The sequence below is a fragment of the Nicotiana tabacum genome, chromosome 20, assembly GCF_000715075.1.
Source record: "Nicotiana tabacum cultivar K326 chromosome 20, ASM71507v2, whole genome shotgun sequence".
NCBI classification, from domain to species: domain Eukaryota; kingdom Viridiplantae; phylum Streptophyta; class Magnoliopsida; order Solanales; family Solanaceae; genus Nicotiana; species Nicotiana tabacum.
Window position 1 is genome coordinate 130,410,737 of NC_134099.1, and position 72,089 is coordinate 130,482,825.

General features: G+C 38.4%; 2 protein-coding genes, 1 long non-coding RNA gene and 1 other non-coding gene across 6 annotated transcripts; all 4 read right to left on the minus strand.

Moving 5' to 3' along the window:
• Positions 1 to 18,535: 18,535 nt before the first annotated feature.
• On the minus strand, positions 18,536 to 26,006 carry LOC107806900 (uncharacterized). Of its 2 annotated transcripts, none has more exons than XR_012703596.1 (12): positions 25,566 to 26,006; positions 24,262 to 24,431; positions 23,020 to 23,097; positions 22,469 to 22,548; positions 22,038 to 22,119; positions 21,434 to 21,853; positions 21,155 to 21,262; positions 19,815 to 19,882; positions 19,608 to 19,714; positions 19,446 to 19,517; positions 19,123 to 19,176; positions 18,536 to 19,000 (listed from the first exon to the last, which is right to left on the minus strand). XR_012703596.1 is itself a non-coding variant. In XM_016631173.2 (12 exons), the coding sequence occupies exons 1-12, from the start codon at positions 25,975 to 25,977 to the stop codon at positions 18,911 to 18,913; spliced, it is 1,722 nt and encodes a 573-aa protein (XP_016486659.1). In that variant the 5' UTR covers positions 25,978 to 26,006; the 3' UTR covers positions 18,536 to 18,910. The 2 variants fall into 2 exon arrangements, 1 of the variants encoding a protein (XP_016486659.1); XM_016631173.2 differs by having other exon boundaries at positions 19,608 to 19,695.
• A 58-nt stretch (positions 26,007 to 26,064) lies between these two features.
• On the minus strand, positions 26,065 to 26,137 carry TRNAA-CGC (transfer RNA alanine (anticodon CGC)). Its single transcript has one exon. It is a non-coding gene; the product is annotated as a tRNA-Ala (tRNA).
• A 1,062-nt stretch (positions 26,138 to 27,199) lies between these two features.
• LOC142174792 (uncharacterized) lies at positions 27,200 to 28,527 on the minus strand. Its single transcript, XR_012703857.1, has 2 exons — positions 28,080 to 28,527; positions 27,200 to 27,527 (listed from the first exon to the last, which is right to left on the minus strand). It is a non-coding gene; the product is annotated as an uncharacterized LOC142174792 (long non-coding RNA).
• Positions 28,528 to 28,814: 287 nt separating this feature from the next.
• Positions 28,815 to 38,814, minus strand: LOC107806901 (uncharacterized). Of its 2 annotated transcripts, XM_016631176.2 has the most exons (9): positions 38,656 to 38,770; positions 38,436 to 38,516; positions 35,490 to 35,640; positions 35,275 to 35,386; positions 35,067 to 35,149; positions 33,541 to 33,604; positions 33,312 to 33,429; positions 29,537 to 29,691; positions 28,815 to 29,342 (listed from the first exon to the last, which is right to left on the minus strand). In XM_016631176.2, the coding sequence occupies exons 3-9, from the start codon at positions 35,609 to 35,611 to the stop codon at positions 29,292 to 29,294; spliced, it is 705 nt and encodes a 234-aa protein (XP_016486662.1). In that variant the 5' UTR covers positions 35,612 to 35,640; positions 38,436 to 38,516; positions 38,656 to 38,770; the 3' UTR covers positions 28,815 to 29,291. The 2 variants fall into 2 exon arrangements, with proteins under 2 accessions (XP_016486662.1, XP_016486661.1); XM_016631175.2 differs by lacking the exon at positions 38,436 to 38,516 and having other exon boundaries at positions 38,656 to 38,814.
• Between the last annotated feature and the right edge of the window lie 33,275 nt (positions 38,815 to 72,089).

Consider the following 72,089-nt stretch of genomic DNA (forward strand, 5'->3'; position numbering starts at 1 on the left):
TGTATGATCAAATGGTAGATGACGCACCTCGGGATATATGAGCTAATTTAATCAATAACCTACGAAAAATCCATTTTTATTATTAAGAAGGTTTGCTCGGAGTTGCGTGAACGCATACTCCGAATTTAGTTTTTAGAATTGTAATCATACCACACGAATGTGTGCATAATCACAATTGTATTTTAAACGGCCCTAAAGGTTTCTCTACGAATATACAATAATTATTCCTAAAATCGAGTTAGGATTGCTAAGGCCACAAGTTACGGGCCAGCTACACTGTGAAAAGCAAACGGGCTAACTCAAGACACATGGATTTGCAGCTCAGAAGTGTTAATGTGGAGAAGGGCCTGGCAGCTCATTTGCTAGGCCCATATTCTTTTGCTTGAAATTACATCTTTTAAATTTGGTCACATGACCAGTTCGAAGATCCAGGCGAGCTGGACATAATCCCCAAGAATTAGCACAAACCATTGTTCAAAACCTAATTTCTTAAAGCCCAAAGCTATTTCTCTAATAATTCATTTGAAACGCCCTCGCAAAGAATCATACCATCGAGCATGTATTAAAACTAACGATTGAATCATGAAGACTAACAATTAAGCTACGATCCGAATCTAGCAAACTTTAGCGGAATAAAACAAATTTCGATATAAGAACGGACAAAGACAACAAAACTACAACTTCTGAAAATAAACCTTACGATGAACACATTAAAACAAATGCATATTCCCTGAAAAATGCAGGTACGTTCTGGGCAAATTCTCCTCAGTAACCAAACCTATATCATGAGGAGCATGGCACATTTTTGTTAGGTTAAACAAGCGATAGAAATCAGATCCAATGGAACTAACCAGCAAATCAAACCAATGAGAACCACAATCAGAATTTGCACCTAGAATAATGAATCGATGCACTGCTTGCACAGTGCGAAACAGGGCAGATTTTCAGCTAAACAATTAAAGATGAACATGATACAGGGAAGGTCGAACTACTCTACACATTCTAACAGTTTCCCAAAGACATGAGTGACATTTATGAACAAGACATAGGTGTGGCTGAGCTTAGCACTGACTTACAGCACTGTAATAGTCCAATAGTCTAACATTTTTTATAACACATTGGTGCAAATCCCAAGTCTGAAAAGAAAATAGACTACAAACTATATGACTAAGTACTCATAATGATTAACGAGAGAAATGTGCAGAAATCACAAGAAAACTAATAGCCTTTGCTTGAAAGAACAAAACAGCCATTTCAGCTCGATTTCATAGGCTTCTGGTCTAGATTTACATCAAGGTTCAAATGTCCTTACATACCTAGAAATTAAAGTCAAAAGGAGGTAAGATCAACAGTAATAACAACAGCAATCACCAGCATGCAACTACAGCCCCAATCAAACAATATCTCATACAACTTTAAACCAAATTTGAAGACCAATTCTAAACCTTTCTCACTCAGGTGAGTTGAAATTGTTTCAGAAGTTTAAAATAGTTCTCAATCAATGAAAACTTCAATGGAACAGTAGAATTGTCTTCATGTGTTTGTATGTCCGTGTATATCTTAGCCCTCAATTTTTAGAGTTCTCAGAATTTAAATCTCTCTCTCCCATTACCCTGAATTTTTGTCTGTGTCCTAATGGATCTCTTAAGCTCTCTTTCTGTATCTTTTTTCTTTCTCTCTTTTGACTTCCTCCTGTATATCTATGTGTTCTCTCTATTCCTCTCTGTATTCTTCCTCTCTCTCAGAATGTTCTCCTATGTGTTTCAGAGTACCAGGCTCTCTCTTCTATCTCTTAAGCTCTATCTCTCTTCGATACTCCTCTTTTCAGTCTGTTCAGCCCTTTTAAATAAGCATCCAGCTTAGTGCTTTCTCTATTACCAATTTACCTTTTCATTTCTTAATTATCCACTTAACCTAATTAGTGTAATTCTAACCCTACCACTATTGAGAAGCTTCTTAATTAAGTGAACACTTAAATAATTCCCACTATTATCTTAAAGTTTCTGTTTTTAAACTTGAAATTCATGGACCAGGCTGAACCCAATTCATATCATTTTAGGCTATTCGATCTTTATACAAACAAACACTCCCAGCAGACTGCCTAATAGCTCTTAAAATGAAACAATTTCAATTTTTCAATAAAATTAGCAGGAATCAATTCAAGAACTACTGTGAGTTTAAACTACTGAGAAACAAAACAAAAACCAAACAAAATCAACAAACAATCTATTAACTAAAAAAACATAGAACAAAACTGACCAAATAAATATTCTAATAACAGAAAGGAGTAGAAGAAGATAATAATATAAGAAAATAGAAAAAAATTAAAATTAGGAAATCTACCTCCAAATATTTGAATACTGTCTCTAATTAGGCCTTTGATTTTCTTCGAATTTGTGGCCGGAATAGACCTTAATCGAGTGTTCTCGACTGAGAACACACAACTAAGGTCGATTTCGACCTCAAACCTTCAAACATCTAACGATTTGGATTTTGGGGATTTGGGGTTCGTTTTTCTCAAATCCAGATTCGAGGGGTTTCAAGGGTATTTGAAGGAAACTAGTGATGGATTAGGTATGAGGGGGTCAAGGCGGTTGTGTGGTGTTAATTTGGGGTCGATTGGGTAGGTTAGGGTTCACGGGTCTGAATTTTTATCAGATATTCGACAAGTTTTGAGATGATTCGAAGGTAACAGGTTAAGGATTCAGAACGGGGAGATGAAGGAGAGTCGATGGTGTTAATTTGGGGTTATTTGGGCACCGTCCACCGCCGTGGGCGATTTCCGGCGGGCGGAAGATGGTGGTGTGTCGGTTGGTCTCTGAAGAGAGACAAAGGAGGGGGGTTCTGAGAGGGGTAAGGGTTTGGGGGTGATATATTAAATGTTTGATTTAATTAGGGCCGTTGGATGATTGGAATCCAACGGCTCTGATTAAATCGTAAATGGGAACGGGGTCGTTTTGGTTTCAACTGGGGCGGTTCGGGTGAGGGAACGGGTCGGGTTGTGAGGGAGGCTTTGGACCGTTCGATCAGGCTGATTCAACGGTCCAGATTGAAATGCCTGAAACGGCGTCGTTTGGTTGAGGCTGGAGACAGACCGGGTATGTGCCTGGTTTTGGGTTGGACTAGGGTAAAAAAATTGGTTTGGGCTTGGGGATTAAATTGGATTGGCCCAATTCCGATTTCCTTCTCTTTTATTTAATTCTTTTCCTTTTCTTTTCTTCCTTTTTCTTTCAAAATTTGAAATTAAAATCCTAATTAAATTATAAAAGACCTAAATTAGCTTAAAAATATTAATTAACTTTAAATAATACCTATCACAGATAATTAAACACTAAATTAAAAGAAAATCACACAATTTGACCAAAATACAAAAATATGTTTTTTTTTGTGAATTTTTATTTTTGTAAAAACACCTAATTATTAATTAATTCCAAAAGTGTAAAAATCAAAATCTTAAATGCAAATGCTATATTTTTTGTATTTTTAATGCATTAATAAAATTAAACATGCACACAAACAAATGCAAAAAATCAGGAAAATCGCACAATAATTCCTAAAAATAACACATAATTAAAGAAAAGACCTAATTTTGGGAATTCTTTTGGAGTAATTCGTATGAGGCAAAAATCACGTGCTCACAACACGTGTTTAGCTTATGTGAGAGACGTCAGTATTGATACCCCTTCAGTTCATTCAATCCCAGTAGTACGGGATTTTCCCGATGTGTTTCTAGCTGATCTTCCAGGCATGCCGCCTGATGGAGATATTGATTTTGGCATTGAACTATTGCCGGGCACTCAGCCCATTTCTATTCCTCCGTATCGTATGGCTCCTCCTGAGTTGAAGGAGTTGAAGGATCAGTTACATGAATTGCTTGATAAGGGTTTTATTCGGCACAATGTATCACTTTGGGGTGCTCATGTCTCGTTTGTGAAGAAAAATGATGGTTCTGTGCGTATGTGTATTGATTATCGCCAGTTGAACAAGGTTACAATGAAGAACCGTTATCCTTTGCCTTGTATTGATGATCTGTTGACCAGTTTCAGAGCGCACGAGTGTTTTCTAAGATTGATTTGCGCTCAAGCTACCATCAATTGAAAATTCGGGAGCCAGATATCTCGAAGACTGCTTTTAGGACTTGGTATGGTCATTACGAGTTCCTTGTTATGTCATTTGGGCTGACCAATGCCCCAACAGCCTTTATGCATTTGATGCACAGTGTGCTCCGGCCGTATCTTGACTCGTTCATCATTGTCTTTATTGATGATATTCTGGTGTATTCTCGGAGTTGGGAAGATCATGAGCAGCACCTAAGGACTGTGTTTCAGACTTTGAGAGAGAAGAAGTTATATGCTAAGTTCTCGAAGTCTGAGTTTTGGTTGGATTCAGTGGCATTCTTAGGCCACGTGGTATCGAGTGAGGGTATTCAGGTGGATCCGAAAAAGATAAAGGCCGTTCAGAGTTGGCCCAAACCATCATTAGCTACCGAGATCCGCAGTTTCCTTGGTTTGGCGGGCTACTACCGTCGTTTTGTAGAGGGGTTTTCATCTATTCCGGCCCCTATGACCAAGGTGACCCAGAAGGGTGCTCCGTTCCAGTGGACAAAGGATTGTGAGGCGATCTTTCAGAAGCTCAAGACAGCTTTGACCACAGCCCCAATTTTGATACTGCCTACAGGTTCGGGGTCGTATACAGTCTATTGTGATGCCTCGAGGGTTGGCCTCGGAGCGGTGTTGATGTAGGATGGTAGGATGATTGCTTACACGTCTAGATAGTTGAAGATACATGAGCAGAACTACCATGTTCACGACCTTGAGTTAGCTGCCATCATTCACGCCTTGAAGATTTGGCGCCATTATTTATACGGGGTTCCCTGTGATATTTATACTGACCATCGGAGCTTGCAGCACCTGGTCTAGCAAAAGGATCTAAATTTGCGCCAGAGGAGGTGGTTAGAGTTGCTGAAGGACTATGACATCACTATTTTGTATCACCCGGGCAAGGCCAATATGGTGGCCAATGCTTTGAGTCATCGGGCAGAGAGTTTAAGGAATTTGGCTTATTTACCAGCATCAGAGAGGCCTATGGCGATGGATATTCAGGCCTTGGCCAGCCAGTTTATAAGATTGGATCTTTCAGAGCCCAGTCGGGTTCTAGCTTGCGTGGTTTCTCGGTCTTCCTTATTTGATCGTATCAGGGAGCAGCAGTATGATAACCCTCATTTGCTTGCCTTCAAGGACAAGGTTCAGCACGGTAGTGCCAGAGATGTGACTATTGGTAATGACAGGGTATTGAGGATGCAGGGTCGGATTTGTGTACCCAATGTTGATGGGCTTCGAGAGTTGATTCTAGAGGAGACCTATAGTTCGTGGTATTCCATCCATCCGGATGCCGCGAAGATGTACCGGGATTTGAAACAGCACTATTGGTGGAGGCGAATGAAGAAAGATATAGTTGGATTCGTAGCTCGGTGTCTCAACTGTTAGCAGGTGAAGTATGAGCACCAGAGACCAGGTGGGTTGCTTCAGCAGATAGAGATTCCATAGTGGAAGTGGGAGCGGATCACCATAGACTTTGTAGTTGGGCTCCCACGGACTTTGAGGACGTTTGATGCTATTTGGGTGATTGTGGATCGGCTGACCAAGTCCGCTCATTTCATTCATGTATGTACTACTTATTCCTCAGAGTGGCTAGCGGAGATTTATATCCGGGAGATTGTTTGTCTGCATGGTATTCCAGTGTCCATCATTTCAGATAGAGGTACTCAGTTCACATCACAGTTTTGGAGGGCCGTTCAGCATGAGTTGGGCACTTGGGTGGAGTTGAGTACAACATTTCACCCTCAGACGGACGGACAGTCCGAGTGCACTATTCAGATTCTTGAGGATATGCTACGTGCGTGTGTGATTGATTATGGAGGATCTTGGGATCAGTTCTTTCCATTGGCGGAGTTTGCTTACAACAATAGCTATCAGTCCAGCATTTAGATGGCACCGTATGAGGCTTTATATGGGAGACGGTGTAGATCCCCGGTGGGTTGGTTTGAGTCGGGTGAGGCCAGATTATTGGGCACAGACTTAGTTCAGGATGCTTTGGAGAAGGTTAAGGTGATTCAGGATAGACTCCATACAGCCTAGTCAAGACAGAAGAGTTACACGGACCGGAAGGTTCGTGATGTTTCCTATATAGTTGGAGAGCGGGTTCTGCTTCGGGTTTCGCCTATGAAGGGCGTTATGAGATTCGGGAAGAAATGGAAGTTGAGTCCGAGGTTTATTGGCCCTTTTAAGATATTGGGGCGTGTTGGGGAGGTTGCTTATAAGCTTGCCTTACCTCCCAGCTTGGCAAGAGTTCATCCGGTATTTCATGTTTCGATGCTCCGGAGGTATTATGGTGATCTGTCGCACATGTTGGATTTCAGTTCAGTCCAGTTGGACAAGGATCTATCTTATGTTGAGGAGCCAGTGGCAATATTGGACATGCAGGTTAGAAAGCTGAGGTCAAAGAACATTGCTGCAGTAAAGGTTTAGTGGTGGGGTCAGCCAATCGAGGAGGCGACCTGGGAGACCGAGCAGGATATGCGCAGTCGTTAGCCTCATCTTTTCACTACTTCAGGTATGTCTTTATGCTCATTCGAGGACGAATGAATGTTTAAGCGTAGGAGGATGTGATGACCCGGCCGATCATCTTAAGAATTTACGCCCCAATCCCCTATTAACTGCTTTTCCCGAGTTTATTTCTGCTATTTTGATTTGACGGGATGTTCGGTTTTGAATTTCGGAGAGTTTTGGGGCTCTTAGTCCCTAAATGAGAACTTAAGTGTTGGAAAGACCGTAGTCAAAACAGTATGAAGATGGACTCATAATGGAAATCTGATGGTTCTGTTAGCTCTGTTAGGTGATTTCGGGCTTAGGGGCGTGTTCGAATTGTGTTTTGGAGGTCCGTAACTAATTTAGGCTTGAAATGTTGAAAGTTGAATTTTTGAAGTTTCCGGTCTGTTAGTGAGATTTTCATCTGAGGGTCGGAATGGAATTCCGGAAGTTGGAGTAGCTCCGTACTATTGAATGTGACGTGTGTGCAAAATTTCAGGTCATTCAGACGAGGTTTGATAGACTTTTTGATCGAAAGCATATTTTGAGAAATTTGGAGTTCTTAGGCTTAAATTCATGGTTAATTCGAGGTTTCGATTTTATTTTAGGTGTTTTAAGGATTGGTACAAGTTTGGATAGTGGTTTGTGACTTGTTGGTGCCTTTGGTTGAGGTCCCAGAGGCCTCGGGATAAATTCGGATGGTTGACGGAAAGATTTTGGAGTTAGAGTTGCAGCTTCAGCTGCTGGTTCTGTCATAACCGCACCTGTGGTTTGGGTTCCGCAGGTGTGTCGCCGCAGAAGTGGCTCAGTGGCCGCAGAAGCGGAATTTGGTCATTTCTTCAGGAACCGCAGAAGCGGTTGTAATACCGCAGAAGCGGTACCGCATCTGCGGATTGGGAGTCGCAGATGCGGAAGTTGGTCCTTTAATGAAAAGTCGCAGATGCAACCTTGGCTCCGCAGAAGCGGGACCGCAGATGCAGTCCCTGGGCTGCAGATGCGGAAATCGCTGGGCAGAACATATAAATTCTTGCCTTCGCGAAATTTAGCCATTTTTCATCTTTTTCAAAATGGGAAGAAGCTTGGGAAGCACTTTTCAAGAAAGATTTTCAGAGGAGTTCATTGGGGTAAGGTCTTTTGTCCCTAAACTCGTTATTGGAATAATTTTTATCAATTTAAACATGAAAAATCAAGGAAAATCAGTGGTAATTGGGGGGTTAGGGCTTGTTTAATTGGGGACTTATGAGTGATGATTTGAGGGACAAATTGAGGTCCGATTTTGGTACTTTGGATATGACTGGACTCGTGAGAGTGCGAGGATTCTAGAAATATAAATGTTACCCAATTCCGAGACGTGGGCCTGAGGGGCATTTTGGTCATTTTACCTAATTTCGCGTATTAGCTTAGAATTTAGTTGTAGAATCAGTTACTTGAAGTGTCATTCACATTATGAAATTGAATAGATTTGGGCCATTTGGAGTCGAGTACTCATGGCAAGAGCTTGGTTTTAGATTGATTATTGAGCTGGTTCGAGGTAAGTGACTTGTCTAACCTTGTGTGGGAGACCTTCCCCTTAGGATTTGGTATATTTGATATTTGAATGCCTTGTACGTGAGGTGGCGAGTGCGTACTTGAGCTAATTGTTAAAAATCCGGTTTTCTTTAAGTAATTTCAATTGTGTTCCTTTTCCTGTGTCATTTTACTTGCAATTTAAACCTGCTGTTAGCTTAGAAAGAGCATGTCTAATTGACTTAACTGTTTATTTGCTTAAACTGCCTTAATTGAATTATGTGAAGCATGTTAGATTAGAATTACATGTTTACTTGATACCACACTGAGCTTAATTGGGTATTCTTTGGTTGTTGTTGTGTGTTTTACTTTGGGACTACGGGACGACATCCTGGGAGATTCCCTGTGCGTATTTATGATTTGAACTGAGGTGCGGGATACCGAGAGATCCTTGGCACGTATATTGAGGATACCAAGAGATCCTCGGGATACCAAGAGATCCCTAGCACATATTGAGGATACCGAGAGATCCTCGGAATATCAGGAGACCCCTAGCATATATTGAGGATACCGAGAGATCCTCGGGATACCAAGAGATCCCCTGGCGGTTATTGAGGGTACTAAGAGATCCTAGGGATACTGAGAGATCCCCGGTTATTCCTTGTAATTGTTTCTGCCTCTGTTTTCAGTATTGAATTATGTGTTTTCCTGTATTAAATTTTTATCGTTAGTTTTCAACTGTACTGCTTATCTTATACTGACTTGTCTTATATTCTTTATTTTATCTCAGTAGGGCCCTGGCCTTCCTCGTCACCACCCAACCGAGGTTAGGCTTGGTACTTACTGAGTACCGCTGTGGTGTACTCATGCCCTTTCTGCACATGTTTTTCATGTGCAGATCCAGGTATCGCTACTCAGGCCTACCATCCTTGAGGGAGGCGACTGCTCTAGAGACTTCGAGGTACATCTGCTGCGTCCGCAGACCGAGGAGTCCCTTTCTATTCTAGCCATTAAACATTGCCCTTCTGTACTTTCTTTCTTGTTAGATATTCTGGAGTTAGACTGTTAGATATTCCAAAGACTTGTGTTTTCGTGAGTTTCCGGGTTTTGGGATAGTGTACATGGTTTTGAGAATGTTGTGTTGTATATGCCGAATGGCATTATAACTTTTGTTCCATTTAGTTATTTTGGTTTTTGATTATTTCTTTCGCAAGTTTTGTCTATGTTCCGCATTTGTTAGGCTTACCTAGTCGTAGAGACTAGGTGTTGTCATGACAGTTCATGGAGGGCGAACTAGGGTCGTGACAGTAAATGGCATTAAAACTAACAAGTGATATAAATAGTAAAATAATAAGAACACCGTGAAGTATCATTGAAACCAGTTAAGGAACTCAAAGGACAACCAATTAACCAAGTCGTTCTACCACAAGTTTCACAACGAAGTCACTCCGTGATACTTCATCTCATAGTCACAAGTCACGGGTCAAGACCCAACATCATATACTCACGACACCTTGTTCCCACATCTCGAATCACAACCGCACGGACAACTCACGTGCCAATATCTCAATCTACCCAGCATGATCACAGGCTCAATAGCAACATGAAAATGGATAATACAAAAATACATGGGCATGATCAATAAATGTCAAGTTTCATACTCCTGAGTTAGAATAAGTGGCACGCTACGATATATGCTTGTGCGAGTGTATTACTGCAGCCCAAGTCAACAAGTAATATTAAAGACATCGAGTAGCTCATCAAAGCAACAAAACAAGTCACATAAGGTGTATGACATACACAAGGACAAACACACCATCACACGAAAATCACCAACATATTGTCCCCAAGCCATCACACATCATCCCTGACATTGCCACCCTTATCTCTCCGATAGTCACCCGTATCACTCTACCCTGACAATATCATTAGCCACCCAAATCACTCTGATAGCCACCTGTATAACTTTGTATATTAGCCACCCTTATCGCACCGCCCGGACAATAATACAATAACGACCTATATCCCTCAGTATATTTAAATATAGTGGGATGTCACCCTTATGCCCCGTATAACAACAACGATGAAATGCCACCCTTATACTCCACATAACAACAACCAAACCACACAACAATTCACATGTGCTAACATCACAACAACACGACATATCAATTTGTATCACAAGTGCCCGTAGGCCACAACCTTTCAAAAGATCCAAGAATATTAATATTTTCACAACAAAATAGCTCACGACTCAACACAATATGTATAGAATCTCAATAACAACAAAATAAACGGAAAAGTAACTCAACAAGGAATAACACCCCCTTTAAACACAACTTCAATTAAAATAGATTAATGACTTTCGATAACCTCAATTTCAATTAGTTCTTTAAGGATAAACCCAATAGTGAAAGTATTTCTATGAAATGGCAAACTTTGAATTTTAGTGTATGAATAGGCTAAGAATGAAAGAGATGGCATGAACTAGCAACTATGTCAAAATGCATGAGAATAACCCGACAACAAAAAGGATATCATGTATAACAATTTCAACTAAAAGTAACTCAACAATAAAAGAAGTCAGATAATGATAAAAGTGGTAACAACTTCAAATAAAGCATATAAGAGCAAACTCGACAAGTAAGGAATGTGACATGTAACGACAACTTCAAATAAAGCATGTGATAGCATACACGACGAATAAAAGATACAACATGTGCCAACAAATTCCAAATAAATACATGAACGAGGCCTAAGAGTCTAAACCAGTCAACTTCCACATATAAGCCGAGGACGTACTCTTCACCTCACGTACACGGCTTTCACATGATACAAATAGCACAAACGACTCAAATCCTATTGGGTAGTTCCCGCACACAAAGTTAGGCAAGATATTTACCTTAAAGAAGCTAAACTGATACTCTAAAATGACCTTCTCGTGTGAAACAACCTCCGGACGGCTCAAATCCAGCCAAAATAACTCAATATGACAAACCGAATAATAAAGCTTTGATCTTTAATGAAAGCTTAAAAAGTCAACCACGGGCCCGCACCTCAAAACCCGATAAAATTTAAAAAATCCAAATACCCATTCCGATATGAGTCCAACCATACCAAAATTATCCAATTCCGACATCAAATCGGCCTTCAAATCCTCATTTAATATTTTTGAAAGTTTATACAAAACTTCTCATTTTCTCCCTTTCAAATTCCTAATTTGATCTTTAAAAAAAATATGAAATCATGAAATATAATCAAATCCGGATAAAGAATACTTACCCCAATCCAACACATGAAGAACCCCTCCAAAATCGCCCAAAACTGAGGTCTACAACTCAAGATATGATAAAAATGGGCAAACCCTCGAATTATAAACTTTCTGCCAGAGATTCTGCTTTTGCGGTCCCAAAGTCGCTTCTGCGCCAAATTTTTCGCTTCTGCGGAAATGCCTCGCCTCAACCAAAGTCGCTTCTGCGCTTGGAGTTCCGTTTCTGCGGTTGCGCAGATGCGCGCAAATATCCGCTTCTACGGTCTTCCTCATCTAGCCTTGCTTCAGCTTCTGAGCTCCTTCTCCTCCGCACTTGCGATCACCGCACATGCGCCTAGTGGTCCGCAGGTGCGACCACACCGAATCCTGCTAAACCAGCTCTACTCAACATGATTCAAATGATTCGAAACTCGTCCGAAATACACTCGGGCCCTCGGGACCCCGTCCGAACACACCAACAAGTTCCATAACATAATGCGGACCTGCTCGAGGCCTCAAATCACATCAAACAACATCAAAACTATGAATCGCACCTCAAATTGAACTTAATGTACTTATGAACTTTCAACTTCTACAACTCGCGCCGAATCATATCAATTCAATCCGGAATAACCTCAAATTTTGCATGTAAGTCCTTAATGACATAACAGAGCAATTCCAATCTCGAAATCGCAATCCGAGCCCGATATCCACAAAGTCGACTCTCGGTCAAACCTCGAAATCTTCCAAACCTTCAACTTTCTAATTTTCGCCAGAATGCATCATGTCAACCTACGAACCTCCAAATCCAAATCCGGACATACTCCTAAGTCCAAAATCACCATACGAAGCTATACACGAAAGTCAAACTTCGATCAACTCTTTTCACTTAAGCTTCTAAAACAAGAATTGTTCTTCCAAATCAATTCCGAAATATCCGAAAACCGAATTCGACCAAACGTGAAAGTCATAATACATATGATATGAAGCTGCTCGAGACTTTAAGCCACCGAATAAAACGCAAATTCTCAAAATGACCAGTCGGATCGTTACAAGTATTTGCAAAACTAGAATAATAACACAATTATGCTAAATGAATTAAAAAAAAATATGAGAAACTACATAGAATCACAAAAAATAAAAGTTGAAAAATGCGAATATTATTTAAATATTAAAAAGTGATCTATCATTTTAATATGGTTAAGTTTGCATATAATCTCATCCAATAATAAAGTTCAACTTTAATGATGTCATTCATTATAAGTCAAGTTTATGAGCGACTTACTCTTTCTAAGATTACAGGGTATAATTTTTTCGGAAAATTAGAATAATAAAATAGCTAAATATAATAATAAAATAAAGAACATTAATTAATAAAAAAATAAAATATGAGAAATTATATAGAAACACGTGAAGTAAAGGTTGTTAAATGAGAAATAAGGAAATAAAATATAAACAATATAAAAATAATATTTGAAAAAAAAAGAATTTAAAAACTTAAATAAATTAAAAAGAAAAAAAGAATAAAAATAAAAAGTAAATTAAAAAGAAAAGAAAAGAGATCAAAAAAATAACCTAGTAATTACGTCATGTAGTTACCAGCAATTCTCAGCTCCCCCTTGAGAATTGCAGAGTGTAGTTATACCCCTCAATTACACCTAATTATATGCTGATCAGATAATTACTTGATCACACAAACATGTCAAAACTGTATAATTACACTCAAATTCAATTACATGATGACTTTCCAAACAGGCTCTAAGCATTGTCGAATTATTAAAATTTAAACAGTAAATCAAACTAAATTGATTTTTCGTATATGACTCGATGTCTTGTTTGGTTTAACTTTATAATTCGTGAGGAAGAAAAAAAGAGGAATAGAATGGCCAGAGAGGAGGTTTTGTCAAGTTCTGCGGCATTGGAAAATGATTAGTATCTGCCGGCTGTCCACACTTTACTATTTTCGTGATCTATTGTTTTTTGGTTTTTAAGAGTCAAATAAGTTATATTTTGACCGTAATTTTTTCATGTCTTTTAGATATTTTAAATTATTAATTATTACTATGACTTATATTATTTTTATGTAATTTTAAATATATAAATTTTATTTTAAAAAATAAAATATTTTATATTCAAATATATGATCAAAACTAAAATATTTGAATCTTGAAAAGTGAAAAATATCTCATAAATTGGGATAGAGAGTATATCATATAGTAGCACTTCATATTTTATTGCAGCTGTGCCCTGTATTCATTTACAAGGCTATTGTTTAATGAGGGTATCTGCATCTTTTTTACAACATGATCAATAACCAAAGAATATGCTAAAAAGGAACTTACATCTTTTTTTATCAGTAAGATTATTCCCTTACAGCTTGTTTGGATCGTTGTTACACATTGTTTTATAATGTATCGTATTATATTGTATTGTACTGTATCGTTTAATAAATATAATATTTGGATAGATTGTATCATTTGCCGTTATCATGCATTAGCAATATGAAGAATAAACTTGTAATATTATAAAGAAAAATTATGATACGGGGTAAATTTATTATATAAAAAGGTAGGGTAAAAGATAAAATAAAATTATTTAATAATAATGAAGGGCGAGATAACTTGCAACCACATCAAATCGGCCGTTACATAAAGTAGCACATTTCGTCGTTACGTAACGACAAATTAATGATACGATACAATAAAATTTAAGTATACCAATTGTTAGTACATGCGCAACGGAAGAAAGCATACAATCCAGGCATCAAATACATGTAAACTAGATAACATAATAATAACGAGATTAGAAGCACTAACCTCTTGAAGTAGTTGCACAAACCTTCCAAACAACAAGAATCCAGGGTTGCAGTCTTCAGCTATTTGCCTAGTAAAATCTTGGATGATTTTGCTATTGGGTGGGCAAGAACAATACAACTAAAAGGTAAGTAATTAGGTGAAACTAATCTTCCTTTAATAGACCCGAAATTAAGCCACAATAGGGCTAAAAAACGTGTAGGATTCTACAAGTAGAATCCTACTCTAACTCAAAAGGATAACTTTTCTCCCAAGCTACTTTCTACCCATGTCTGTCCAGGTTTTTACTAGGTATAGCAGGGACCACAGAAATAATAAGAGGCTACTAATTATAGTATTAATTCGAAATTAGCATGAATTAATTCTTACTATAATTAATTGCAATTTATTCCACTAAAAAACTGCAATTGAACTCCTCAATATGAATTTCGAAAATTCATTAACATTTATTTTAACTCCTCGTGTTAAGATTTCAAATACCAGTTAATTAAATTAAATTACTGAAAATTTAATTCAATTAACTAATTAAATCCTTTATAATTCCGCTTAAACTATTTCATGTGACGGATACAAAATTCACCGGCCGGGTTTTCACATGAAAACTTATAATCTTACATAAAGGGGTATCATTAAACCCAAAACCGAGTCATGGATTCTATCAACTAATTATTATTCACAAATGTTATTCGTTATTGTCCAATCTATTAGGCATATACTAACTCTAAATAGAGTCGTACCTTTTGATAAATCAAAACAATAAACAAATTACATTGATCATAATAATTATATCAAGATTAGGAGTATAAGCTCATTTAATGAATTAGAGAAAATATTTTATATATTCAGTACAAAAACATCTTTTCTCTACTTGGTCCGTTCAATATACACTGAGTATACTAGCACAAGAAGTTGGAGTAAAATTACTCCCATAATCAAGACAAATTATACAATAATCTTGTGCTACAATCATCAAGATATTTTGTCCAACAATATCTTTGATTGTGAACATAGTTTATTAATTATGAAAACCAACAATTTAATCTTCTGTGCATGAGCTAAGACTCCATACACTAAATTGTCTACTACATAACTAAAAGGACACACATGTAACAAATGATCTATTTAAAATAGTACTTTATTACAACAACAACAACTACCCAGTAAAATCCCACATAGTGGGGTCTGGGGAGGGTAATGTGTATGTAGACCTTACCCCTGTCCCGGTAGGACAAAGATGCTGTTTCCGATAGACCCTCGACTCAGAACGACTGAAATAAAGAAAAACAAGGAAAACAAAAAAAGAATAAAATAGTACTTTATTGAATTTAATAAATTAAATAAACAATTATTCCATAAAGAATAAAATATAATACTATGTCTAAACCGCATGGTTAATAGTATATCCCAACAATCTCCCACTTAGACTCATAACGTATTTAAAGTAACAATATAATACGATAACAACCATCCAAACAAGCTATAAACAGGGGCGGAGCTAGAGTGTAGCCAACGGGTTCGGCCGAACCCAGTAGCTTTGGTTCGAACCCTGTATTTGTCTTAAAAATCCATTGAATATGTATAAATTATTAATTTAGAGTCCAGTAACTCAAAACAATTAGAATTCCGAACCCATAAACTTAAAATTCTGGGCCTCTGACCGTAAATGATACAATACCCTTTTCACTGTCGAGGACAGCATAGAGATAATTTTAGAGGAAAAAATAAGAATCAAAACATAGATTGATAAAATAGAATATCACACTTTCAGCGGGAAAAAAAATCAAGAGATTGACCGCTCTTGAAATTCCTGAAATATTTTCAATATCTTTGTTTGTTTCTTTTCCAATAATTATGGATCTCCAAGCTAGTGAATGAATCAATTAATACTCCCAAATAATTTAATCAGAATTAGGAAAAGACGTAGGTATCAATCACTCTTTGTCGTTGTTGTTAACTGTCCGATTGTCACGTAGCATTAGTAATAATTAGCTAAATGTTGATTCCTCCTTTTTGCCTGTCACGAAGAATTGGCCACGTGAAACCCTATCATCACCCCTCCCTCCACCGACGCAGAACCAGAAAGAAAAGTAAGTATTACTTCTGTTTCTTTTTCTTTATTTGGGATTCTTACACTTTCTTTTTTATTTTATTACAAAACTCGGATTTTTACACAAATAAAATCGGATTCACTGTTTACTTTTTCTAGTAAGTAGTTATATATGTGTGTTTAGGCTCACTAGTCAAAGATAGTATAGTATTAAATCGTTTCCACAAGAATTGATTTAAATAATGTTCAAATAAATCTTCAGCTTAACACTATTCACGAAAATAAATCTTTGAATTTGAGTTATCAACAAACTAAGAGTAAAAACTAAGATTACCAATTACGAATGAATAATGAAAATTGAATTTCTAAGTAGCAACGATTGAATATCAGTAAAAAAAATAATGGTTTTGACAAGATATGTGTTCAACTATTATTCGGGGTAACTTTGTGTTAAAGTTCACTCTTAAGTTCTATTGGCTCTTTCGATTTCAATAGATGATTAGGTTATCTTAAGGATTCAAATTCTTCTTTCGAATGAATGAGAGTTCCGTTAAACAACCTAATGACAAGTGTTATAAACATATGCAAGAATACATTGAATGAATGATCTTACAAAGAACGTTTCTTGACTATTTCATTAAATTGGGTCAAGTGATAACTCTATAAATTCTTTCGATTACCTATGAGAGTCGTGAAATTAACCCAAACAAGATAACACAATGATAATTGCAGCAACACTTCTCTTCCGATTAAAGTAAAACCACAAATAACTTTGTAATTCAATTTAAAACTCTTCAATGAATTCAGGCAACTGACAGAAATCAAATCCTCAAATAATAATCATGTCACAATATCTGTCAATAACCCTAAGAAGGACTTTTCATAATGGAGAAATTGTTCATCACAAGAGTAATAAGAGAACAAGAAAATATTCCAACCCTCGAATTCAAATAAAATTTCGTATTGAATGATTCGGATGAAGTATTCAAAGTCTACGTTGTTTCCTTGCCTTCTTCTCTCAAAAAGTTGCTCCAAAATCTAAGACACCTCCTCTAGGACGAGCTTAGGCTTCATATAGGTCAAGGAAAACTTTCCAGGAAATTACAAAAATAGGCCTGACTAAACTTTCCTGGAGGTGGACGTGCACTGCTGCGCACCTGGGCCTTGGGCGTGCATATGGGCACGCATAACCTGCAGACCGCATGTGACTTGTGCGCGCTCAGGTGCACGTTCACAGCTTCAGTTGCGCGGCCGCACTTCTCTTTTCTTTCTTCCTCAGCTCATTTTTCTCTCACTTCGTGCATTATCTGTCCATTGATCATCTCTTCAACACATGCACCGAAAAGCAACATATTAGATCACAATTCAGGCTAAATCCCTATCAAATGAATATACAAGAAACAAAAAAGGTCTAAATGTCGAGTAATTTTAAGCTCATCAATGTGTGTGTGTACGGATTATACTCTGTTATCCATGTATTATATAATCTTCCGCTAGTTTTAATTTAAGTGATTAGATGAGTGGCTATTTGTGTTAATTTTTTTATTATTTTATTTATTTGAGCCTAAACTTTAAGGAAAAAAATTGGTACAACTAAAAATATTCTCAAAATATGTGATATTAATAGCGTGTTTTGCCAAGCTAGAAAAATTAGTTTATTTTGAAATGTGTTTTTTTTTTTTTCAAAAAGTGCCTTTTTTAAAAGAACTTTTAGTGAGAAACAATTTGTGTTTGACTAATTAATTTGAAAAGCACTTCTAAGCAACAATTAGTATTTGGCCAAGCTTTTAAAAAGTGCTTATAAGTGTATTTTAAAAAAATGCTTCTGGGAAGAAGCTACTTTTTCTGCTTCCTCAAAACTGCTTCTGCTTCTACTCAAAAACACTTTTTTCTTTTCCTTCTAAAAGCTTGGCCAAACACTTCAACGTTGAAAAAAATGCTTTTCCGCTTGGAGAAGCTTGACTAAATAGGCTATAAACATGTCATGACTTTACTGTGAATACAAAATAGTATCTTATTAAAGATAAAATACAAAGACCAAAGTTAAAAAAAATCAATATTAACAAATGTCATTCGTTTTGAAACAAATTAAAAATATAAGTGTTATATAAAATGAAATAAGAAAAGTAAATACTAAGAGAAGAAATGGTGGAACGTCGGAATTTTATCTCAAAAATATTCTCTTCCTTTTGGATAGTTATTTTCTGGAAAAAAGAAGAGAGAAAAAGATGGGTAAAAGTTGAAGGTTTGTAAGTAAAAGTCAAGGATTTGAACAACTTCACTTGAAATATACATACAAACCACAACTTCAGAATTTTTAAACTTGTAAACATTTTTCTACAAATTTTGCTTGGATAAACTAAAAAAGTACCAACTTCAAAAGATTATTTGCTTACACAAATAATCGCCAAAGAGTCTACATGATGTATCTTCTGTTTCCAATAAACAATATCTTTAGAGATCAACAAAAGAAAGACAAATGAGACGTAAAATTTGGATCACTTCTGAGTTCTGAGAATCCCAGTTCTCTTCCCTTTAAGACCATTCCTAATTGAAAACTTGAATCTTTGGCTAACTTCTCATAAAACTTATAACAGCCTCTGGTAATGATAACGTATGTTTGATCCAGCATATGTCGATAACAAATTGCCAAATACGATGAGTAAGGTCGGATATTTACTCTTGGTACAATTATGCACACTAGTTATCATCTTTCTGAAACCGTTTCTGTAGTTATGGGTTCAGAACTGAGAAGCCTTTCGGCCTCATCATTTGCCTCTGCTTGGATTCTCCATTTCTGCAATAATGGACGAATGACAGTATCAATGCCAAGCACACCCTAAATGGTGTTTAAGCATAACCTACAAATATTACTGGCAATTATAATAAACACAGTACTCCAAAGTAAACAATACATACTTCCTCAAGATTCTCAAGCTCCATTATTTGTTGTATTTGTTCAGCAATATTTTCCTGCATAAAGTGAAAAAGATGAAGCAAGGCCAGTAGAATGCTAAAATTGCACCTTCACGGAGCAATCAGCAATGCTTGAACTACGAAAGCTAGGTAAGAATAGACCACTCCACTAATAGCGACTACATTTTGGCTGGGGATTATACTCTTCGTTCCATTTCCCATCTCAAACAGTGATAACCAGAGAAAAAGAAATCGTATGTATAACTACCTCGTTATACGTGTTTAAAGAAAAGGGAATGTCTAAATTCGAGCAAAATGATCCTTACCGCATTCCCTGCTGCTTCAGCAGCAAGAACATCTGAATCCATCTCTACTTCAATTTCTATGATGGAAGAAATCTGCAATACACAAGGCATATTATTCAAAAATCCGGAATTCATGTTAAATGGTATTTGAGTTTCACCGATCCAACTGGAAAGATAACTCACTCTTGCATAGCTTTCAATCAGCTCAATTCTTCTCCTAAGGGAGCTTTCCAAGCTTTCACGCACCCTTTTCACCCTACTTCTCCGGGCCCTTAAATCATAGAGAAAGCCTTGTAATGAGTGACAAAGAAGCATGCACATTTTAGTCTAAACATAAGTTAATAATAATAATAATGAAAAAAAAGGTATAAGAGATTTAAGAGACTTTACCGATAAGAAGGTTCTCCAACAGCAAAGATTTTGTTTTCCAGTTGGCACATGCGAGCCAACATCCAGACCTACAAAATGAGTAAACAGAATTTACTTCAAAACACATGGTCAAGGCGATAAATCATATAAGGGATTGATTCCGGAGTACTTCTAAGAATCAACTAATGATGCAAATCTATGTCATTGAACTTGTTTAAAGATGAACTCACAAAAAAAATATTGCCTTTTTTTGCAGACCATGTTTTAACACCCAATGGAAGACGATAGCAAACTCAATAATAATTAATGAGCGAGACAGAATAATATTTAATGACATGCATATGTTCCACAAGCATGAATTCTGGTGCATGAGAATTTTGACAGTAAAATGAGAGGACTTTACGAATAAAAATATCAAAGGTATTCGCACGACTTTATGGTAACATTATGCGGCTTCCTACTTTTTCTAAAACAGATTAAATTCTTTTTTAAGTACAAAACTAACTGCCAACTAAAATTTTCTGCAAAAGAAATAGAACCATAACTGTATAAACTAAGGCAGATGCAGGTCACAAAGTTCACTCAACAACTGTTACCGGGGCAATGGAGCAATAGAAAAGAACAAGGTAATTCATTGATGAGACTCAAGAGTGAATGACTAGGTTTTTTATGTATGAGAGAGAGAGAGAGAGAGAGAGAGAGAGAGAGAGAGAGAGAGAGAGGTACAAAGGAATGAAATTGTGACAATGGAATATCCAACTAACGAGTGGAAATCTTTAAGCAGTTGCTTTTGCCTAGAAAAAGCATTGAGAAAGATCCCCTTAAGGCAATCACTATAGAACCTGTTTGCCTACTTTTGAATTAACATTTAAAATGAACGAAGTATAAAATCAAAAGGCTTTAAACAATTTTTAAAAAAACACAGGAGCATCAATAATAGAAATCTTTCGCCCCATCAAAACAGCTGTAGAACTCAAGCATTTAAGTGTTATGAGTCAACACTAGAATCTTTTATACTGCACCAGCTATTCCTTTGTGGCAGTGGGTGCATAGCTTTTTCTTTGTAGATTTAGCCAAAATGACTTTTCGAAAAGATATTAACCCTAGTCCCTAGTTACTGTTTGGAACATTCTAGTCATCAATGGACAAAGGAAGTAAGAAAGCATGTGGCAGTCAACCCAAGTATGCAGGTGCGAGACAAGGCGACTTAAGCAAAACATATTGCAGTTTCTTATTCTTTCTTTTTTATCAGCTACCTTTTATCTTTTCAGGCACCTGGCAGGAAATTCATTGAGAGCTTGTTGGACGTAAATGCTACCAGAGAACAAGTGATTTAACAAAGTTGCACCGGAGGAGTATACCTCATTCTCAGCAGATCCTTTCAACTCCTTTATCCGTGATTGGAGCACATCATACTGAGATAAGAGTTGCTGCCTGATGGCAATGGTATCAACTAATCTCTGAGGAAGCTATCACCAAAAAGTAGAGAAAAATAAGTTTCTGCTGTCTCCTTTTTCCTTTGTGTGGGGGTCGGGGAACCCCAGAAGGAGTATGTTTGTCAAAATCTTAAATAAGCTTGTGAATACAGATTTTAAATATCATCCTTCAACAATGAAGTTAAAAGGAAAAGGAGAGCATACCTTGCTGAATTGGGGAAAAACCAGGCTGTTTAAAGTGGCCCCGAGAGTGATTGAGGAAACTGCAGCAACTGTTATCATCTGAGGCAAGCTGGGATCTATCATTCCAGAGGCAGCATCTCCAGTGGCAAATACAGCAAGGAGAGGAAGGAGGATAGAAGGGTTCAATAAAGATAGGCCTTTATCTTTTTTGGGTGCTCTTAGTAAGGGTGATTCACGGCCATCTCTATGGTTAGTCAAGCACAAAGGTTCTCCTGGGTAGACGTTTGGAGGTTTAGGATTAAACTTTAGCGGACCCACCTCTCGGTAAACATTTTCTGGTGCTGCTACAGCAATGGTCACTCTCTCACCTTGTTGTGCAGGAAGGTCAACTGTTTCAGTAGCAAATCTGTGTGTTCGTGCCATTCCAGATGGGGTCTCCACCTACAGAAAGTGCTAGAATTGATTTCAAGAAGCCTCTTCTAAAAAATATGAAAATATTGATCAACAGGGATTGTCACAATATAATAGGAGCAAGACTCCACTACAGGAAAAAAAGTAAAAGATCCAGGTGAAGGTGGGAAACTAGAAAATACTACTGATATACAAGCTTTTAAAAGAAATGTACCACAATAGAATGAACAGCAGCTGGAATGTTTTGCTTCATCGGCAGGAATCTTAGTCCCCTTCTCCATGCAGGAATTTCCATGCTGCGTTCGGCAGGAGGAGAACCTTAGAAAAAGTGAATGTCCCAGGATCAACACCATACACTAACAGACTTCTCATGACAAACATTGGAACAGGGTAAAGTAGTAATAATATGTTTGATCTATGCATTGAAAACAAAAAAATAGCATCTGATCTTGATGAAAAATTAAAATAAAAGGAGTGTAAAATCAATCATGACAGATGTCGGAGTATTGCTTGATTTTTTTTGGGGTGATATATTTGTAAGTTGTTTGAAATAAATGCTACAGAGACTCCTTTCGAGGATTTAACAAAGTACAACCACTTCAATCAAAAGACAACTGGATCACACAGTAGCTAAAGAAAACCAACCTAATTTCTTCTGATTCTATACTAATTATGTTTCCTGAAACGAGCTCATACTGGTAGCGGCATTTTGAGCAGGATACAACCTGCAGAAGTGGATTTCTTACGTCATGTAGTAGAAATAAAATACAAGAAGCACATTGAAGTTAAAATACAAGAAGCAAACTGAAGTTTGGCTATCGTAATGATTATGTTAAGGTGGTTTAATATTCCATAAGACTTATGGAATGTCTTTGTTTATACATAATCCACACAGTAACTGACCGGGATCAGCAATGCCTAGTATATATTGCATGTGAGAGGAGCATCTGTTCTCAATAACAATGACAAACTGTCTATTGTCACAATAAGAAACAGACTACTTAAATTGCTTTTTCTTAAGCCACCTCAAGACATCATATTTTTTTATCTTGGCCAGAAACGGGTAATTAAATACAGGCAGCAAGCCAACTCTATCCTCTGTGGAACTGGTTGGTTGGACCCAAGCAGCTCAAATTACCACTAACAACATTTTATTGTAAAAAAGCTGACACAATCTTAAGTATTTTTGCGCATACCTGGATACCATCTTGTGGCTGAGCAACAGTAACAGCAATCATGCAACTTGGACAACGCACAACGTTGCCGAAGAGAACCTACCAGACACCAAAGTTGCATGTTACTTTATGAATAATCAAATAACAATAAAAGCTGAGTAAAAAGAACCCAGACTCGAATTAATTCTAAAAAGATTTTTCATGAGTCTTCTTATACCTTCGCACTTTTCGATATGTGAATGATAATGGCAAAGTTACCAATACCAGATTCTGAGTAATATCTGTGAGGTGGCAGCAAGTTTCTTTTCCCTAATGGGAGAAGAGTCAAGAGTGTCCAAATTTCAGACGAAGATTGGTCACAAAAGTTCTTGGGAATATATCCTATATTTGAGATCTCACATTCTAGGATTTCTAGTGGAAACTTTAATAATCTAAATGGGCTTGAATTTACTCTGACTGCATTGGCATCACACCGCAGAACATAAAGGATAAATCATTTATACCCAAGACAGTATACGGGATTGTCTAGCATGGAAGACATTTGAATGTAGGACAATTCCATTTAAATTAAGAACTGAAATTGAAACATATTTCAGTGGAAAATTGAGATAAAGAAAGAGAACCGGGGAATGTACTTTTCCATCAGTCAGTTGCAAATACAAGAATTTGTGGTAGAAAAGATTGCACTTTAGAAGACAAGTGGCTGAAAATATAAGGATGAGCTAAACATATAAGACTTCAGATCAACTCTTTTAATTGACTATTGTACAACCAGTTGTCCTATCATTTTTTTTCCAGGGAAGATATGCACTTGTTTGCTGTTAATATACCACAACTACAAATAAAGTAACACAAATTACAGATTCAAACTCATATCTTGACTAAGTAAACAAAGTTAACAAGATAAAATGATGATTCAAATAGTTATATTGTCTAGGGTAGAGCCAAAAGTTACTTGATCCATACTATTCTTGTATAGCATGTTTTACCAATGAATAAACTTATAAATACATAGTCCATTCCTTGCATTTTTGCTCATCCGAAATTCCAAAGTGCATGGTTTATAAGGTCCGAAAGTAGTTTTACATTTCTGATTCAAAATACATTTAATCTACCACAGAAAATCCTTCATTCTGGCATTGCATGCTCATAGAGAGAGATGATCAACTGTCTATCATATCCAAAATGTACAACTCTAACACATTGAGATACTTAGAGCAGACTAATACAAAAGCAAGTTGGTGTGATGAAGAAATTAATAACCTCTTCACTAGGAGAAATGCCCACTCGACAAACAGTGGCGATGATTTTAAGGGCATCTGAAACCCTCAGTGATGTTGCAAGTCCTCGAACTAACAAGGTATATGTAGTAACATCTGGCCTTGACCACCTCCATCTATCATAGGATGGGCCTCTTTCTGAAACAGTTGTCCCTTAAATATGGGCAATTCAAGTGCATCAATATTGGGGATATCAATGAAAAGCCACAAGATACAATAGAATCATAGTGAAAGTGGCACTGCATATCATAGAAAACTTGTGACGACAGGTTTCACATATTTTATTCATCTCAAATTCCTCATATCTGAAAGCTTAACTATATTATCAAAGGAGCTTACTCTCAGCAGTGATGGTACCCGTATTGGGGAAGATGGAACGATGTATAGTTCATACTCTCTCCATTATATGACGGTATTTGAAGGGACATGAATTTTAAGATGTTTTGATGAAGATGAAGTTTAAGATGCTAATTTGACTTGTTTATTATATTAGTGATAGTGGAACAAAATATTAAAATAATAGTTTGAAAAGTTAGTTTGCTGAAGAAATTCACATTATAGTTTAAAATTCAAATAATTTAATGAACGTAAAGTCTTGAAAGTTGAGAAAGTTATATATATCAAACAACTCGAAACGGATGGAATCCCTTTTAAAGATTTTGAAAATATTTGTATCAAATTCACAAGTCATTGAGTAACACGAAAAGTTGCTTTTTTCCCTATGATACCATAAAGCTATAATCACGTAGGTGTTTTTAAATGAGCAAGTATTATGAAAGGCCAGGGAATCACTTCTTTAAGAATAATTATTTGCCTTCAATATGCATGTTTAAACAGCCATTTGGTCACTTTGCATAACATACATCAACTAAGTTCCAACTTCAGATGGAAACAATGAACAAATTCCCAGCCACACTAAAGCAAACTTGTCCCACTTATTTAGATGTCACAAACAAGAAGAAAAACTTTGCATCATTCAAAATTTTTGTGTAGCTCTGCATTCAATCCTATATCTCCTCAAGTTGTCTAGACTTTGCATTATTCAAAATATTTGTGTGGTTTTGCATTCAATCATATATCTCCTCAAGTCTTGGGGAAGAACCATAAAACATTCGCCTCTTTTTGAAAACCACTCAACCCCCTCCCCCAAACACCCTACCACAAGTTTCAAAACATCTCTTTCTTAAAATTCGTGCTTGGTCAAACTATGACAGATAAGTAGTGGTACCTTTTCTTGGTTCACATTCCAATTGATAGACAGACAAGAAAGAAAGATATGGAATGTACCAGGATCAAAGGTGGAACGCATAGCGTCAAAGACAGAGAGTGCCAAGTCAGCATTATTACGATCAAGTGCGGCGGAGATAATCAAACAGCAATCAGAAGCGCTAATTACACCACCGCTTCTCCCAGTTTTTTGGGATATTATTTCCAATACTTCACTCTCATCTTTGGCAGCAGAAATCGGACTAATCAATTCATCATTTAACAACTCTGACTGCACCTTGTTTTCACCCTCAGCCTCACTCAATGAAGCTTTGTGCTTGAAGAAGTTAAAGGTCTTGGAGGAACAATAGTAAGAAAAAGTAAGATTTTTGGAGAAAGGAGTGGCAGAAGGGAGGAGAAAAAAGTAATTTGGGAAGCGATGGGAAGGGAAAGAGAAGCGGGGAAAGGAAGGAGAAAACAAGCAGAGAGTCATTTTCTGTTTGGATAATGCTGAGATTGTTTGTCGAGCCTCACTATATGTGCTGAAGCTGGAGATTAGGAACGAGAGGTTGTTAAAAAATGGAGGTGCGGGGAATCGAACCCCGTGCCTCTCGCATGCGAAGCGAGCGCTCTACCATATGAGCTACACCCCCGATCGCGTGCTTTTAGATTTTATTTAACAAGTCAATACAGTGATGTCCAAGACAGTGCCAAATCATTACGCCTTACATCCGGATCGGAACTTGGAAGGTTGACTTTTGGGTATTTAACTTTGTGTTGCAGCTCACCGAGACGACGACCCTGACACAAAAGGTTTAAGCTTAGCCTCAAGGCACTAGTATTTTGATTATGATTTTTTTTAGTATTCTATTTTACCCGTCACAATAATTAGGAATTGAGAATCTATCAAAGGAGCGAGAAACTCAACGTCACTATTTTTGAACAATTTGAAACAGAGCCTCTTTCTTCATTCAGGAAAGGTGAAGATTGAATCGGAAACCCAAAACGAAACATGAACAGACTTGTTTCGTATTTTCTGTTTCATTGTATGTAATCTGTTCTCTTTCTTGATTCATTTAAAATTTGTACATTCCATACTTGAAAATTCGTTAGCTTAAATATTTTCCCTTATTTTTAAGGACATAGCATGTTAAAGGCTTTCGATAAAGTATGGTATATATTTAGCTCATATGTCACACTCACTATTCTTTTATTGGAATTTCAGTCAAATACTTTCATAGAGGAAGGTGTATCATTTCAGGTTTAAGTACAGGTTATTAAAATTTCAAAGAACATAAGCACAGTAATACATAAATAAACGAACTTCTACCTCTGATTAACAAAAATGATTTTACCGTGAAGAATCATGAGAATGAAAAATAAGAATAAGCAGAGGAGATGCTGAAGCTTCTATTGGAAAATGACAAATCATGTCTTCTGCATTTCTACTATAATCGTTCAGCTCAATTCTATGTTTTCACACTAATAGCGATTGAACAATTTTTAGAAAATTTTGCGATTGAGACTAATAATATAGTTATGTCACGCCCCGAGCTTGGGGGCGAGACCGGCACCCAATGCCTCACCTATCCTTGCGTATCACTTGCGACTAATAGACTCTGACATGTAATGTCATACTTTGGTCATGTGCCACATTACAAGATAATATACGATGCAAAATATAAAACTGAATAGAGACTAACGCTGACTGAATGTCAACATAAAGCTGGGCCGGCAAGGCCGTCATAATTACTACAACTGACAAGCCAACAAAATATACGTACAGGGCCTTCAAGCCCAACATACTGCACTAACCGACAGGATATGTCCACAAGCCTCTACTGATAGATATACTGTGATCAGAACAGGGCTCTGACCTACCCGTAGCCTATCTACATATATACACAAGATGTACGCAAAACTTCTAGACCCGACAACTCCGAAGGAGGAGAAGCTTACCGATAAAGCTGAATTCGGGCAACACCTACTGAGGAGGTCTACTCGTCTGTCTGTCTGAACCTGCACGCATGAAATGCAGCGCCCCTAGAAAGGGACGTCAGTACGAAATAATGTACCGAGTATGTAAGGCAATATACTGAAAGCGAAAACTGAACTGATAATATAATAACGGAAAGCAACTGGGGGTCAAAGATAATTTAAAGATATGCTCACATGCTGATACTGACTCTATCCTCTCAATATAGTAAGTAAAATAGCTGTCCGGCCTTATAAGGCTTGGTATATATATATAACTGCTCTCCCGTAATAGGCTCTCTCATAGGCGCCCGACCACAGTAGGTTCGGTATATAACTTACCATCTGATCAGAGGTTGCCCAATAGGGGCCTGTCCATCGATTATAACTCGACGGTAATGAAAATACTGCAATACAATATATATAGACTCTCTGCTCTCTTGACTAGAAAAGGAAATACTCAATTGAATATGAAGTCCCGATAAGGAGAATATTGTAACTTACAAGACTAGGAAAATATACGTAAATTCTGGGATATGAATTTTTCTTTATGCCTCGTTATCAAACTCGTGTAATTACGAGATCATGCCAAAATGAAGGAAGGAATTAGCCTATACATACCTGGAGTAGGAAAATCCGTATGGTGTTATAAGAAAAGGTTACACCGTACTCCTTTAGATCGCAAAATTTTACGTTGCTACAGACCTTAACCATGCTACTTAATGTGTACAAATTCTTGATGAAATTGTTGAATTTGTAGAAATTCGTTAGTGTTTTGATTGTAAGGATTTTAGTTGAATATCTCTTTAAGAAATCTCTTTTTGAGCCATATCGGGTTGTAATCTTTTTGCCTTGGAAAATGTTAGCATGAGGTGTATTTTAATTAGCACTTTAAATTGCCACCTACCCAACATGACTTATGAGTCATTTGGGTTGTGTGGTGGCTTGCTGCCACATAGGGTGGGGAGGGTTTTTATTAAATCTTATCTTATAATTAATAGTAATTAACTAAGTATTATCCCGCTATCCGATAATTAACCAATTACTTACATAATTAAGACTTATCTCAAATTACGTAAAATTTTACTTATTTTTAATATACTTTATACATCATACTATTACGATCATATGGTACCTTATATGGTACTAGTCCATAAATATCGGATATTATAGGCCGGACCGTATTTTATTTCAAATTGACAACCTTCAACGAAACTCATTTTCTTTAATTTGTGTACCCTTTTCTTTATAGCACTTATTTATTGCTTGTTATAAATAGCATAAATATGCTAACCTCAAGACTGAGTCTATATCAATTAACTGAAGACGAAACTTTAACGTACGAGAAACGCGAGATGTAATAAGTTAGGCATTGGGTTATCTGCTGAATGCATAAGGGTCTACACTCACCACAAGAGAATACAGGAATAATAAGGAATGGATCTACACTTACCATTAAGGCATCTAATTCCAGCAATTAACTAGTACTAAACTCGTATGCTTTGAGAATGCGTTGTCCACAGAGAGCCAGCAAGCTTTCTTTATTGTTGTAGAACCAAGCTTAAAGTTGTAGATGACTAAATCAGCTCGACGCACACACTAAGCACAAGTTGAAAGGTATGTATCTTAATCTAACTTCAACACTGCACAGAGGCAGCAGCCTGCATGCTAGATTATGTACAGAATACACGGGCTAAATATTAGTAAAAAGTTGCAGTCGAACTTTGAAAAACTGATATATGCTTTTTCTTCTAATTCTGGCTTTATCTACATGATGTTGCTGCCAATAGCAGATCGCGTCAATTTTCAGTTATCTCGTCAAGTGTTGTACAATCAGACCTTGAGCTTGCAATCACTCTGTAAAGCTGCCAACCAGGAATCAACCTGGAAGAAAAAAAAGGAAAACATAGAGCATACAAATGGAAGATGAAAATGAATTGATTATGTTTGAATATATACATCAGATAATAGTTCTCCACCTTATTTGAGATGGAACAAACAAATGATACCAATGGGATATACCGAGACAGAGATCAGAATAGTTACTTCAAACAAAATGGTCCAGATAAAACCGTTACCTTCATCTTAGAAATACTAGAGCATTCATATTTCAGTCCATAACGAGTTGAGATGTAAAAGCAATATCGTTTGTCCTCATTGTCTCGTATCAGGCAAGGTAGAGTTCCAACTTCAATGATATCTGATAGGAGGGTTGAATCTTGGGGGCTTAGATCTGCAACATACTTATTCAAATTTATTCAAGAAATAACATCTTCATAGCTATGGGAAACATCAGAATATCCATATTCATCAAAACAGAATAGGACAGAATCAGAAATGATTTAGAGAGAGAAGCCCCAAGGGTATATAATGAAACTGCAGCTAAAGTTTGGAAGCATTCTGGAATGAAGTTAATGAACACGAAGCTAAGCCATTAAATCAAGAAAGATAACATAAAATGCAGAACAGATCGTAAAAGAACAAGAGATATGCCACTATAAGGTGAGATATTTAAAGATTCCGCTATTCCAAATAGATAAGATCATTGCTACCCCAACCACAGGTGTTTGTCCCTGCTCTATCTGCAATAGAGGAGGTGGAGGGTGAAGAATGGAAATTTAGGCAATGCTCTGCCCGAAAAGGTTCTTTAGAAAACCTTTAGCTTTCTAAAACAAGTTGCTTTTTTGTGTGTGTGTGAGAAAACACTCTTGTTCTCCATGGAACAAAACTGCACACCTCTAGAAAACAAAGGACTTTCTTTTATTCTGAATCAAACTAAAACCAAACTAAGCTTGCTTCAATAACACCCCACAAACTTTTAATATATGCTTCCTTTGATCCCCCGAAGGGAAGCCTTGGAGCAACGGTAAAGTTGCCTCCATATGACCTATAGGTCACGGGTTCGAGCCATGGAATCAGTTATTGATGCTTGCATCAAGATAGGCCGCCTACGTTACACCCCTTGGGATGCGGCCCTTCCCCCAACCCTGCGTGAATACGGGAGGCTTTGTGCACAGGGCTGCTTTTTTTTTTTTTTTTTACTTTGATCCTCCCTTATTTGTGTAACTTTGTCTTAATATCACCTGGCATTTCTTCCCTATTATTAGGTTCCTAAATTCTTTTTATCATTGATTAAAGGTATTTTAATAATGGCATATAGCACTAAGATGGTGCTGTGACATGTACATCCAAAAAGCAAAAGTTTATCCCCTTCTAGTTGTATTTGGAATCTATACAATCCACAAAGGTTTCAGCTTAATGCAGATATCCCATTTTCAACAACAACAACAACCCAGTGTATCCCACAAGCCCATTTTCAACAAATAAAAGCAAAAATAAGCAATTCAGCTTAATTGTCAAGGAGTTCATTGCCCTTGAAGCAACTTAGGTTCCTTTCTCTTCAGATCATCCACCAGATACAAGCTAGGATTGTGTTATGTTAATATGTCCCACATTGATTGTAAGAATATGTTGTTGTCTCCTTATATAATTTTGGGCAATCCTCACCTCACGAATTAGTTTTTGAGGTTAAGTTAGGCCCGATGTCCATTTCCTTAAGATGGAACCTATTCTTGGTTCACTCAATAAGACCCCCATGTTATATTTTCCACACGCCAAATGTCCAACTGTACGCGGGGGAGGGAAGGGGGATGTTAGAAGGTCACACATTGGTTGAGAAAATTGGATGTTGCCTCCTTAAATGGTTTTGAGCAATCCTCACCTCATAATTTAGCTATCTGAGATGTACATTTTCTTAACATGTCCCATAGTCGCTTCAAATCTCTTCTGTTCCATAGAGCATGTATGGCTCTAGTTTTCACTTGCTTTCACTGTGAGTTATAGCAAGTAAATATCCACTTGTCCTGCATTTTTCAAATCAAATTGTCTGCAGCATTAGAAATTAGAAAGTCCTCGGAGTGCCTCCTAGGTTAGGTGGTGTTTTGTCATCATCTTCACCTCCAGGTCGTTCTAGTTGAACACTCTGCTCCAGCTATTTCCAATTCTAAATGAGTGATCAGGACCACAGATTGATTAAATCTGGAGACCGCTATATTAAAATTGGATTTTATCTCACACCTAAGAATAGGTGTCTTTTATATTTTCACATGATAGCAGAGGATCTATAGTGTCGATAGAGACTCAAGTAAATTCTGCCAATAAGCAGGGGGTCACCTGCTTAACCAATTTTTTTTTCTCTTCTTCTTTCAGCGGACATCACCACTCATCACCAGCAACCAGCGACCAAAGGCGTCATAACTCTCTCCAGCGGCTGCTTTGGCTGCAGCACACCCTTTTCTGGCAATCGATCTGGCAGTATGACATCTTTTTTTTGGCAATCGCTCCGGTGGCACCATGTCTATTTCTGGTGACCATTCTGGCAGCATCGTGTTTCCTTCTGTAGTTGCATCATGTTTCTTTTCAGTAAATGTTCCGGAAAAACCACGCTTTTTTTGAGATAGTTCTGCCGATCCTACGGCTACTTTTGTCACTGTTCTGGCACCGACGTGCCTCTTTTCAACCATTTTTTTGGCAGCAACCTTTTCTGACAAGATTCTACCTAGGTTCTCTGACGGTGTTTAATCTTTTTATATTTTCAATATATGTACAACTTTGTTCCCCTCATTGAGTTTGAGGGACATGTTAGAATCCTGTAAGTGTTAGTTTGAAGTTGGTTCATCATCTGTTAAGGATAATATGTGGATTGTATTCACACCTAGAAATAATATCTCTTATATTCTACTGTCACCAAATCTTCAAGATCTTATTCTCTCTTTAATTCTTCACTCTTTCAAAAGAGAATGCTCTATCTAATTGTCGTGCTAGAAAGAGACTTTCCTGGCATCACCAACTTTGTAATTCTTTAGACAAAACTATGCTTCAGCGTCATAATGTGCCCCAAATTCCTTCCCCGTGAGTTCTTGTCACCAACTCTATACACCATTCTCCTCCTACCATATTTCTCTTTGATTAAACTCCTTGATAATGCTACCTCTTTGGCGTTAAATTTTCATAACCATTTCTATAAGCAAGCTCTTATTCAACAACCTCATATTTCTAAATCCCATTCAATCCCCTCTCTTTGGTTGTTGCAACAGTGCTCCATCTTACCAAGTGATTGGCTTCCTTCTCCTTGCTACCCTAACACATAAAGTTTCTCCCAAGTTTATCCAACTTGCTCTCCTCCTTAACTGACATAGGAAATAGTGACGGCACATTTGTCCGTGGTCAGTCTAGCACCCTGTTTATAAGCACTACCCATCTAGCACCCTATAAGTTTGTCTAGTCTGCCATTCTTCCGGATTTTTTCACCATCCCCAGCCATACACTGTCTTCTACCATTTTCTATGTCCTTTACACTCCCATTTATCGGTCTCTGGGAAAATGTTTAATTGACCTTGAAACATTGCAGACATAAGATATGAATATTTCACCCACCTGCTTGCTAGGTGTGGGTCAACCTGGAGGATTTTCGAGGTTTGGAAGGGTGAGGATTTTGGAACACACTAAAAATTGCCATCTCTAGTTTTTAATATCTCAAACCAGTTAATCTTGACTCAACAAAAACATCTAGGAGATACCAAGAAATTCAAGGTGATCCATTAGATTGTAATAAATACCAATAAATCGGCAAAAACCTCTAAGACGTCATTTGAGGATTATCTGGCTATCTAAATAAATGGTTGAGAAAATCTTCATACAATGTAAAATTCAAAATTTATCTGATAGAGGGGCTGGGCAAAAAATACAGTGTGATAGTACACCATTAAGAGCTTGGAATAACATGTTTACACAGTAGTTGGAGAGTATCAAGAGATGCATGCCTACAGACACTTAAACTGTTGAAAAAATTACCGGTGCTTGACGAATACCAGAAAATACACGACCCCTGAAGGACAAAAAATCTTGGAAGCCAATCATCAACATCAGTGTCATCAACTGGAAGAGGTTCTCCGGGTAAAGTTGCCCATCTCTATCGAAAAAAGGCAGAATAAAATTGTGGAACAAAAAATGTAAATTCAATGAAGTATTGTCTGAAATCCAAACAGCGTTAAGATGATGATAGCTGCTGGCTCTTTAATACCATTCTCATGTCCAAATACCCCGAAAGTCGTGCAGCCCGTACTACTTCATCAATGTGTTGTAATCTGTGAAGAGAAAAAATAATGAAAATCAAAAAGACAATACTCTTTTGACGGAGTAGTCATTACTTCTACTGAAGGCTCTTTTCCTCTCCGTTACATTAGTTAGTCGTGATGTTCTGTAGGACAAATTGGTGATCCTTGAACAGTACTTCACATTTGTCACGAGAGAAGATCCCTCGTTTTTGTTCAAATTGGGACTTGACTCCATTCTCAACTGTTTATATAACGTTTCATTCACTATTAGGTGATAGTAGCATAACAATAAGGGACTTTGGAGGCTGTTTAGAGAAGGTATTACATAGATAAATCAGGTCTTCTCACTTTCTGGGAACGCCAGTCATGCTATTTAAAATTTCTGCTGGTGAAATTTGATATGGATTTCCCTATACCTAGAAATGACAAAAACGCTTAAAGTAAAATAGTCATGTTTTCAATTACAATTTGTGTACTTGTCTTAGAATCAGAGACCCATCCCAGTGAGGAGACCTTTATTCTAAAGTAAATTCAATTCACATCTCTGGCTCCGATTTCTGTTTTGGATTTTGATTTATCCACTCAATTGCTCTTGCTAGGTCTTTGTACCCATGTTTGATGGAGCACCTACTACTGATTCCTCTTATATAATTGTTTCATAATTGGACATTCTGAACCCATGTAAGAGTACATTACGCAGCTTTTCCATCAGATACTCATCATTGCTCTACCTTTAACAAATTCTTCGTTTGAAAGGAAAGTGAAAACTGCAACACATTTCCATGTTTTTAACCCAATTCAACTTGGGAAATAAATTAAGATAAAAATTAGTGCAACTAACTTTGGCCCAATTCTATTGCTTTCATTAACCGAGATATCCCTTGTTTCTCGCTTTGAAACTCAGTGGATAATGGGGTCATCCCTCTACCCTTCTCCACTTAAAAACCAGACTTGGTTCAGCAGCAGATGCGAACTCGTGACCAGAACCTACCATACAGCTGTGTCATACTACTTTTGCCGTTGAACCAAATCCGGGGGCGGTTTGACTCAAATCCTTGTGGTCATTTCTGTTAGAAGTTGGAAAAATTTAAATTTATGAACATGTTAATATTACACTGATGATGCACTTAAAAACAGAGATGACCTTTTATGCTTTTGAATTCTCAAAATGATATTCATAGTGATCGTCAATGATGATTGAAGAGGAGCCTCGCAAGCATTAGGGATTGAACATGGTGAATGATGAACTATTGTAACCATATAATATATAAATAGCTATTTATTTTACAAGGTAAAATACTATTATCTAGAAATTACTATAACCACACCAACCTGCTAAATGCCTGGGAGACCCTTCTTAGTTTCACAATAAGAAAACAAAAGCACAATATTATCAAAGGGAAAACAACCCTACAAACGGTTATGTTTAAGGAAAAACAGCATGGGTTGCATAAGGCATGAGATAGCGCAAAATGGACGTATCGAATCTTACTGAGCTTTTAAATGTGCTTCTCTTTCTTCCAAAGCAGCAAGTTCTGACTGAAGAGATTCTACTTCTGCAGCAGTTAATACTACCTGCAAGGCATGATAACATCTGTAATCACTCTCTTCACCACCCCAAAGATAATGATGACCTTCAGAACAATTCAGTAGGAAAATACAAGCTAGACAGCTAGAGGATAACTTTAAAAAATATGTACCTTTTCTTGACCATCTGCGCCAGACATCCAAGTTAACTTGCTGAGGCTAAACAAATTCAACATTGAAGCAGCACCTTTCAATTTTCTTCTAGTCCGCGATCTACTAATGGATCTATTCTAATACGGGAGAAGCCGAATAAAACAAATAAAAATAAGTGAATTCCTTTACAAACATGTAACTCTTATTCACCTCTAATGTCTTTTAGAAGATATACCTCAAAGAATCATTACTCCCTATATATTTAGATAAGGATGGGCTCTGTACAGAGTCTTCACCAGATGTTGAAGCTTGAAAATGATCTTCAAAGACCTCTATTCCTCGAGGACCATCACCCATGCTGTTTATGTTTGCCAGCAAACCTAAAACTGGAATTAAGTGAAACCAGAATTAGCAAGTATAATCAGCATTCCCAACTCACAGATCCCAACCTCAGTGGAAAATATACTATTTATGATTATTGTCTATTACCTTTAAAGATGTAGAAGAATGACAGTTGTTGTATCATATTGAAATCACTTTCCACAAAGGACTTTAAAACTCAAATATTAAAAGTGTGACTCCTAAAGTACCTTAATAAATAATTTGGAAGGCATGAAGGGGCATACTACCTATCATAGATTATGCATAAGCTTACTGTTCCTGACATGATGACATGATAACTGTTTATGAGCTTTTAACATCTATAGGAAAATGAGTTTTGTAAAAAGTAGGAACACCCTCCCGTAGTCAAATTCCATAATAGACTTTTTCACTCCATTCTAAAATATTCAAAACAATCTCACCCAAAGGTTTTTTCAATTTCTTTCTGCTTGCCTTCCCTTCATCTGACATCACTTACCTTTTCTCTCTTCTCCGGATTAGGTTTCCTCAGCAAATACATGTGCATAAAAGAGTGAAGCATTTCGAGTCCATGGCGTTGATCAGCAAGAGTTGATCTACTAGAATTTAGTCCATATGGATATCAAATGAGCAGATGAGGCGCGGAGATATTGCCACAACAATAGAGATTCCACAGATCTTAAGTCTGAGTACCATCTTTATCACTGTCATGTTTCATGCTTTCTTATGACAGAAATCTTTCAGGATTTTCAGAGCATATCTCGGATATAAAGCTTTTAAGCTCTTCTGGGTGCTATCATACCAGCTTTGACTGGAGAAGATTGATGTTATCTTTAATAGGGTGTGAAGAGGAGCCAGAAGATTCTCTTTCCCCAACAATTTTCACAATAGTAGGAAGTTGATGCTTTTGATATCGATATGCACAATATTTCTTGGATATTATGCCACAGAATCACTTAGTCGACTCCAAAAGGTGGAAACTCAAGTATATGTTGGTGGTCAAGCCACTAATGAAGATAGTCAAACAATGATATCCAACCTCAATGATGGAGAAAAATTCTGGAAAGGATGGCAGGTTTAATAAAATTTTAAAGATGGATTCAGTAAATGACTGTCATCAACTTAAAACCAGACCAGAGATCGATAAAGATAAGTTTAAAAGGTGTACTCATGGCTAGTTACGCATTTGGTCTGACTATTGCTCCATGTGTGCACTTTATGACTTAGGTACTTCTGCTCTTTACTATAACATGCACAAACACTATATGATGAGTTTTATTCATATTTGGGCCCAAAGGAGGCAGAAGCACACACCCCATCTTTGAAAATTTATGGCAAAGCTGGTATTTCCTGGATTCATGCCATTGGCAGTGTATTGAGATTAATGGCTCAAATTATTGCAGGTTTGCCTCAATTTCCTATCATACCTCTTTCTTCCCTTTCCAAACCCTTTTACATATGGTTTCAAGTTTATTATCTATTACCATTATCCATCCCACCAGGCTACCATGACGAGATTCGTGCAACATCAAGATTTTCAACACCATTTCAAGGAGTTGAGAATACTGATTTTTAAATCATATTCTGCATTAATTAAGACTGCTATCCACATAGAAAAAGGGTATGTTATCATCCTGAAAACACTTAAACCAAGATCACTTATTTCCCTTGTGGAGAAAGCCACTTCTAAGATAGAATACATGCATGGCTCAACTTCTTGATTCAAATCAAAAACTCCAAGAGTACAAGGAGTGGCACCTACTAATCAAAAGTCCTATTAAAGTTATCAAGAGAAGGCTAAATCATCGACTAATATCCCATTATGAATACAGTATGATAATGCAAAAGGAGACAAGGGTGAGGCACAGAACATGTTCTATCCTCGACTTCCATCAGTCATTAGTAATCTCGATTCACTTGTCCTATTCACTAGTACACTGCCCGCTAGAAGTAGCAGCTCCTTACTACTAAAGTAAGTAAATGGGCTAAATTCCAGAAACACAAACATGAGTTTAAGTTATATACATGAATAGTGTAAAGAACTTTTATCTTACGGTCCATTGCAAGGTATGGGACTTGAGTCCCACATCGGTATTGCAATGTGCTGATGTGGGGCTTATATAACCTTGGGCTCTCCCGCCTTAATAGCTAGCTTTGGGGGTGATTATCCCTGGGTTGTCTCAATGGTCTCAAAGGCACCCAACACCCTCTGTGCCCATGTGTAGTGGATGGTGACGCTGATATTGCAGTGTTTACTCAGCGGTAGAAATGTCTAGTGCACAGCCAGTTACGGGTACCTAGGCACCTGACTCGAAAATGGCTACCTAGGTAAGGGCTACATACTTGTGTTAGAGTGAAAGCTACCCTGTGTGGAGCCGTCGAGGACGACAGATGCGGAGCATGGTAGTTTTGTATGGTCCATTGCAAGGTATGTCACTTGAATGCTACATGGTCTTGCAATATGCTAATGTGGGGTTTATATAGCCTTGGGCTCTCGCACCTCAAGAGCTAGCTTTGGAGTGTGGTTCTCCCTAGGTTGTATCATTTAACACTGTAAGGCTGCCTTGACTTATTGTAGCAGATAACTTGACTTATTCTCAAGATTACAAATCCTAATTTTACTGGAGGATTACATGTAAATATCTTTTGGGTGACCTAACAGTGTATGTAAGTTAAACTCCACAAACATTATCCAATAAATTCATTCCATATTTACCACAAAAGGGGAAAAAAAAAGTCTTATTCTGAACGGAAATTAAAAACTCAAAACGCAGAACATAAACTTGAAGTAATTCTGGATAAGATGCACGAGCTCAATTACCTATCAGATATCAACAGAGAGTAGAAGATCAACTTCCACTAAAGCTTAATAATAAAGCCTTTACTTAATAGTGTTAATTATCTGCATAAATGAAAGCCCAAAAGAGCTTCAAAACTCAAAATTTTGATGTTACATACATGTACGATGACTTTTTTCTAAGAACAAAAAACCACCCAAATTCACTTCAAAACAACTGTATTCTAGAAGGAAGAGAAAGTACCGGAACTTGTTCGGTATTGATATTTGATCAGACGAAATTATGCAGAGAGAACGAAGACGGAGGAGGAGAAAAGTTCCTTGTGCTCTTGAAAAGTGGTTAGACATAATGCAGACAGCCATTTTCGAGAAGGAATATGATGATGAGAATTATGATTGGTCAAGTGGTTGAGTTATGATGTCTGGTCCCACAATTAAAAAAAAGACAAAATACCTTATACCACCTCGAAACATGGCACTCATTATTGGTTATGTCCTTGAACTGATCTTAATTATCCTTTATACTTGATTATTCAATAGCTGTTACTCCCTTGGATGATCTCATCCCTGAGAAGTGGTATGCATTCGCCTGCCACGTAGATTTTTCTCTTTATTTGACATTTATTTGAAAAATAAAATATATTAAGTATGTTACTTTTTTAGATAATTTTTTTCGAATAAAATTTATAATAAAATTTGGATAGAACTACATTATTTAGGCTAATTCTTTTTATTTGGCAAAAATAATAAAGTTTTAGTTATTCTTTTTTTGAATTTGACATGAAAATAAAGATTTATACAATTGAAATAAATAATCAAGGCATCTAAAAAGTTATAAAATACATAGTTTGAAATTTATTATTTTGGCTATAATTTTTTATATAGCTCTAAATTATGGTGATCTAAAAATATTTTTTTTTTACAGATTTTACCTGAAAAGTAAAAATATACAGTTGAAATAAATAGTCATTGCATCAAAAGAAGATATAAAAAGAGTGTACAATTGCACGTTCATTATTTTGGCTATATGTTTTTTATTTGGTAAAAAATAATGGAGCTATGGCTAATTTTTTTTTATTGGTTTGACTCGAAAATAAAAATACACAATTAAAATAAAGAGACATTATATATAAAGAAAAAAGACAGGAAATATACACCACTGGTATTCCATTATTTTTGCTAAAAGTTTTTTATTTGGCTAAAATGATGGAGTTTCTACCAAACGTTTAACAAATTCGACCAAAAACAAAAAAAGAAATATGCAGTTGGAACAAATAGACATTATATCTTAGAAGAAATTAAAAATAATAAAAGCTAGAGTAAAGTCTACCTTGTATGTTAAGATGAAGCAAGAAGAAATACATAGTTATAATAAATAAATCATTATATATGACTATATGACAATTAAAAGTTAAAAAATAACCGATTTGGAAGCTGTTTTTTTAATTTTTTTCCACTCCCACACGCTTAAAAAAGAGTGCACCCACACTCTTTGCCACATCAGCGTCCAAGGGGTAATGACTCTTAAAAGGCCAAGTTGAGGGAGGTAACTAAGACCACAAATAATTAAGGCTTGTAACTAATAATCCGTGCCAAGTTTAGGGAGGTTTTTAAGTATTCCACCTTTTAAAAAATATAAGGTCTATCCATAACGAAAAGGCAACCCGGTGTATAATTAAGTTAGTTTCTATCAATGTGCGTTACACGTTAAACATTCACCTTATTCAAGTTGTAGAGTGTGTACCTGGAAATTGAAAGGAAAAGAAGTGAGGAATCAGCAGTAACAGTATAGCAGAGCCCAGCGACAAGAAACGACCAATAGAACCAATTTCTAAACCCCCAAAATGATGGTCAATATCCAAAACCAGTTTCAGTCGAACAAACCCAGCAAAATTCAAATCAAAACCTTTTAAAACCCAAAATTCAATTCAATTCAGCACTAGCCCGAGTCAGAAATTGCTTCTGCAAATTGAAAATTCCAAAAATTCTCAGAAGGAGTTCAATGAAACAGTCACTTTATTAAAAAAATTCGGCTCTATTTTCCCCCCTGTATTTTAGCTATTTCAGCCTTCCAGCTCTCCCTTGAATGTCAAGTTAGGATGCCTTTATAGGCAAGCTATTAGGGTAGCATAAAAAGAATTCAGATTTGCATTTTTAACCTTCTGATCTTTTTGTTTCTGCTCAAATACCCTTAACTTAAAACTCAGATTTTCATATTAGCCCCTACCCTAGCTTCCTAGAAGTTTCCTTAGGTTGTTACAAAAGATTCCCTTACCTATACTACCCATATTACCTTTAACAACCCTATTTATTACCTCTAGGACCTCAAATGGGTCATGGGTCAAATGACCCAATGATCAAACCAGACTTGGGCTCGAAAAAACTCGAAAAAACCATTCGAACTCTTAGAATGGTTTATGAAATGAATTCAGATCCCAAATGAAATGAACCCAGGTTGAGCAGACTATGGCAAACAATAGGAAAATGACTAAAACAACTTTCAGAAAACTTAAAACCTAAGCTAAAGGATTAAATTGTCATATAATCCTAATTAAACTAGTCAGGGCTAAACAAATAAAATGAGATCAGAAATTAATCGTGTTGTTAACAAAAGAAACTAGACCGACCAAACAAAAATCACAGAACCAACTTGGAACGGAAAACTGAGACGGAACAAAAATGGACAGTACTCAATCTTAGCTAGAAAACTCGTTCAACTTTATTTTAATTAACTAGAGGGAACGAGAAGAAGAGAAGAGGAAAGAAAGATGAAGGAATCACAAGCGAAAACGAAGGGAAAGAAAGAAACTCACCGACTTGGGCTCAACCCTTTGACTGACTTTCCGATTTAAAACCCCGAATATCGTCAACTACTTGTTCTTTGTCAAAAGCTATTCCGTGGTAGAACTGGCTCGGAACACTCATAAAAACTGGGAAAACACCGTTGCATGCACAACTTTGGCTTTGGCTTCTGGGGATCGAACCTTGGATTTAAGATTCGAGACGTTCTAGCAAAATTCGAGGGGAATGGAGTGTGAATTTGATACAAGGGGGTCATGGCAATTCTATGGTGTCAATTTGGTAGTGACCAGAGGTGGCTCCGCCACCGGAGGAAATGAGGGCGACGCTAGGGTTTGTGCCTTCAACCTCAGATTTGAGGGGTCCTGAGTGTGTTCGAACGAAGTTGGTTGTGGATTGGGATTGTGGAAGGGATGAGGAGTTTAGGGTGTGAATATGGTGGTCATCGTAGGTGGCGCCGCCGGCCTGAGGTGGTGGGAATTAGGGCGGCTCAGTTAGGGTTAGTTGGGGACGATGCGGTCTAGGAAATGAGATGGGGGGGGTACGAGATTCGGACATACAAATAATAAACCCACCCCACTTCCCCACCGTTGGATTGGGCCATCCTCGACAGCTGAGATCACTGGGCACGAAAATGGGGTCGTTTTGAGTTAGGGAGGTGATGGGCCGGGTTAGGGGACGGATTGGGCTTGGCTTAACGGGTTTGGGGGAGGAGTCCGTTTGGGGCTGAGTGTTTTAAGTACAAATTGGCCCAAATTTGTCTTTCAATTCCTTCTCTTTCTTTTCTTTTCAATTCCCTTTCTAAATTTTTTTTTAATTAATTTTTTTTTCCAAAATTAAAATAGAAAATCTAAATTACTTCCTAGAACCCCATTAACCTAAAAACACTAATTAGACTTAAATGATAATTAACCCAACTAACAAATTAAAAAGAAAACTACTAAAATCAAAAATTAAAGTTAAAAGTGCAAATTAAATTATTTTTTTTGTTGTGATTTTCCCTTTTTTATACAAAAACTAATTACCAATTAATCCTTAGAATGCAAAATTAACTCTTAAATGCACATGCAACACTTTTTTTTTTGTATTTTCCATAAATTAGAATAAAATAAACATGCACAAACAAAGCAGACAATTAACAGAAAATGCCACGAAAATCCTCAAAATTGCAAACACTGAAAGAAATTATTTTGTTTTGAATTTATGGGAGTAATTCATGTAGGGCAAAAATCACGTGCTCACAGCTGCCCCTCTTTGCTCGGAAACACGAAGAGTTTTCGTGCAAAGATAAAGTGAGCGGATACGAGTGATTTTTTTCCCGTTTGAATACTCCGTGGGAAGCATTTTGAAAGATTTGACCGCACCCTGCTTTCGAGGTTGCCTACATATCCTTAGCTAAAGAGGAATCAGGTTAGTGTAGTTTGAGAAGTTTTGGTAGCTGGGACTACCATGAAGTTGTGATTTCACTGTTGCTGCTGCTGCTGCTTACTGCATCTCCTTATTACACCATGATAAAATAAAAAGAAGCTAGACTATACTATGGTCTGTGCGTTACAAAATCCTATCTATATCTTCAAACTTGCTCTTGTGGTTCTTGTTGCCTTGTTGACTTGTATTCTCCTGGTGGAATCCCTTTGTTGCCGCCTTGAATTATAATCTGAGATGTTTTCCTTTTCTCCAGGTGGATGCCTGACTGCCAACTACACTTTGAGATATGTTTCTTTCCTCCCGGTGGACGCTTAACTGCTGAACTTGAATGTATTCCCTGCTCTCCAGGCGGGCTCCTGATTGCTGAACTTGAAATGTATTCCCTGCTCTCCAGGCGGGCTCCTGATTGCTAAACTTAAAAGTATTCCCTGCTCTCTAGGCGGGCTCCTGACTGCTGAACTTGAAAGTATTCCCATGCTATCCAGGCGGGCTCCTGACTTCAAAACGTGAATGTATTCCCATGTTATCCAGGCGGGCTCCTGATTGCTGACTTGAAATGTATTCCCTTGTTCTCCAGGCGGGCTCCTGACTGCTGAACTTCAGTGTATTCTCTGCTTTCCAGGCGGGCTCCTGATTTCAACTTGCAATGTATTCCCTTCTCTCTAGGCAGGCTCCTGACTGCTAGATAAACAAAGCAAAGAATTTGAAAGCTAAAACTTAAATTGTACTCCCTTGTTCTCCAGGTGGGCTCCTGACTGCTGCGCTTGAAATGTATTCCCTACTCTCCAGGCGAGCTCCTGACTTCAACTTGAAATGTATTCCCTGCTCTCCAGGCGGGCTCCTGATCTCAACTTGAAATGTATTCCCTGCTCTCCAGGCAAGCTCCTGATTGCTGAATTTGAAAGTATTCCCTGCTCTCCGGGCGGGCTCCTGACTTCAACAAAACAGACAAAAACAAAGAAAATTTTCTGCCCCAGTTTGGCGGCTGGGGACAGATGTGATTGTAAAACTAAATCATATTACCAAGTGTTACTAAGGATTTGAAAGCTAGGTCCCATTATTCAGGGGGTCCTGACAACTCTTAACTAAACGACAATTTAAAATCTAAGTTATATCTTCTACAGGTGTGACTTTTGCTAAATCTTGCTATCTAAGAGGATCTTTAAACTACTCCCCATTATCCAGGAGGGTCCTGAAAATCAAAGGTCAAATTTTATCTTAAGGGTGACAACTTTCATGTCTGAATTATACTACCCTACAACAGAGTTTACGCCAAATGTTGTTATCTAATCGAGATCTTAAAGCTAAGTCCCATTATTCAGGAGGGTCCTGGAAACTCCTAATTGAATCGTATCTCGAACATGCAAATTTCTAAGCTAACTTATATTCCTTCGGGATACATTTATACTAGATTATGCTATTTATAAACTTTAAACTAGGTCTCATTTTCCAAGAGGGTCCTGAAAATCAAAAAATCAAATCTGTTTGGTGACTGCCTTTCTCCACTGAGGGTTTCTCCGAAACAAACGAATTTTCTGCCCCTGTTTCAATCAAAGAAAATTTTGTCAGTCTAAAATGGTGGTTAGCTGATGGCATTCTTGCTGAAGATCTTTCCGCTGCATCGTTTTGTTCTGGCTGGCTTCTCCGAACTGGCCCTGAACCGCTTTGACTTTCCGACTGACTTTCAAACCCCACGACCTTTGACGAACCGAGTGTTCTATACCCCTGCTGTTGTTTTACCTCTGACCCCTTTATCTGAACTTTTGCATCTCCCATGACATTACCAAACCATTCCACCTATGAAACTTCCGGTGATTCCTTGTACCCCCCTCTTACATCATGTTATCCTTAGTATGCTCCAACCACGATGTGCTTTGCAATTTTGGAAGTTGGTAGTGAGTTTTGAAATCCTTTTTCACTTGCTTTGAGTAGGACTGACATTAAAACATCTTAGACAAATAAACCCCAAAAGAAAAATGAAATGCAATGACTTTGAGGGTTAAAGATAAGAAGAATCCAAAACCAGATAACTGCTACAAAAGGAAAAAAGAAAAAGAAACTTATTTGAGTGGAACAGCTAGTACCAATGATCATGACATGCATTTCGGATTAATCGACCCAATCTGTCCAACCAATCAACTTTCAATTGCCGTACTTTGTTGCCTCAGGATTTCCATGACCTGATTGCTTTACCCAACCCTTGAACTTGTTCATCCTGCGTCGCCTTGAAAGGTTTTCACCAGTAGACCTTTTTCGTTCTTTCATCTCTCGACTCACTTTTGCCTTACGGTGCCCGTGAGGGTTTTCACCATTAAGACTCTCTCATTTTTCTCTCAACTCCTGTCGCCTTGCGGTGCCTGTGAAGGTTTTCACCAATAAGACTCTCTCATTTTTACTTCTCTCAACTCCCGTCGCCTTACAGTGCCTGTGAAGGTTTTCACCAATAAGACTCTCTCATTTTTATTTTTCCTGTTTGAACTAGAGTATTGCCCCTGACATGAATTACATTTACCTGCTCGACTTGACATTTCTTAAAGACTGATCAGAAGGTCTTTCTTTGGATTGTAATACGGGCTTTTGGACAGGGTTAGAAGGAAAGGGTATAAAAAGGCTCAAAACAATTCACATGGGTTCAAAATTACAACTTTCGGAATCAGATTTCTTACAACAACCACAACTTCTGCCCCAGTTTCTTGCTTGGGGACTTTTGGATTTTTATTTTGATGAGACTGAACCGTGAGGCTGCCTACGTATCCTTAAAAGGAATCATGTCGAACGTAGTTCATGACATATGGATTACTTTGTTGTTGTGATTTTCTCTTTCCTCCTTCTTTTCTTTCTTTTTTTTTCTTTTCTTTTTTTTTCTCTCTTTTACTTTCCGTTTTTTCTTTCCTTTTCTTTATCTTTTCCTTTCTTCCTTTTCTTATCTTGCATGCTTGTGTTTCTGATATTTACTACTGATTCTGAATGAGGGGTTAGAAAGAAAATAAATAAGGCTCCAAAGGGGTGACGAGGGATCAAGTGTTTAGATAGCAGAACAAAATGCCTTCATCATTTCAATCTTCAAAATATGCTAAATACAACCAAGTACAATCAAATAAAGAAATCATACATAGTATCTCTTGACCGCATCGGAATTGATAGCCATTTCTACACATTTCCCTTCCACATCTGTCAAATATAGCACGCCATTGGACAACACCCTAGTTACGACAAATGGCCCCTGCCAGTTTGGGGCAAACTTTCCTTTTGCTTCAGCCTGATGAGACAAGATACGTCTCAACACTAACTGACCCACTTCGAACTTCCGTGGACGTACCTTCTTGTTATATGCTCTCACCATTCTCTGTTGGTATAGTTGGGCTGTGACATACTGCTGCCAATCTCTTTTCATCAATCAGACTTAATTGCTCCAAACGGGTTTTGACCCATTCAACGTCATCAATTTCTGCCTCAGCGACAATCCGAAGGGATGGGATTTCAATTTCTGCAGGTATCACCGCCTTCGTGCCATACACCAACAAATAAGGGGTGACCCCTACTGAAGTACGGACCGTAGTGCGATAACCCAGCAATGCAAACGGCAACTTTTCATGCCACTGTCTAGAACCTTCCACCATATTTTGAAGTATCTTCTTTATATTCTTGTTGGTTGCCTCGACTGCTCCATTCGCCTTAGAGCGGTATGGGGTGGAATTGCGATGTATAATCTTAAACTGCTGACATGTCTCTGTCATCAGATGACTGTTGAGATTAGCGCCATTATCCGTGATGATTACCTTCGGAATCCCAAATCGACAGATGATATTTGAATGCACAAAATCAACCACTGCTTTCTTGGTCACAGATTTGAAAGTTTTCGCTTCAACCCACTTGGTAAAATAATCAATGGCTACCAAAATAAACTTGTGTCCGTTTGATGCTGCTGGCTCGATTGGCCCAATGACATCCATGACCCAAGCAACAAAGGGCCATGGTGCCGACATTGTATGTAATTCAGACGGTGGGGAATGAATCAAATCTCCGTGAACCGGGCATTGATGACACTTTCGCACAAAACTGATGCAATCTCGCTCCATAGTGAGCCAGTAATAACCTGCTTGGAGAATATTCTTTGCCAGAACGTACCCACTCATATGCGGTCCACAAACCCCGGAGTGTACCTTAGTCATGATAACTGTGGCCTGTCTGGCATCTATGCATCTTAGCAATCCAAGATCTGGAGCTCTTTTGTATAACACCCCTCCACTGAAGAAAAATCCGCTTGCCAATCGTCGAATTGTTCTTTTCTGATCACCAGTGGCCTGTACCGGATATACCCCCATCCGAAGGTATTCTTCGATATCATGGAACCACGGCTCCCCATCAAGTTCTTCTTCTACCATATTATAGTAAGCATGCTGATCACGGACCTTAATCTGCAAAGGGTCCATATAAGCCTTATCTGGATGATGTAACATTGACGCCAGCGTAGCCGAAGCATCGGCGACTTCATTATGGATCCTTGGGATATGCCTAAATTCTATCGACTGAAACCGTTGACAAAGATCATGCAAACATTGTCTGTATGGTATGAGTTTCAAATCCCGTGTTTCCCATTCTCCCTGAATTTGGTACAACAGGAGGTCCGAGTCTCCCAAGACCAAGACTTCCTGGACACCCATATCTATAGCTAACCTCAAACCCAGGATGCATGCCTCATACTCAGCCATGTTGTTGGTGCAGTAAAAACGAAGCTGAGCCGTAACAGGGTAGTGCTGCCCTGTTTCAGAAATAAGTACTGCTCCTATCCCTACGCCCTTCATATTTGCGACTCCATCAAAGAAAAGTTTCCATCCAGGCTTCTCGACTTGTTCCAACTCATCAATGTGCATCACCTCTTCATCAGGGAAATAAGTTTTCAAAGGTTCATAATCTTCATCAATCGGGTTCTCGGCTAAATGGTCCGCCAAGGCCTGTGCTTTCATTACAGTTCGAGTCACGTAGACAATGTCAAACTCTGTGAGCAGGATCTGCCACTTTGCAAGCCTCCCTGTGGGCATAGGCTTCTGAAAGATATACTTCAATGGATCCAAGCGAGATATGAGATAGGTAGTGTAAGATGACAAATAATGTTTCAGCTTCTGTGCCACCCAAGTCATGGCGCAACATGTCCTCTCAAGGTGAGTATACTTAACCTCGTACGACGTGAATTTCTTGCTGAGGTAATAGATGGCCTGCTCCTTCCTGCCAGTGATATCATGTTGACCCAATACGCAGCCGAATGAATTGTCCAATACCGTCAAATATAGAATCAAGGGTCGCCCTGGTTCTGGCGGGACCAACACGGGTGGATTTGACAAATACCCCTTTATCTTATCAAACGCCTCCTGACATTTATCTATCCACTTGACCGCAGCGTCTTTCTTTAACAGCTTGAAGATAGGCTCACAAGTTGTCGTGAGCTGAGTGATGAACCTGCTGATATAATTCAATCTCCCCAACAAATTCATCACCTCGGTCTTGTTTTTCAGAGGTGGTAGTTCCTGGATGGCCTTGATTTTTGATGGGTCTAATTCAATGCCCCGGTGGCTGACTACGAACCCCAACAACTTTCCATACGGCACCCCAAAAGCACACTTTGCAGGATTAAGCTTGAGATTGTACCTGCGAAGCCTTCGGAGGAACTTCTTCAGATCCCTGACATGGTCAGATTGCTTTCTAGACTTCACGATCACATCATCCACGTACACCTCGATTTCCTAGTGTATCATATCATGGAATATTGTTGTCATTGCCCTCATGTAGGTTGCCCCAACATTTTTCAAACCGAATGGCATGACCCGATATTAGTACGTTCCCCACGGTGTGATGAATGCCGTCTTTTCTGCATCTTCCTCGTCCATCAAGATTTGATGATAACCCGCGTAACAATCCACAAAAGAACCAATCTCATGTTTGGCACAAATGTCAATCAATATATGGATGTTTGGCAAGGGAAAATTATCCTTCGGACTTGCTTTGTTGAGATCCCGATAATCAACGCACACCCTGTCTTGCCATCCTTCTTTGGAACATGCACAACATTGGCTAACCAGGTGGGATACCGCGTGACCCGAATAACTTTCGCATCGAACTGTTTGGTGACCTCTTCTTTGATCTTTACACTTATATCCGTTTTGAACTTTCTCAGCTTCTGTTTGACAGGAGGGAATGCCGGGTCGGTGGGCAACTTGTGAACAACTAAATCAGTGCTTAGACCCGGCATGTCATCATAGGACAATGCAAAAACGTCTTTGTATTTGAACAATGCTTTAATTATCTCCTCCATGAGTTGAGGTTCCAGATGGACACTTATTTTAGTTTTACGGACATTTTCTTGGTCCCCTAGATTAACTGCTTCTATATCGTTCAAATTAGGTTTGGGCTTTTCCTCAAAATGACTTAGTTCCTTACTAATTTCTTCATAGGCCTCATCATCCTCAAATTCCAACTCGTCATCACACTCGATTTCTTGTATTATTATTTCAGAGTTAGATTGGCTTTTAAAACTGGGACGAAGATTCCTCGTGCATGTCATGTCATTGATATCAGCATAAAAAGAACTGTACAAAGAAGAAAAAATAAAATTAGAAGAAATGAAGGAAAATGAACAATTGCATTTCATTGAATATAAGGATAACAGGGTTTTAACACATCCAACTGGACGAAACATAATATATGAACTATAGACCCTGGAATAATCCAGACAACTAAAAGAAAATCAAAACCCACTACCAAGACTCCCTCCGGGTAGGAAGAAGAGTAGCTTCCCAGTTGTTGACTTTTGCACGTGGTCCCACAAATTGCACATCTGCCTTGCTGGACCCTTCCCTAGCCTGAACCATATTGACCTCAGCGAATAACCTTTCGATCCCCTTCTCCAAGTCTCCATCGGCACCAATCAGTGGTCTAGGAACCTTTGACAACAATTGCTTTCTGATACCCGACCTGACGAATGACCTAGACAGAAGTGGGATTGGCTTTGGCAATGCCCATGCTTTCTATTTCATTTTTCTAGATCTTCTCACGTCTGCAACGGTAGGCTTGAACCCCAGCCCAAAAGTATCCAGATTCTTTGGAAGAGAAACTGGCTACACAATACCTTGCAGAGATGTACCTAAACCCTTGCCCGGTACGAGACCGTTTTTCAACATTTCAACAGCTACCATAACTGATGCTGCAACCATCTTTAGAGTTGGAATGCACTTTCCTTCCGGAATTTTCTCTACTGATACTATGTCGAAAACCTGATAAACCCATGGTCCCTTGTCATCGTCGAACTCTATGAATGGAACGATGGCACCATTGGGCACACACAAATTATCTTTGCCGTGTACAACAATTTCCTGTCGATCCCATTCAAACTTGACCACTTGATGCAGAGTAGACAGGACTGCTTTGGCCGCATGGATCCAGGGTCGCCCCAAGAGCAGATTGTACGAAACAGCCACATCGAGCACCTGGAATTCTATAGTAAATTCAACTGGCCCTATTGTGAGCTCAAGCACTATGTCCCTAACTGAATCTTTTCCTCCACCGTCGAATCCCCGAACGCAACTACTGTTCTTGTGAATTCTTTCATCCTACACTTATAGCTTGTTCAATATGGAGAGAGGACAGATGTTCGCGCTAGACCCGTTGTCAACCTTTACCCGAGTAACCACGGAATCTTCGCATTTCACCGTCAGATAGAGGGATCTATTGTGCTCGGTACCCTCCACGGGCAACTCATCATTGGAAAAAGTGATTCGGTTTACCTCAAATATCTTGTTAGCTATCTTTTCTAAGTGGTTTACTGAGATTTTGTCAGGAACATGAGCCTCGTTCAAGATCTTCATCAAAGCACGACGGTGTTCGTCTAAATGGATCAATAATGACAAGAGCGAGATCTGAGCTGATGTCTTCCTTAACTGTTCCACAATGGAATAGTCTTGCGCTTTCATCTTTCTCAGAAATTCTTCTGCTTCTTCCTTAGTCACTACTTTCTTCACCAACACTGGATTATCTTTTGAGGTCTTAGCTTTTCTCAACTCTTCGGGGGCAAAGCATCTCCCCGATTGAGTTAAACCATGAGTCTCACACACTTATTCTTTTACCTCTTTCCCCTGGTAAGTTACTGTCACTCGTTCATAATTCCACGGGACCGCCTTATTGTTGACTATTGGAAGCTGAGTTACTGGTTTTATAATAACAGGCTCTGTGCGAGCACCCCTCATGACCAACATGTTTACTTGTAACCCCTGGTACCACCACTTTAGCTTTCTCCGGTCTCACTGTAATAGTGCTTGAAGCCCCTTTCTCGGCTACCACAACTGGCTTATTGTCTACCCATTTCAACTGGACCACTGATTTCTCACTGGTTACCTTTTCCTTTGAACTGGTTTCACTGGAGCGGATCATCATTACCGTCTGCGAGGGTTTCTTAGCCTCCCCTCTCTTGTATATCATCTCAATCATATGGGTCTCATAGTGAGCTGGTAGTGGATTCTTGTTGATATTTGGTGCTTCTGGGGATTGAACCTCGATCCGATGAGTATCAATGAGCTCTTGTACAACTGTTTTTAGTTTCCAGCATTTTTTTGTGTCATGGCCCAGGGCCCCTGAACAATACTCACAACTCACCGAGCGATCAAGATTTCTGGGAAGGGGATTCGACAATTTGGCTTTGATCGGATTCAACATGCCCAACTGTCTCAGCCTGTGGAATAGACTAGTATAGGATTCTCCCAATGGAGTAAAAGTCTTTTGCTTCTGCAGCCTCTCGTTCTTAAAGGCTTGATTGGGTCGAAAACCTGTTCCAGGAGGATTTTTGTAGGCTTTTGGGGGTGGATAGTTATTTTGTGGAGATTGGTATGGATTTTGTGGAGCTGGCGCACGCCATTGCGCGTGAGCGGGAGGTTGGGTATAGGTTTGTGCGTGATAGACAGAAAAATGGGGATCTGGCGGTGGGTAGTAATGTTGTGGTGGGCTATATGGTGTGTGGGGGTAGGTTTGGGATAGGGTCGAGGCTGGTTGTAGAATTGTGGAAGGTTCCTGGATCCACCCCAAACTGCCGACTCGATCGTTACGACATCCTTTTTCTTCTTCTTTCCGAGTACACCCCCAGTACCGTTTTGAATGGTCTGGGTAGTTGCTTTGATTGCTGAGTAACTTATGATCTTATTGGACTTGAGTCCCTCCTCAACCATGCCTCCCATTTTTACAACTTCATTAAAGGACTTGCCCACTGCCGACACCAAATGACCAAAATAAGTGGGCTCCAAAGCCTGCAAGAAATAATCAACCATCTCACTCTCTTTCATCGGGGGGTCAACCCTCGCTGCTTGCTCTCTCCAACGGAACCCATATTCTCGGAAACTCTCACCAGGCTTCTTCTCGATCTTCGTCAATGACAGACGGTCTGGGATGATTTCAAGATTATATTGAAAATAACAGGCGAAGGCTTGGGCCAAATCGTCCCATATGTACCACCTTCTATGATTTTGTCTGGTGTACCATTCTAGCGCCGACCCACTCAAACTTTGGCTGAAATATGCCATCAGCAATTTGTCTCTTCCACCTGCTCCTCTCATCTTGCTACAGAATCCTCTTAAGTGTGCTACCAGGTCACCATGCCCATCGTACAGATCAAACTTGGGCATTTTGAACCCTGCTGGCAACTGAACATCTGGGAACAGACATAACTCCTTATAGGCCACACTCACTTGACCTCCCAGCCCCCTCATATCTCGGAACGATTGCTCTAAGCTTTTGACCTTTCTGATCATCTCTTCATGCTCAGGGTTTTTAGGCGGTTTCTCGGTCTTTGCCGGGATATCAAGATGAGGAGTGTAAGGATATGGCTCTGGAACTTTGAAGGTGGGTTCAGGGGGATAGTACTGGTTGTCGTGAGTTTGTAACAGGGGTTCACTAGAAGATCGGTGTAATGTAGCAGGTGGAGGTGCCACAAAAATAGGTGTAATTGGTGGAGGAGGGTATGGGACTTGTTTGAGTGGTGGAGCTTGAGAAGTATGGGAAGTGGTGCCATGGCATTGTTGGTAGAGGGGAAAGGCTGGAGATGAGTTCACAGTGGGAGGATCCGGAGGTTGGGCTGATGGTGGGATATAAGTAGGGTTGGCGGGATAAACCGGTGGCGGATGCCCCTTCGCCCAAGCTTGGTACATTTCAGCCATCTGCTACTTCAGCTTATACATTTCTTCCCTCATCGCATTAACGTCCATTTCTTCCACTTCTTTCGATGGGTCGACAATACTTGTTTCTGGTTCCTGGTCGACCATATTCAGCCTGTCTTTCGATTGGGTGTTGTAGGAGTGAGTTGCCAGAATGCCAGTCAACTAACCACCTGCCTGGACTTAATACATCAAACAAACAACCTTGTTAGCGATTAGGCTTTAATAGATTGGTAACCGCACATTGGGCATGAATGCACCTAAGCAGTTAACCATTTCTATTATGTATTTAATCGGTTGCATGCGTCATCCCGGCCTATTCTTTCTTTCAAATGCAAACATCCCCTTTTCTCTTTTTTTTCTTTCCTTTCATTCTGGCCTCTGTTCTCTCTTTGTTTTTACTCTCTCTTATTTTCTCTTTTTTCTTTCTTATTTTTCTGCTCTTTCCTTTTCTTTACTCTCTTGTTTTTCCTCTTATTTTCTTTCCCTTTTTTCTTCTCTTTTTTTATTTGGTTACGGTCGAATCCTATAGAGATTTCCTACGTATCATGACCCCACATGAATCTGACCAAGCGTAGTTCTTGGGGATCAGTGTAAAATAAAGTAAAAATATTTTAGGATTTTCAATTTTCATATAAAAAACCGCTATTACAAAGACTGAAACTAACAGACTCGAAGAAACTAACAGACTCGAGATACAGACTCAAAAACAAACAACCCACATACTCAGAAATACAGCCTCCAAAACAAATAGCAGACTTTAACGGAAAGAAAACACAGACTCAAGAAATCACTAATACATCAATGCCTCAACTGTCCCTAGGACCCGCGGGGCGTCATTCAGCCTTGCTGCGGGCCAACTTTCTAAATCCCCCTGAAGGTGGTAGAGATCTTCCATTACTAGGTGAAAAAAACTCATCACAGTAGCGAAGAACATAGATCTCGTCATATCCTCACAGCTACTGCACTTCATTGCGATATAGTTGGCGGCCCTTTTGACTCGCTCTCTTATGACGCCCTTCTCTTGCAACAAACGCCCAATTTGTTCGGTTCTGGCTTCCAAAGTTCGTTCGACTACCTGGTTCTGCTCTTGGAGTTGTTGCAAGTCCCTTTCTAGCCGTGCCATTAAGGCGTAACAATGTTCTCTTTCAACCTTAAAATTTTTGGCTTGTTTAGCCATTTCACCCTCGAGGTTGCCGATTGCCTTTTCCCAACCTATGACCCCTCTTTCATATCTTTCTTTCATCTGTTGAACGAAATCTGCGCGCCCTTCGGCGCTTTTAGCCAACCTTGCCCGTGCTTTTGCTAGTTCAGACTCAACTTTCTGTAGGTCATCTTCGTAGTCACGTACCTTTTGAGTGAGGTTGTAAATGAGCCTCTCATCTTTCCTGCTTCGTCCTGGGTTCTCAGCTTCAATTTTCAACTGTCGAACCTGAGCTCTGAGGGCCTCATTTTCTCGCACCATTCTTCTCCTTTCACCTTCGGGCTCTTGTGCCTGCAAATCATTATTGAAGGTGATATTTCTCAATTCTTCTCGCAGACCATGGATAATGGCCTTATATTCCTTTTCCTTCTCCCCCCAAGCTAACCTCTCCTGAATTTTATCATCAAAGGCTTGAACATAAGGCCTTTTGGCGGGCCTTTCGGGCTTTGGCTCGTTGTTTACATAAGACGTTTTCTCAAACCAAGCAGCATAATTTGGATCTACTTCCCCCTTACCGATATCTGGTACCTGGGTGTCATTTTTTAGATATAGACAGCTATTCCAATCCTGCTGAACTACAGCCTCAGGCAATGCAGCTTCTGGATGTAACTCTATGACCTGGGTGCTTAGATCTTCATCTTTAGCCACAATCTGATACCTTCCCAATTGCCTCAAGACCCTCCGTAATGCATATGGCTGAATACTCCTTACGTCCATTATCCTCAGATATCCTTGGGTAGCAGTCATATAGGTGGCCTCTGTCCTTGGAAGCCATCCTATAGTCCACTCGACCTGACCTGCGTCATGAACTTTCAAATGAGAAATCCATGCTTCGAATCCTTCTAGTGTGTTGTAATCTTTTACCCTCTCCTCATAACTAATGATGAAGTTATTTGGGCTCGAACCGTAACTCATGAATCTGGGATGATGGCGAAGATGCTCGATCAACCACATTTGTAGAATGATGCTGCAACCCTAAAAAAACTGAGCCTCTGCTTTGCATAAAGTTAATGCGCGATAGATATCTGCTAGCACCAACGGGGCAAGTGTATGATCTTCCTTGGTAATGAGGATTTGTGCAATTCTAGCCATACGAATATCCACCGTTCCTTTCTCATTTGGAAAAACCATGATCCCCAAGAATGCCACAATAAATGCGAACCGACGATGAATTTGCCAAAGGCCCTTGTTTTGTTTGTTGCTCAAACCCTTTTTATGCGTTTCAAAACCAGTAGAATGCCCGAACCTGAAGTATAAGAAATGGAAGGCACAACACTCGTTGCTCACACATTCCTTATTTGTCTGTTTACTAATATTCAAGAGGTCAAAGAACTTGTGCACCGATGGAGCCCTTGGAAATATAAGTTGTTGCTTCCTCAAGTTCCATCCGAATTCAATATACCCGGCTATCTCCTCCAAAGTAGGAGTGATCTCAAAATCCGAGAAACGAAAGACATTGTGGACAGGATCCCAGAAAGTTACCAAGGCTTTGACCAGATCTTCCCGTGGTTTGATTTCAAAGATGTCTATAAGAGCGCCCAAGTGCTTTTTCACCCATTTCTGACCATCTTCGTCTAGATCGTTCCACCACATACGCAAGTGTAGCCGAGCCTGTTCCCTGATCACTTCTAGCGGTTCCTGGATGGTATTCATTTGTTCTTGTGGAAGATTAAGGTTAGGGTTGACTCGATTTGACCCTTTTGTAAACAGTTTTTTTTGTTTTTTTTTAAAAAGAAAAATTAAAGAGAAAAGAAAAGGAGAAAAGAACCATAATTTCTTCCCCTATATGCCAACTGTTAGCCAAATGACTGTTTTTGCAAATGCGGTCCCTCCCCAATTTCGCGTAAAATTTGGGGCCGGGGGAATTATTTTTATGATCACTCACAAACTGGTCCATTCTTTTACGGAAATAGCCTTTCGACAACTGAAAAATACTATGAGGCTACCTCGGCAAGAACGGTTTAAGACACGGCCGACGCTGGATCGGGTTATTTTGACCAACAATCAAGATTGCATTCACTCGACCACCGACCCTCTTTTCTTGTTTTTCTCTTCTTTTTTTTTCAAAAATAAGGTTGAACCTTATGTAGGTTGCCTATGTATCCCACACCCGGTGAGAATCAGACCTGCGTAGTTCGGTCAGTTTTGACACATTTGAAAGAATACAGTGTTTGACTCTTTTAAAAATAACTATTTTTCTATTTATTTATTTTTTGAAAAAATTTTGGGCAGAGTTTTAGGACGCTTTTCAAATACCGGGATGTTTAGAACCAGGTTTTATTTACTTCCCTATATCACTCTTGGTTTTTCTCTCTTTTTTTTTCGCTTTATTTTCCCTAGCCGGTCAGCATGCAAGCCAGAACAAATAAATGTTCACATAGCACATAGGATGCATCAGGATGGTCTGTTATTTCGGGCACACCTGTCCTAGACAGACCCAACCCCTGTGTTGAGTCCCCTAAGTCGAATGCACATAATGCAAACAAACGTTCCTACTAGGGATCCGGCATGGGGCTGTGCTTTTCTAGGTTTAAATCCTGGGGTTTTGGTCTAGACTTGGGGTACCCGAGCGGACAACTGGGGCCGAGGAGGGGGCGACGTACCGGGAGCACTGAAGTCTACCCAACCTTGTCGCTTGCCCAGCCTCGTTCTATTGGTATAATTTCTACAGAAACAGCGGGCTACGCGAGCGTATGCACCATTTTCAGAAGACTCAGATGGGTGGCATGAGAAGACAGTTATATACAATTCCAACAATATTAAAGCGGTAAGCATATAACATTTAGCACAAAAAATTCACAGAATACAGTAATATCAACAACAAATAGAACCAAGCAGAATCATATTAACAAGCTCGAATTCTTGAACCCTGAACCAGAGATTCTGGGTTCGCTCCCCAGCAGAGTCGCCAGAGCTGTCACACCTCCTTTTTACCTACACCCCGTAAAGGATATAAATACAAGGGAGTTTTTCAAATTAAAGGACAATCGAAATGGGATTGTTTATTTATTAAAAATTAGAGTCGCCACTTGGGATAATTTATGGTGTCCCAAGTCACCAGTTTAAATCCCGAATCGAGGAAAACTGACTCTATTTACGGTCTGTGAACACAGAAATTCGGGTAAGAAATTCTGTTAACCCGGGAGAAGGTGTTAGGTACTCCCGAGTTCCGTGGTTCTAGCACGGTCTCTTTGATCATACTTGGCTTATTAAATTTTTTAATTACTCATTTTAGATCCTATGTGCATTTACCTTTTACTACTTTTAAATTAAGAAAATTATCTTGAAACGGGTCACGCGTACGTGTACCCATTTGTTTGGCGCGTCAAAAATTATGTCACGCGAACATGTACACAATTAATAACGCTTTATTATTATTAAGAATGTTCGGGCCGAAGTTGCGCGAACGCATACTCCGGTTTTGTTTTTACGATCATAATCATGTCACGCGAACGTGTTCACGACCACGATAATATATTAAACGTGCCTAAAGCAAACTACGATAATTGGTTATTTGTTATATCTAAATTATGAAGTCAATATGAGGGCCATAATCTGCTTATGCTATTAAATATGGCTCACCTCCAATTTATATTTGAAAAGCCCAATTAATCAACTCAGGAAAATTTGCGGCAAACTTCTACTTGTTTAAACTAAGGGTTCTACCCTACAAGTTACTAGACGCATTGTATTAGAGAATTAAAGACCGAAGAGAAACTATTTCAAACACCATTGAACAGACCCCTTTTAAAATGTCTTTAGGGATTGGGCTCAAGCCCAACCCAATTTTTGATGAAGCAGAGGTGCCCAGGGATCCGTATTAGACGCACCATTCAGCTGGGCCTGCGTTAGGCCCTAGTTTTATTCCCCAGACTTTTATGCCAATCAGGGAATGAAAATTAATGACATTAACTTGGAACATGAAATCGACTTAGCCAACCTAAACCCCGATTTCGAAATATCAAACACCAATTACCTATCTAGCTCTGTAATCTTAACTACTCCAACATGAAATGACCAAATAGACATTATGATCACAAATTCCCAAATCAAGCAATTATCTAAACATTACGCTTGAAATCAGTTGTTAACTAGTTTCAACATGAATCTGAACCTTGACTTCGAGAATGAACATGCTTACAAAAAAGAGTCTAGGTAAATTGATATACATACAAGCCAATACTTAGCATTTCAATGGATTCAAACGGCTGTCATAGCTAAAACTACATTGATCTTCAACATAAACTAAACAAAGGTATAGAACCCCAAAGCATTAAATTAAATCTCTGTGACAAAGACTAACGACTCCTTTATCCAACATACATTCGAACTCATTAGAAGAAAACTGAATAGCTAAAGTCCATAGTTCATTTATCACCACAAAAGCAGATTTGCTACTATAGCTTCAGAGAATGAAGATTCAGAAAAAGAAGAAAGAGATGAACTAAATTATGAATAACAAACTAATGCTAAGCTCTACAATTCCATTTTTTCATTTCACCCTTCAAGTCAAGCATTCACCTTATACAAGTTGTAGAGTGTGTACCTGGAAATTGAAAGGAAAAGAAGAGAGGAATCAGTAGTAACAATATAGCAGAGCCCAGCGACAAGAAACGACCAATAGAACCAATTTCAAAACCCCCAAAATGATGGTCAATAGTCCAAAACCAGTTTCAGTCGAACAAACCCAACAAACTTCAAATCAAAACCTTTTAAAACTCAAAATTCAATTCAATTCAGCACTAGCCCGAGTCAGAAATTGCTTCTGCAAATTGAAAACTCCAAAAATTCCCAGAAGGAGTTCAATGAAACAGTCACTTTATTAAAAAATTTCGGCTCTGTTTTCCCCCCCTGTATTTTAGCTATTTCAGCCTTCCAGCTCTCCCTTGAATGTCAAGTTAGGATGCCTTTATAGGCAAGCTATTAGGGTAGCATAAAAAGAATTCAGATTTGCATTTTTAACCTTCTGATCTTTTTGTTTCTGCTCAAATACCCTTAACTTAAAACTCAGATTTTCATATTAGCCCCTACCCTAGCTTCCTAGAAGTTTTCTTAGGTTGTTACAAAAGATTCTCTTACCTATACTACCCATATTACCCTTAACAACCCTGTTTATTACCCCTGGGACCTTAAATGGGTCATGGGTCAAATGACCCAATGATCAAACCAGACCTGGGCTCGAAAAATCCATTTGAACTCTTGGAATGGTTTATGAAATGAATTCAGAGCCCAAATGAAATGAACCCAGGTTGAGCAGACTATGGCAAACAATAGGAAAATGACTAAAACAACTTTCAGAAAACTTAAAACCTAAGCTAAGGGATTAAATTGTCATATAATCCTAAATAAACTAGTCAGGGCTAAACAAACAAAATGAAATCAGAAATTAATCGTGTTGTTAACAAAAGAAACTAGAACGACCAAACAAAAATCACAGAACCAACTTGGAACGGAAAACTGAGACAGAACAAAAATGGACAGTACTCAATCTCAGCTAAAAACTCGTTCAACTTTATTTTAATTAACCGGAGGGAATGAAAAGAAGAGAAGAGGAAAGAAAGATGAAGGAATCACAAGCGAAAACGAAGGGAAAGAAAGAAACTCACCGACTCGGGCTCGACCCTTCGACTGACTTTCCGATTTAAAACCCCGAATATCGTCAACTACTTGTTCTTTGTCGAATAAAGCTATTCCATGGTAGAACTGGCCCGGAACACTCATAAAAACTAGGAAAACACCGTTGCATGCGCAGCTTTGGCTTTGGCTTCTGGGGCTCGAACCTTAGATTTAAGATTCGAGACGTTCTAGCAAAATTCGAGGGGAACGGAGTGTGGATTTGGTACAAGGGGGTCATGGCGGTTCTATGGTGTCAATTTGGTGGTGAACAGAGGTGGCGCCGCCACCGGAGGAAATGAGGGCGGCGCTAGGGTTTGTGCCTTCAACCTCAGATTCGAGGAGTTCTGAGTGTGTTCGAACGAAATTGGTTGTGGATTGAGATTGTGGAAGGGATGAGGAGTTTAGGGTGTGAATATGGTGGTCATCGGAGGTGGCACCGCCAGCCTGAGGTGGTGGGAATTAGGGCGGCTCAGTTAGGGTTAGTTGGGGATGATGCGGTCTAGGAATTGAGATGGGGGGGGGGGTACGAGATTCGGACATACAAATAATAAACCCACCCCACTTCCCCACCGTTGGATTGCGCCAACCTCGACGGCTGAGATCACTGGGTACGGAAACGGGGTCGTTTTGAGTTGGGGATGTGAGGGGCCGGGTCAGGGGACGGATTGGGCTTAGCTTAACGAGTTTGGGGGAGGAGTCCGTTTGAGGCTGAGTGTTTTAAGTACAAATTGGCCCAAATTTGTCTTTCAATTCTCTCTCTTTCTTTTCTTTTCAATTCCCTTTCTAAAATTTTTTTTAATTAATTTCTTTTTCCCAAAATTAAAATAAAAAATCTAAATTACTTCCTAGAACCCCATTAACCTAAAAACACTAATTAGACCTAAATGATAATTAACCCAACTAACAAATTAAAAAGAAAACTACTAAAATCAAAAATTAAAGTTAAAAGTGTAAATTAAACTATATTTTTTTTGTAATTTTCCCTTTTTTTATACAAAAACTAATTACCAGTTAATCTTTAGAATGCAAAATTAACTCTTAAATGCACATGCAACACATTTTTTTTTTGTATTTTACATAAATTAGAATAAATTATGCATGCACAAATAAAGCAGATAATTAACAGAAAATGCCACGAAAATCCTCAAAATTGCAAACACTGAAAGAAATTATTTTGTTTTGAATTTATGGGAGTAATTCATGTAGGGCAAAAATCACGTGCTCACAATGACATTTTGAAAAAAACTTTCTCGTGTGCTTATTTTGAATATATTGTTATCTGATTCTACTAATTCTCTTTCTTTTGCGGCTTCATTTAAATCCGACCTCTTGAAATCTTTCCTTATTTGAACTACGATGATAAAAGTTCTAATATTTTGACTTTAAAATCAATTAAACTTTTGTGTTTCTTATTTGAACAAATAGCTAAATTTGAAAATGATAAACATAATTATCCAGTTGTATAATTTGTAAAAGGTTTAAAATTCTTGTATTGCCAAACTCTTCTTCTATTTTTTTTTCTCCGTAAATCTAATCGTCCTTTGCGATTTTGAAGCTAAAATAGATATATTCAATCTTCATAAGAGTAGTAACTTTTCTACTCTAATATATTTCTTAACTCAATATTTTTCTTTAGTTTTTATTTCATAACTCGATAATTTTTTAGGATATGTATCGGTTAGCTCCGACTATTTTTGTATTTGATCAATTAACTATCATGTGAATATTGATACTTCCACAAATGGATTCAAAGTTAGTGAAAGAAAGTACTAACCTCTGTTGTAAGTTATACTAGAAATAATCCTAGAATTCCTTGAATATTAACACTGTAAATCAATCAGTAGACCTATGGTAAAGCTAGATAAATAGACTGTAATTTTGCCAGTTGAATTATGAATCCTCATTGGAATATATCAAATTAAGTGGTAAAGGGCCTGGAGAAATTCCTTTTTTTAATCTTACTTTCCTTACATGAAAATGAGTAAGGAATTTTGACCAAAGTGAAATTCAAGTACGTTAGTTCTAGCTAGGATTCTGTTTTTAACTTGAATTTTGTTTTACCAAAAAGTATTAAACATTTTCTTAAATGAGTTAATAAGGAAACAAGGAGTGAATCCTAGTTAAATATTGATGGGTTTTCAATGTCTTTGTCTTATGCTTCTTATGTTTTGATGATCTAACAAACTTATTGTGAAGAACCAGATAGAGAACCTGACCCACATTTCAACTGTCCTGGTCCAAGTCTGAAAATCAGTAAATGAATGAACCACCACAGGGAGGAACATAACAAGGACCTGGGGATTTGGTCCCTTAGGGTTCTCCGACACAAGTACAAGTTCATGACTGTCCGCAATCATTATAAAGAGGAACACAACTGGGACCTAGTCCCTTAGGGTTCTCTGGCAGAAGTACAAGTCAACTGTACAGCTGGAATGTAGCAGCAGAAAGTGACCATCTCGCAACTATTATAGAAGAGGAACACAACTAGGACCTGGTCCGTTAGTGTTCTCTGACAGAAGTACAAGTTGACTATCCAGCTGGAACGCAACTGCACAGAAGTGGTTGTGCAGACAGTATAATAGTCACTTCTCATTGGGAAGACGCATGTACCAAGAATTGACATCACTATCTATTGTGATATCTTTTGTGATATAACAACCTGGTGCAAGGCACAACATCTTTGTGCATTCAGTGATATTCTCTCAAGCATAACAGCGTTCATCTGGCATTGAAGTCACTGGTGTGTCAAGAACAAGAAGACAACTCCACTAAGGATCAGTTTCTTAATGAGTTTATGTACATCCGTAGTTGAGTTGTAATCTTGTGATTTGCTCTTCATTGTATCTTCTAGTTTGCTTTCTTAGAAGCTTTTTCTTAGGAAAAAAAAACCAAAAATCCATAAACTTCTGAGTTTATGTTGTGACTAGGAATAGTCATAAGTTTAAAGCCTTTGTAACTAGGAGAGTTATAAAGTGGCTTGTGGTGGGAGCATCACAAATTAGTTGAAGTCTTTGTAATAGGGTTATTGCAAAGTGGCTTGTAATAGGGAGATTGCAAGTTAGTGAAGTTAAAATCCTACAAGAGTAGGTCGTGTTTTTTGATCCCCTTGTGTGGGATTTTTCCACGTAAAAATTCCTTGTCTTCTTTACTTTCAGTTTCTGTAGCATCCTCGGCATTATCTCATATAGGACCAGGTACTCTACAGTTTGGTGGACTCATACAAGCTAACAATTGGTATCAGAGCAGGTTCTTTCTAAAAGGTTAACACTTAGAAAGGATCTCAATGGCTGATCTACCCAACTTTGAGGAAGAACAATCAACCTATAGACCTCCTATATTCAATGGTCAGTACTATGGCTGGTGGAAGACCCGTATGCATATTTTATGATGGCAGAAGATTCAGAACTGTGGGATATCATTTGTGATGGTCCACATGTCCCCATGAAGAAGCTTGAAGAAACAGGACCAATGGTGCCGAAAGGCAGAAAAGAGTACAACGACATTGATAGAAAAGCTGTGGAAAAGAACTATCGTGCCAAGAAAATCTTGATGTGTGGCATAGGACCTGATGAGTACAATAGAGTCTCAGCTTGTGATACTGCCAAAGAAATATGGGAGCGTTGCAAACCGCACACAAAGGAACTACTCAGGTCAGACAGTCCAAGATCGACATGCTCACCACGGAATATGAGCTCTTTAGGATGAAGGATGATGAGTCTATACAAGATATGCACACCAAATTCACCTCCATCATAAATGAGCTTCATTCACTTGGAGATGTCATTCACATAAATAAGCTTGTAAGGAAAATCCTCAGTGTTCTACCTGGTTCTTGGGAAAGTAAGGTAAATGCCATCATTGAAGCTAAAGATCTACAAACTCTGACCATGGATAAGTTGATTGGTAATCTGAAGACATATGAGATGAAAAGAAAGAAAGACAATGAAAGAATAGAGCCTAAGAAGGAAAAAAACCTGGTACTCAAAGCTGAAAGCAGTGACTCAAGTGATGAAGATAATGACATGGCCTATCTTACCAAGAGATTTCAAAAGATGGTTCGAAGAAATGGTGGTATACCAAAGTGGGGCAGTTCAAGTAAATCAAGGAACAACGATCTCTGTCATAGATGTGGAAAGCCAGGGCATTTCATCAAAGACTTCCCACTCACGAAACATGAGAAATACAAACAAAATCCTGACAAAGCAGCAAAAAGGAACCTGGTTCCAGACAAACGATTCAATCGAAAAAGTGCTGCTGACAATATTATTAAGCAGGCTCTTGCTGCTTAAGGAGACTCCTCTAGTGAATCTGAAAGGGAACCAGATGCAGAAAATAGTTCCATGATGGCAGTGGAAACTAAAGCAACGAAGTATGATTCATTGTTCATGCTGATGGCTCAGTCTGATAATGATGAAGAAGATGAAGACGTTGAGGTAAACTTCAGGGATGTTTAGAGAAATCTGAAATCCTACTCTTCTAAGAAGCTAAGTTCGTTAGCAAATGTCCTAATTTATGCCTATTATAGCCTTGTTAATTATAAGGAGATCCTGACCATAGAACTAGGAGAAGCCGAACAATCTAGAGATGATCTGGTGGTCTGTGTAGTGGACCTAAATGAGACCATAGCTAATCTTGAAAAAGAAAAGGAAGCTTTGAATGAAAGAATAACTAGTGTGGAAAATGAGAGAGACGACCTGATGGTAGTAGTTGTTGATCTAAAAGAAACAATAGAAGGTCTTAACAATGAGAAACACACCTTAGAAGGAAAAATTGCAACTACTGAGCAAGAGAGGGATGACCTTTTAGTGATATGCACCGATCTAGAGGAAACCATTGAGGGACTCAATAGAGAACATAGGAATGTGAGTCTTGGGAAAGGGAAGGAAGTAGCTAGTAAGTCACACATCAAGCTTGAAAACGAATTAACTTCTGTGAAAACCAGTCTACGTAGTGAACTCGAGAAGAATCAACAACTTCAAGCTGAATTGGAGAAAGTAAGAATTGATCTTGAGAAATCTCTGAAGTGGGCCTGGTCCTCAGATGTTGTCACTATCATGTATCTTAACAATAGTGGAAACAGGCAGGGGATCAGGTTCCAAAGGGAGAAAACTCTTTACAACCCTCACATCAAGTATGTCACTGTCCCTGATAACTGGATATGTACTCACTATGGGAACAATGGTCACTTTAAAGAAAATTGCCAGGCTAGGGTTCAGTCTGTTCAGAAAAACAAAGTGATTACTGATAAAGTGACTACTAACAAGGGATCAGGTACCACTCGCAAGAAACATATGTTGCCTGCATGGACTAGGAAAGCCTTTATTCATCCTTTCTATCATAACAAGGGACCGAAACTAGTTTGGGTTCCTAAATATAACTCTTGATTTGCATGTGCAGGGAACAATAAGAGGGAAGCAGACTGCGATGGGCTATGGACTGTGGATGCTCAAAGCACGTGAGTGAAAATATCATGAATTTCTTCTCACTAAAAGCCCTGTAGGAAGGGAATGCATCCTTAAAAAGAAAGGAGAGGGTACATTCTCAGTAAATGTAAAGTAGGAAAGTTTTTTTTTGGCACTCAGTTGGGAACGTGTACTATGTGAATGGCGTAAAGTACATGTACCAATCTGATAACTGGCCAAGTGGTATCAGTGGACCAAGGAAACAAGAACATCCACTCTGTCGACTATGAATCTCCAAAAGCTGGTGGTATGAGATGGGTGAAGTCAGAACTTTGGCATGAAAGATTGGTGTATGGAAGCTTCTCACCTCCAAATAAATTAACTCAGAAGGACCTGGTTTGTGGCCTGCCAAACTCAAGAGTCACCTGGACACGGGTTCACAAAACAAAGGAGGAGACTCTCGAGGTGTTAATGGTTCTTGTCAAGAATATTCAAGTGAAAAAAGGGATCACGCATAACTTCTCAAGACCAAGGACTCCACAGCAGAATGGTATTGCTGAAAGAAAGAACGGAATTGCAAGATGTGGCATGGACAATGCTCATGGACTACGGAATCGCCAAGAAATTCTGGGTAAAAGCAGTAAATACTGTTTTCTACTTGGTGAACAAGTGTCTGATCAGGTACCTCCTGAATTAAAACCCACTATGAGCTGCCAAATGGAAGAAAATGCCTTCTTAACTGAAAGACAACTCATCTAAGAACCTTCTTGACTAAAAATGCCATGTTCTCGTCAACGGAAAGGATCAGCTTGGGAAGTTCAATGCAAAAGACGAACAAAGGAATCCTTCTGGGTTATTCTCCACAAAGCAAGGCCACAAAGTCTACAACAAAGGGCACACTAAATGGAAGGAAGTGCTAATGGGGTATTCAACAAGACACCTTCCTCTAGCCAATAAAGAAACAATGATGATCAATATGATGAACCAACTCTGGTCCTTGAGAAATATCTGAGGCTTCAAATAGGGAGGCTGATAAAATGAGTAAGATGAAGGAGACTGGTGAAAGACAATGCAACATCATCTTCCACCTCTCACAAGGAACCTTGTACTTTACGTACTACCACTGAAGCTGAAGAAAGAGTGGAGATGCAACTCATGGCAGTCCACAAGCAACAGAACACAGAGTGTGGGGAAATCAAATTAACCTTCAAATATCCCCTACCAATCAAACTTCAGTCCCAAACTGGAAACAAAAAAGCTCCCATATGTGTGACAAGTTAATCACTTTCTTTTATTCTAGAGTTAGATAAGTCTTTTGGAAAAACAATTCCTTAGTCCTTTCTGTATCTCCACTCTAGAATAGAATCCAAAGTGAAAGTCCGTAGGAATCCTACTTGAAGGCTGCCTACAGATGTTTGAGATACCTTAAGGGAACTCAGGAGCTGGTCATGTGTTACCCTCAGGTGACAGTGTTTTTAATCCTATTGGGTATGATGATGTTAACTGTGCAGGTTTTGCTGTGGAAAGGGAAAACACTTCTGGAACGATTCACTTGGCATGTTCATTCCTCGTCCCTTGGGGGACAAGGAAGCAAAACTCAATGGCCTCGTCAACAACTAAAAAAGAATCTCAAAACAAGAGGACCAAGCACATTGAGGGGTGAGATTATCTTCTGAGGGTCAATGTGAAGAAAGGGTTGATCTCTGCAAAGTCTTGCAGAACAGAAGACCAAATTCCAGATATCTTTATCAAAGCCTTGAGTAGAGAATATTCTGGATCAAACAAGGTGAAAATGGGGTCATGAGAGTCTAATGAAGAACGTGATCCTCCATTAGCTGGATATGCAAAACACCGTTAGGTAAAGTTAGCTAAAATGTTTTCTGACCAAGCCTAACTCATATCAATACCATTGCAGGTAAACACGCATGACGATCATAGAAGCTAAAGGTACAGTTATGAACTGCGAAAGAGGAGCTACTAAAACCTTTTTCAAAAAATTGTTCTAGCATCAGGTTCTTGTACTCTAGGTTAGTAGTAATGTGCTTATTCTTCATGCCTTCTCAAAAAGAAATTGTTTAACAAAATTAACTCAACTGCCACATCATCCAACTTTTCAAAGTCTGCATGTCATGTCTTGTATTTCAAATCCCTTCATCCCCTCTGCACAGTAATGCTTTCCTACAAACCTACCGCCGTTTTCAGAACTATTCAGAACCTGTTTCTCTCTCCTCTCATCATTAGCCCTTTTTCCAATAAAACATTCTTTCTCTCTCACAGCAAGTCATGAACCTTCATCTCTTTTGTGCAGCTATGATCCTCTCTTCATCTCTCTCTCCCAATCTACTCGCCTTCCAAATACTCCTATAATGGCAATCGAACAATCGCCCCCTTATCCCACCACTAACACCACTCCCACTTCCCTATCATCCTTGAAATTATCTCTAGAGCTTCACTATTTCACTCCTTCTACTACTTTACCCACTCCTGGCTCCTCCTTCTTTCCTACAGTTTTCCCTTTTCAGACAAACCCTGGTTTCCCTCCATATTTTGAAAACCCTATGTCTAGACATTCCTATGATCTCATCAAAGAACACTCAGGAGGTTTTACGTCTCAAGTGTCAGAAGTCCTTGAGGATGATCCTGACCAATATCTGAACTCCTCCATCCCGGACTTAGTGACTCTCTCAGGGTCACCAAAAAAGAAAGCAGCGCATAACATCATGGCTATTGTTGCTGAGAGTCTGATAAATAAAGGAGCGTATCTCTCATCTGGGTATCAAGAGGAAGAAACTCCCTTCCTAGGAGATGTAAGAACCACATTACTCCTTGAGTCTTTGGTTCATGAGACATTCTTAGAAAAACCTTCCGACGAACATGATTCTCTTCCATGCAAACCCACTCCTACACCTCTTGATCATTCTAAGCTCGTAGAGTCCTCCTCCAAGTCACCCACTATCAGGTCACAGCAGCAAGAGAGTTTTGAGTCCACATTGTAGAAAAGCAAGAGGAGTGTCAAGATAAGGAAAAAGAGGATAATGAATCAAAGGGAATCTGTCACTAACAAGAGTGTTCCAGTAAGTGGGACTGACAAAAATGCTCCAAGGGAACCTGGTTCCCTAGTACAACAATCTATGAAAGCTCAAAAGTTTGTGGATAAAGCTTCCAATGAAATTATTGAGCAACAAAAATGGTCATTTGTGAAGGGCAGCATCAAGTCTAAAAGGATTCAAACTGAGCAAGCCATGTCTGAAGATGATATTATGGGGATAGTAAGCTGGAAAGGAAAGTCTGTTGAAGGGTCTAGCAAACGAAAACAGGAAACTGTTAAAGAACCTGCTTTACTGAGGTCCATGCCCTGTGATAGTGGTCTTTGGCAACAAAGATTAAGAACTTAGAAAGTCTTATGGGGTCGTACATTTGATCCAGCAATTCCGGAGATGGCCGGTATGGGACAAATTATGGAGATTGTGGAATTTCAACAATGGAAACACTTGTTTGAAAGGAGCATACCTCTGGTGTACGAAGATGCGGTACAAACTTTTTACGCATCTCTCTTCACTATTGAGGGGGATCACATTTGTGTGCTAGTAAATGGAGTAGACATTGTACTCGACATGTCAACATTGGGAAAGGTTCTCAGAATTCCATGTGAAGGGGGATGTCTGTGGTGTAAACTTTAGGAGAGCCATCATGAAAGAGCATGCTATTTAGCAGGGGGAACAAGTGCATAAGAAGGTATTGCTTCCTGAGTATCAGCTTCTCTTTGAACTGGTCAATAAGGTGCTCTTACCTCGTTCTGAGAGGCGATCGATTGCTATAAAATCGGATATGGTCTTAATGGAAGCGCTTGATGAGTTTGTCCCAATCAATTTGCTAGCAATCATGATAGATCATATGCAAAAAGTGGCAAATTTTAAGGTGGGAATCATGGGATACCATATGGCTTTCTCCTCACTTAGGTATTCAGATTCAATAAGGTCCCCTTGGGAAATCCCAGAGTGGGCACACGCAAGCAAACCTTCTGTAAGACCACTTTAGAAGAATGTGAATATGTAGAAAGAGTTGGTGGAAGTATCTCGACCATTTCTCAGCTGATCAATGCTCAAAATGTAGCTTCTGAAGAGATCAGGAGGTTGAAGGCTCGAAATGCCATACTGGAAACTCAGCTCCGTCAAGTAGTAAAAGGTCATGATTCTGTTCATGAATAAATTGCTCGATTGACAAAGGAAAATGATAAACTTCGGGCACAATTACTTGAAGAACAACTATATGCAAATGCTCGACTGGACCTGGTTCTCAAAACCATTGTTGTCTCTTCTTCCAAGCCTCTTTCTTCTAGTGTCCCATAGGATCCTCCTAGTGTCCAGCTATTTTTGCTCTAATATTTTGTGGCTGCTGTTTTATTTTTGTTTGCCTTTTTTTTGTGATGCCACGCTGAAATTCACAATTACTGCCCCTGTCTTGCTCAGTCCATTGTAAACATTAATAAAACAGCTCCCAGTACAATGCTGTATTCCTCTGGCTTCTCTTTTCTGTCATGTTGTGTGCACATATATGGCATGAACTAGCTGTGTTGGACTTCTTTATGCTAATTACCTGCTTGTGCTCTTTTTTAATGATGCCAAAAAGGGGAAGAACTATAAGTAAGATTTCAGGAGAGCTCTAAGATTAAGGGGGAATCAAAAAGAAAAATTTGTGTAGTTCCTGGAATATCAGAAAAAGAGATCTACGATTAAGGAGGAACTTTGTATAGTTTCTAGTATCTTATCTGGTTATTTTTGCTCTAAGCAAATACCATCCATGTCTAAGTTTGTCATCATCAAAAAGGGGGAAATTGATGGGTTTTCAATGTCTTTGCCTTATACTTCTTATGTTTTGATGATCTAACAAATTTGTTGTGAAGAACCAAATAAAGAACCTGACCCACATTTCAACTGTCCTGGTCCAAGTCTGAAAATTAGTAAATGAATGAACGACCATAGGGGGGAACACAACATGGATATGGTGATCTGGTCCCTTAGGGTTCTTCGACACAAGTACAAGTTAGTGACTGTCCGCAATCATTATAAAGAGGAACACAACAATGACCTGGTCCTTTAGGGTTCTGTGGCAGAAGTACAAGTCAACTGTATAGCTGGAACGTAGTAGCAGAAAGTGACCATCTCGCAACTGCTACAGAAGTGGCTGTGCAGACAGTACAACAGTCACTTCTCATTGGGAAGAAGCGTGTACCAAAAAAGGCAGCCCGGTGTATAATTAAGTTAGTTTCTATCAACGTGCGTTACACGTTAATAATGATATGAATGAATTTAGTAAATTATTATTTATATAAAAAACAAATAAAATTAATAAGAAAATTATAAATAAAACAAATAAAATTAATAAGAAAATTATTTATATATACATATATGTATTAGCGTAATAGAATTTAAAATAAGTGGACATCAACTTGCAAAAATAGTCAATTTAGTCATGTTATTTAGATAATATTATTATGTATTTATAATTTAGAGATATGTAATGCGATGATATCTTACCTAAGATTTTTTTGTATTCGATATTTTTTTGCGTATACTTCTTTATGATGCTTTGGTTACTCAGTCATTACTAAATCTCTTGTTGTCCACATTGATATCCATCTAAAAAGTGAAATATATAGTTTCTTGTGCGAGAAAATATGTTACAGCAAATATTGTCCAATATTTGATACTTTATTTATTGTCATTGTAAAACAAAAGCGTACTGAAAATTATTTTTGGACAAATTTGTAAGAATATTCTTCATTTTCTAGAGGAGAAAGTTAAATTCTAGGGATAAACACATGCATGGAAGTACATTGGCCTATCATGATTTCTGCATATATGGCATTATTTTCAAAATATTTACATATCATCCTTGTACCTTTGCATAAATTAAACATATCTAAATGTTTGGGTAGCATGATTGACATATTTTTCTTCAAAATCAATTTGTATGCAATAGAAGATCATTTTCAACTTTCATTTGTCTGATATATGCATATATAACATTAACAGATATAAGAAATAATAAACTTGATAGTGTTAAAGTATTTAAATATTCTTCCTGTTAGTAGTTGTTTGTATCATCTCTTGAAGAGTCGAAACTGAAAACCGTTTTACTTTTACCAGGGAACTTGGCAATGAACATCTCATTTATTTGATCGATATATTAATTTCTAATAGCTAAGATAGCGCTTACTATCATGTAATTTGCAAAACTTGCATTTTATCTAATGACAATTTTCCTTATTCAGAGATCTTCATCATTACTATCACCAATGAGCTTTGATAACTAATTCTTCTAGAAAAATGAATAAATCATCTTTTATTGTATAATCTTCTCGACACGACACAAAAAATCACTAATGCTCATTCTTTTATTGCTCTCAAGTTTTTATAGTCTATGCTTTCGTTGTTTTTTGAAATTACTGATAGTTGGAAATCACCTCCAAAAGTTATTACTTTTTGTGACAACCCGGCCAGTCGTCTCATGAGTTACCGCACCGTTTCCCCCATTTTAGCTTCTTTATGCTTCGTTATCTATATTTTTGTAGTATCGGGTTGGTCGGATCGAGTCCGGAATGAGTTTGGTGAAGTTTGAGACACTTAGTCTCTTTTAAGACGGCTTAGTTGGAAAAGTTAACTGGATGTTGACATATGTGTTAGAAGACTCAGAAGTGAGTTCTGATGGTTCGGTTAGCTTCGAGAGGTGATTTGTGACTTAGGAGCACGATCGGAATGAGTTTTGGAGTTGTAGAGAAGATTTAGGCTTAAATTGGCGAAGTTGATATTTGGACGATTTCTGGTTGATAGGTGAGATTTTGATATAGGGGCCGGAATGGAATTCCGAGAGTTGCAGTAGCTTCGTTGTGTCATTTGGGATGTGTGTGCAAATTTTTAGGTCATTCGGACGAGATTTGATAGACCTTTTGATCGAAAGCATAATTTAAGAGTTCTTGGAGTTTTTAGGCTTGAATCCTATGTTAAATTGGTGATTTGATGTTGTTGTGAGCGTTCCA

Excerpts from the sequence above, each read along its gene's own strand:
- LOC107806901 (XM_016631175.2), bottom strand. The coding sequence starts at position 35,611 with ATGGGTGATGGTCCTCGAGGAATAGAGGTCTTTGAAGATCATTTTCAA. Across the intron at positions 33,430-33,540 it reads GGTATTTGGACATGAGAATG|AGATGGGCAACTTTACCCGG; the intron begins GTATTAAAGAGC and ends TTTTTTCGATAG. Across the intron at positions 29,343-29,536 it reads CTAGTATTTCTAAGATGAAG|GTTGATTCCTGGTTGGCAGC; the intron begins GTAACGGTTTTA and ends TTTTTCTTCCAG.
- LOC107806900 (XM_016631173.2), bottom strand. The coding sequence starts at position 25,977 with ATGACTCTCTGCTTGTTTTCTCCTTCCTTTCCCCGCTTCTCTTTCCCT. Across the intron at positions 21,263-21,433 it reads TTTTTCCCCAATTCAGCAAG|CTTCCTCAGAGATTAGTTGA; the intron begins GTATGCTCTCCT and ends TTTTGGTGATAG. Across the intron at positions 19,696-19,814 it reads GTTGGAGAACCTTCTTATCG|GGCCCGGAGAAGTAGGGTGA; the intron begins GTAAAGTCTCTT and ends CTATGATTTAAG.